The 72089-nt window shown below is 30.9% G+C and overlaps 4 protein-coding genes across 6 annotated transcripts; 3 read left to right on the forward strand and 1 right to left on the reverse strand.

Annotated features, from left to right (window-relative positions):
• The first annotated feature begins 5525 nt into the window (after window positions 1–5525).
• LOC133693707 (probable L-ascorbate peroxidase 6, chloroplastic/mitochondrial) lies at window positions 5526–9433 on the forward strand. 2 transcript variants are annotated; one of them, XM_062114986.1, is made up of 12 exons: window positions 5526–5832; window positions 5917–6027; window positions 6195–6315; window positions 6399–6499; window positions 6586–6673; window positions 6782–6849; window positions 6933–7019; window positions 7835–7909; window positions 8016–8093; window positions 8179–8283; window positions 8765–8827; window positions 9136–9433. In XM_062114986.1, exons 1-12 carry the CDS (start codon window positions 5599–5601, stop codon window positions 9286–9288), a joined length of 1284 nt encoding a protein of 427 aa, XP_061970970.1. In that variant the 5' UTR covers window positions 5526–5598; the 3' UTR covers window positions 9289–9433. The 2 variants fall into 2 exon arrangements, with proteins under 2 accessions (XP_061970970.1, XP_061970971.1); XM_062114987.1 differs by lacking the exon at window positions 9136–9433 and adding an exon at window positions 8977–9049.
• An 11067-nt stretch (window positions 9434–20500) lies between these two features.
• LOC133693151 (protein ROLLING AND ERECT LEAF 2-like) lies at window positions 20501–25647 on the forward strand. 2 transcript variants are annotated; one of them, XM_062114299.1, is made up of 4 exons: window positions 20501–22450; window positions 22818–23086; window positions 23526–23749; window positions 24477–25647. In XM_062114299.1, the coding sequence occupies exons 1-4, from the start codon at window positions 21019–21021 to the stop codon at window positions 25255–25257; spliced, it is 2706 nt and encodes a 901-aa protein (XP_061970283.1). In that variant the 5' UTR covers window positions 20501–21018; the 3' UTR covers window positions 25258–25647. The 2 variants fall into 2 exon arrangements, with proteins under 2 accessions (XP_061970283.1, XP_061970284.1); XM_062114300.1 differs by having other exon boundaries at window positions 20506–22450; window positions 22887–23086.
• Window positions 25648–28953: 3306 nt separating this feature from the next.
• On the forward strand, window positions 28954–32719 carry LOC133693152 (protein disulfide-isomerase-like). Its single transcript, XM_062114301.1, has 10 exons — window positions 28954–29138; window positions 29340–29370; window positions 29485–29772; window positions 29854–30042; window positions 30193–30318; window positions 30800–30937; window positions 31028–31147; window positions 31314–31431; window positions 31757–31869; window positions 32323–32719. The coding sequence occupies exons 1-10, from the start codon at window positions 28966–28968 to the stop codon at window positions 32509–32511; spliced, it is 1485 nt and encodes a 494-aa protein (XP_061970285.1). The 5' UTR covers window positions 28954–28965; the 3' UTR covers window positions 32512–32719.
• A 17933-nt stretch (window positions 32720–50652) lies between these two features.
• Window positions 50653–55969, reverse strand: LOC133693714 (IAA-amino acid hydrolase ILR1-like 6). The gene is made up of 5 exons (XM_062114995.1): window positions 55384–55969; window positions 54443–54568; window positions 51883–52197; window positions 51660–51788; window positions 50653–51277 (listed from the first exon to the last, which is right to left on the reverse strand). Exons 1-5 carry the CDS (start codon window positions 55918–55920, stop codon window positions 50912–50914), a joined length of 1473 nt encoding a protein of 490 aa, XP_061970979.1. The 5' UTR covers window positions 55921–55969; the 3' UTR covers window positions 50653–50911.
• Window positions 55970–72089: the final 16120 nt, after the last annotated feature.

Below are 72089 nucleotides of genomic sequence, written 5' to 3' on the forward strand. Positions count from 1 at the left end.
CGAGTATTTCCTTCCCTTATTTTTTTTTTAACCCAATTTAATTTAAGTGCTGGGTTAACATGGCAGGCTGAACAAGTTTTAAAACTATGCAATGCATGAATGTAAGAAATGGGGTGATTTTTTTTATGGCAGTCCTTGTTCACTTATTCTAAATTTATTTACACATAATCCTTCCATTTATATAAAAGTCTACCAAATAAAAAAAAAATTAAATAAACTAAAAGACTGGTATCATGTACGGGGGTGCCAGTTCAAAAGAGATATAGCATACACATTAAACATATCTGTATCCAAGAAAGAATGAGAAAAAAACTGAAAAATTAATTAAATTGATAAAATTAAAAAAAATAATTGAAAAAATTAAATTTTGAAAAAAAACAGATTATAATTTTGAAAAAACTTGCCAGTTCAGTTTCTGTTTTATAAACTTGAAACTGAAAAAATCAAACCGAAAAAACCCCGAGTTAAATCGCAAAAAAACCAAGTCATACTGGTTTGAACAAGTTTTTGTTCTAAAATAACCGAAACTAGTCGGTTTGAACCGGTTCCAGTTTCTTTTAAAGAAAAACTGGTTAGATTACTTTTTTTAATAAAAACCGAATCGAACCGAAAATAATCACCAATATTTATACCCATTGATTTCGATAGCCTTTCTCTCAATTTTATAAACAAACACATCAATAGTTAATCTTTGCATATACATATTTATTACCATAATATCTTTAACAAACCAAAAGGGATAATCTCCGTAACTAGTGATTCATTTTGAGGATATTTTCATTGTACAATGTTTACATTAACTTTCCTTTATTTATTCCAAAGCTATCCTTCTTTCTTTCCACGAAGATGATACATCCTCATGATCTTTATCCTTTCCACCATGATATCCTTCAGAAATCCTTCAGAATCTTTTCCCACCACTTGAGTATTACTAAATACATGTATCAAAATTAACTCATTTAGTTTATATTTATAATTATATATCTGTTACAATTATCTTACGATGCAACACATATAATATCAAGTTCATTTTCCTTTCTGTAATAATAACTATTGATACAACTATTTAATAAGTGATCTAATGATAAAAATTTAGGATCAAGGGGTTTATTTTCCATGTGATCTCAGATTCAAACCATGTGGTTGCTAATATGATGATTCATTGGAGGCTTAAATTGTTGTTAACTTCAGAGCCCGTAAGATTAGTCGAAGTGCGTCCAAGTTAGCTCGGACAGCAATGTTAATAATAATAATAAAAATATTGATACACAATAGTAAATAATCATTCTAATCCCCCCTTTCTAATCTAATCCTTAATCAATTTTCTTTTTCGCAGTCAAATAATATATATTTTTAGGCCATGGACCTGCTTCTCATGACTTATTATTTAAAAACAAACATGTTCATTTATTTCTTTCAATAATCATGCCTCGCACTCATTAACGATCAATGCTATTTATTTATCTTTCTATTAAATCTTTATGATTTAAAAAAAAATATGATTGGATTCATCAATTCAAGTCAATATATGTGGCTCATGTTTTATTTTCCTTAATTTTATCCTTACACTTGATTTTTTTTAAAAAAAGGAACTTGAATAATAATAAAAAAAGAATCTAATAAAAAGGAAGGACTTGAATGAAAAAAAAAAGCTTGAAATGTTGTTTTCCACCTCAAATATTTTAACATTTCTGACAACAAGGCAACGACAATGTAGATGTAGCAGGCACCTAATAATATTCTATACTTTTCATGAGTTGTCGTAATACAATTTCAAAGTAAAAGAACACAAACTATAATCGTCATCATCAACAACTTCTTACAATTTTGGACAAACCAAAAGAAACAAAAAGGGATTCATATGTGACGTCATTCGATAGCAACGTGTCACCTAATGCAATGGGTCCAAGAAATGAGAACCTGCCACCTGTAAAATTTGATTTTTTTAAAAAAAATTACCTCCCTAATATCTTATTTGTTTTTATATTTCAAAAACACAATTTAAAAATACTTTAAATTTTTATTTTTTTTTCTTTACTTCAAATTAATATTTTTTTAGTATTTTTAAATTATTTTAATTTGCTAATATTAAAAATAATTTTTTTTAAATAAAAAATTATTATTTTGATGCATTTCCGAGTAACAAATATTTTGAAAAATAACTGTAACTATACTCCCAAATAAGCTCAGATATTATTTCATAAATTACCATTTATATTTTATGGTTTATAAATTGTATAAGAGAATACTTCCTCCCGTAAATTTTAGACTATTTATAAAATTATTATTACATTTCAATTAATAACTAAAAAGTTTTCCTATTAAATATTATAACTTTGTTATTGAATTAAAAAAAACCCATTGCTTCATAATTTTCTACTCATCAGAATCCAACAAGTCAATTCTATCAAAAAGCGTCGACTCTTGATCTCCAAGGATAAATGTGAAAAAATCTAGGCAAAAAAATCTTGTGAAGATTTTTATAAAAAATTTCAAAAATCTTTCTACGAAAAATCTTACTAGTGGACAAATAACTGTATGATCGTGTTGAATTTGTATGTAATTTTTATCTTTTAATTGGAATAAAAAAGAGATGCAAAGAGAGAGAGGTGAGGAAGGAAGGGAGATAGATTAGAAAAGGAAAATGATATGTTGTTTGTCTATTTGTTTTATATTGTATAGGAGAGAAAATTTATTGTTTTATTTTAATTTAATTTTTGAGTTAATTGTATACTGTAATTTTAAGACAAAATAAAAAAATAATAATTATATTATAGAAAGATTTTTGCAATTATCCCTTAAATAAAAAATAAATAGTAATTTTAGAATACTTTGATTTTTATTTTATTTTTTTGCTGCATATTGATTAGATAGATTTTTAAAATCACCACGAACATGTTTGACAATTAATTTGGTATTATCATTATTATATTCATATACACCTCTCACATATTATAACATCATGGATTAAAGAATCCTTAGTATCTTTGACATAAATAAATAAATAAATAAAATGAATGAATCGTGGACTGACAGGAAATGCATCCACCTGGCTTCATTAAGATAAAATATAGCTCATTTCATTTCTCTTGTGCCATGAGGCATTTTGTTTAAAAAAATAAAATAAAAAATTAATTTTTTTAAAAAATATTATTTGAAGACACTTCCTAACAACACCGTAGTATTTCGGCCCACCTTAAAGCTCCGTCTGCCGAGATTAATATGCGACTCTATTTTCTTAGGCCTGGTTCCTGAGCTCTTGGTAGTTGGGTTTGGACTATTAATTTTGGGCACATGTGCTGGGCTGATCTAAATAAATACAGCGGAGGCAGTCAATAATCAATTCTGCATGATTGCTCCTGCCTCCCACAAGGCCGAGCAAGAAATTGTTTCCCTGAGAGACCTAAATTTATCAAATTTTAAATTTGATTTTTAATAGTGTTCGAATTTTTCTAGGTAATTATTCATCTTAACTTCAGAATTCATGAGATTAGTTAAGCTATACATAAATTGACCCGGACATCCTATTAATAAAAAAAATTATTTGATTTTTTCTGAAATTACTCAATTAATCAGATATTAAATTCATTTTTTTAATAATTATGAGTTGGAGTCTTTTCTAATGCTACTAGAATTTTATATAGTTATCAAATTTTAGGGTTTAGGAGATTAGTTGAGATACACGCAAGCTAATCTGAATACCTATATTAATAATAATAAAAATATTATTTTAATATATTGTATTTCTCTGACTTTTTTTTCTGGGGTTGAAAAAAATGGCAGAATCAAATTGCCAGCCTCAACCTTGTTTAGATTCATTTTGAGACAAATAGTTTGGTAAAAAAGTTAGGAGTTGTGGTGTTTGTTGAGTCGGCTCTTGTGTAAGCTAAGTTTATAATTAAACAATCCAAGAGCAGTTTAATATTTTTTCTAGTGCTGATCCTATCCGATATCCACCCAAAAGAAGGTTAAAATTAAACCTTCTTTTTATGCCCTTGCTTATGTTGTTTTGATCACCTAATCTTATTATACGAAAATTTGATGTGTACAATACGTTACAATTACAATTACAGGATATATTAAAATAGCTGGGTATTTCACTGTAGCAATCCTTGGTAGTTATAATTTTTTCCTTAATTTTTTTTTTTAATCATAGCAATCTATGACCAATTTGATGACTGATTTCTTAAAAAATTGTTCAAAAAAGATGAAGTTCAAAAAAAAAAATAAACTAGAATGTAAAATAATAAGAAATCTTGTAACCAGTCTCAAATTTGCAAAAATAGTCATGTTTAGCCCACATACTTTTTTTTCTTACTCTACAATCCATTTAGTTTTTTTAATTTAAATTTTGATTTAAAAATTTATTTTTTTAACATTTCAGTCCTTGGATTTGGAAGAGATTCATCTGAAAAGTGTGAAGAAGAGACAAAGTTATCGTTTCACCATAATTCAAAAATAAAAAAGTTTGATCTTGGTATTAACGTGTTCCATTCAACGAGAGAGTTTTCTTTGAGGTATTTTTAAACTTTCATTTTTTAGGTGGTTTTTTAAGGTTACAGATAGGTTTATCATAATTTTGAAGGTGTTTTGAGTTAAAAACAAAGCTGAAAAACATGTTTTTGGGTCAAAGGAGCATAAATTTTAATTTTTCAGCCACCACAATGGTTAGAATTTTAGAAAAATAGATGATGTGCTGACTATTTTTTTTTGAAAAAAATTAGGGCGGACAACATGTCTTCTATTCCAGGTACAATTATAAAAAAGGCCTGGTTTGCCAGGCCTAACAGCACCTGATTTTTTTTATTTCAATTAATTTTTTTAAGAAAAACTTAATTATATTTATATTAATACCTTTTGTCTCTTTTATTTTGTTTAGAAAACCTCTTTTAAATGATGATGATTTTTTGGTTATATGTTTAATGTTTGAAGATGTTTTTTCAATTTATTTATGATTTTTATTTTTATCTTATGTATAATTGAACTATATTTTTGAAAATAAAAGTATTTATTTTTAGATAATATTTCTAATATGTGTAACTTTGTATATTATTTATTTTTTTCTTTTATTTTGTTAAATCAATTTAATATGTTTATCTGTTTTCATTATCGTTTGATCAAATAAAAAATATTTTAATTAACACAAATTAACAAATATAATTGTGTAAACGTCTCATCTAACGAGATTAAATATTTTGATCTATACTTGTCTCTTGATTTTTCATGTTTTATTTTTAGGTGTCATTAATAATTTTTTATTTATTTATTAGTACACATAGTTCTCAGTTTATTTGATTACTTGTACACATATATTTTTTATTTGTACTTAAATTCTTTTTAACTATAAAAATATATTAAAAAACTTATATATACAATTTTTTACGAGGAATAAAAATATTTGATGCACAGCGGAGATAGTATACAATGTATGATGTATACTGTATAGCATAATGAATAACATATAATGAAATGACACACAGAAATCCGATTCTATTGCGAAACAGCATGTATAAATGCGCGTGTTCGCACCACATTTACTTCATCCAAAACACGAGGAGAGCCAGCCAGCCAACAGATAAAACGGGTGCAAAATCCCAGATGGCACAGTACCTCTCCCAACTAACACTATCTCCACCAAAATCGCAACCAATGGCTTCTCTCAGTGGTGGTGCCGCCACCACTTCCCGCCTCCTCCCCTCCGCCTCTCCCGTCCGTCTCTCTATTTGTTCAGCCTCCTCCTCACTCTCTCTTGCCTCCTCTTCCTCTTACTCTCCTTCCTCTCTCAAATGCCTCCGATTCTCTCCCCTCTCACCCCTCATTTTTAAGGATCAGGTCTCACTTCCTCTCCCACTCTATATATAAATAAATTATATTGCGCTGGCTGTTTTTTTTCAGATTGTTTTTTTTCGAGTGTAGAAGCGATCGTCAATGAGCACCGTTGCTGCGGCGTCGGATGCTGCTCAGTTGAAGAGTGCGAGAGAAGATATTAAGGAGCTTCTTAAATCTAAACTTTGCCATCCTATTCTGGTAATACTGTTTTATTATTTATTTTAATTTACTTGATATAAACATTTTTTTTTCTCTTTAAATTTCAATGATCAACTCATAATAAATTGCTTGATTATTTGCTAGCCAAGTAAAAATTTCGCTTTCTAGTTTCTATGCTGATATAATGCTGTTGTTTTCTTTTATAGGTTCGGTTGGGGTGGCATGATGCAGGCACATACAACAAGAACATAGAGGAGTGGCCAAAAAGGGGTGGAGCCAATGGAAGTCTTAGATTTGAAATTGAACTTAAGCATGCAGCCAATGCAGGTAATTGTTTCACATTTTAATTAGTGTAACTAATAATTAGCTTGGTTCTGTAATATTTGTTGCCTGATTAACTGGGATTTTAGGGCTTGTTGATGCATTGAAACTGATTCAGCCTATCAAAGACAAGTATTCTGGTGTGACATATGCGGATTTGTTCCAAATGGCCAGCGCAACTGCTATAGAGGTCTTGGTTGCTCTTCTGTGGATTTAACGTGATTTGTTTGAAATCATTGTCTAAACATTTTATTGATAAATGTGTTGCGGTTTTAGGAAGCCGGAGGCCCCAAAATTCCCATGAAGTATGGCAGGGTGGATGTCTCAGTCCCTGATGAATGCCCTGAAGAGGGGAGGCTTCCCGGTAAGTATTTTCAGTTTGAATCCTTTCTTGTAATAAATGTTTTTCATAAACTTAATGCTTGTTAACTACAGTTTAGTATTGATATCTAAAATTCTAATTGGTGCATAGATGCTGGCCCCCCTAAACCTGCTGATCATTTACGAGAAGTTTTCTATAGAATGGGATTAGATGACAAGGTAATCTTAATTGCATATCATGCTTTGCTTGATGCTATCTCAATGTGTATATTATGTTTGCTGTTTAAGTCTTTAAACTGCAGGAAATAGTTGGATTGTCTGGTGCACACACACTAGGAAGGTCTAGACCAGAACGCAGTGGTTGGGGCAAACCAGAGACGAAGTATACGGTATTAGAGCGACTTCTTCCAATTTTTTAGAATATAAGTATTTCTAGAGTTGCTTAATCGTAGACTGCACAATCATCATTTATTACTGTTATTAATGTGTCATTTCAATATGGAGATTCCATAGACTTTTATGTCTCATTAAGGTTAAATTACTATTAACTAATTGATTCCATATGCAACAGTAGATATAGCTTTATGTATATTACACAAGTGAGGAATTCTAGGTGATGGTTCCTAGTGATTTCTCATTCTCATATTCAGAGTTGCCTTGAAAGATTTATGTAATCCTCAATAACCAGTAATCCTGATTGCTCAACCAGTAACTTTGATTTCTATACAGCTTCCTTCTCATTTGACATCACTGTGAACTGGGAGCATATCTTTTGGTCATGGGCTAATAATTGTTCGAATGAGATGCTAGAAACTGACTACTGTCAAACTTTTCCCCCTCTCTATATATTCTCTATTTTCTGGAGAATTGCAACTAGTGATATATGATTATAGCCGCCAGGCAATTCGTAAAGCTAAAACATGCAGTTGAGATGTTAGATCTCTATTACAACTTCCTTATTAACTACTACCGTTTCCTTTGTATTCTTTTTGTCCTTGATAAAACATACAGCTGAGCATTTGACATAGGATTATTGCATGTTTTCCAGTTTACAAATATATGTAACTGATGGTTTATCTTTGATATCACCATCAGGATCCTTTTGTCTCATCTTGCAGCATGTATAGAGGGTAGTAATAGAAACAGTAGTAGCTATAGAAAGCATCGACAGTTGGATATTTACATTTTATCTGCTGCTTGACAGAAAAATGGGCCTGGAGCACCAGGAGGGCAGTCCTGGACAGCAGAATGGCTGAAGTTTGACAATTCCTACTTCAAGGTTTGACAATAAGAACGTGCTACTTATACCATAAGAAAGATATAAAAATTTGGGTTGGGGAGTGGGGGTGTTACAATGCTTTGCTGAATATGATTTACCTGCACAGGATATTAAAGAAAGAAAGGATGAAGATCTACTTGTATTGCCAACTGATGCTGCTCTTTTTGAAGATCCTTCATTCAAGGTAAAATGGATTGAGGTTTGAGAGTAAGATGGTCAAGAAGCACATAACAATCTTTTTAATCAGCTATGCATTGCATAAACTGCAGGTGTATGCAGAGAAATATGCTGAAGATAAGGAGGCATTCTTCAAGGATTATGCTGAAGCCCATGCGAAGCTCAGCAATCTTGGGGCAAAATTTGATCCTCCAGAGGTTTGTTAGCCAAGTGTTGTCCCGAGATGCTCAATTCATGTCTTTCACCTTTACCCACGTTCTAATGATTACTATAACTGCCCTCGAAAATATTTGAAAGGTCCTGGTCAAATGTTCATCTTATATATGCAACTCGGATTTTTCAGAAAAATAATAATTTGAGAGCTTATGATGGCTGATGTTTACGATTTCTAAGCCTTGTAAAATAGTACCTGATTGATGACATGTCATGTGAATGTGCTTTCACTCACAACTGCGCATGCACACATTCTTTCCTTGAACACCGGGGTTAGATCTAACTAACCCTTTGTTAACTTGTCCATGCATGCTTACCTACACACACACACACACACACACAGTCTTTTAAAGTCTTTTTCTATGTTTAATTTATTGGAACTCCCACGATTAGATTCTATTGTAAAGTACAATGGTTGCAATAAAGTTTGTAGCTTGAAAAACTAATTGATGATTTGGTGATCAGGGAATTATGCTAGATGGTGTTGTAGGAGAGAAGTTTGTGGCAGCCAAGTACTCCTCTGGAAAGGTCGTAATTACAAGCAAGTTGTTGCAAAACGTTCTGTTAATTATTAATCATAAAAGTTCCTTGGTTTTTAGTGTTGCATGGATGATTTATATGGCAGAAATATACGCATGCAAAGTGTTCATTTTTTCACTTTTCATGATTCACTGCAGGACTAAAAAACAAGCATCTTGTTTTCTAGTGCCGTTTCTTTTAATAATACAGACAGGATGAAGCTATTTGCAATTTTTGTTAAATCACATATAAAACTTGGAAGTCTAAATGAAGAAGAAAGGAATAAATTCAACTAGTGTTGCCTATTTGAATTGCAGAGAGAGTTGTCAGAGACTATGAAACAGAAGATTAGAGCAGAGTATCAAGCAGTTGGCGGGAGCCCAGATAAGCCTCTCCAGTCTAACTATTTTCTAAATATCATTATTGTGATTGCTGTTCTAGCACTTTTAACATCTCTTCTTGGAAATTAAGTTCTTTTCTGAGGATCCTTATAAGATTAGTGTTGGTCTGTATCCACTCTGCTCTAATTGCGGTGTTTCCTGAGGTGCATGATGAGTTCTGCATGCATCGAAAACCATAATATAGTGAGGTAATGAATGGTTGAAGGATCCGAAACGGAGAGTCAAAGCCAATGCATTTATACGTGAACTCCACTGTCCAGGCCTAAACGGCTCAAGGTTACTCTATACCCAGCCGCGCTCATTTGCAAGTCAAATGCAGAAAGCGAACTCAATTATTACCCAGCCGCACTCTTAAGGCAAACCTCTCTCAATGTTATTATTTTTCAAGTGTCAATCCCACACTTCTTAAAGCATTAAAAACTCATAAAATAATCATTTAATTAAAAAATAACCTCTCAATGCTATTATTTGAATAAAGTTTCAATTATTACTCACTCTCAAAGCAAACCCCAAGGGCAAACAGGCCAACGACAAATAAAGAAGTCCAGCCAAACAAGATTCAAAGCCCTCAAATAGGCACATTAAAAAAAAAAATTAAGGTTTTTGTTTGTTTGATGGAAAGTAATTTTCTGAAAATTATTTTTTAAAATTTTCTGTGTATATTTGCTATTAAAAAAATTAATCAAAAGAAAACACTTTCTAGTCAAAAAATAATTTGACTTGGTTTTCAAGAAAGTGTTTTCTTTTTATTTTGGGCGAGTAACACTTTTTAGAAGTTGTGAAAAATTTAAAAATATCATATTATTTGCTAATTATAATAAATTTGGTCCTTAAACTTTTAATTGTTATATATTTTGTTTTGAATCCTTTTGTTTTTCAATTTTACCCCTTAGAATTTGATTTGATTTATTTTTTATATTAATTTTGATTATTATTTTTATGATTGTTATTTGTTTTTTTTATTTTTTTAATTAAAATTTTTTATATATTAAATTTGATCATTATTCTTTTGATTGTTACTTATTTATTTGAAATAATTTATGAAATTGTAATTATTTATAATTATTATTATTTTAATTTCATTATCTTTCAATTTTTTTATCTGTTAGATTTGATCTTTATTATTTTGATTATTATTTATTTTATTTGAGATAATTTATGAAATTAGATTTTTTTTTTAATTTTATTTTCATTCAACTTTTTAATATGTAAGATTTTTTCTTCATTATTTTAATAAACTTGAAAAAAAATATATTAATAAGTTATTTTCCATGACATAACTAAACACTGGAAAATGTTTTTCAATTTATTTTTCATGACACTACTAAACATAGAAAAATAATTCACTTTTCAAGAATCTACTTTTCAAGGAAACCACTTTCTAAAAAAAAATTATTTTCCAGCAAACAAGCGGGGTTTAAGTTAATTTCTAAGAATAGATGATTTCATTGAAATGAAAGTTTTAACAAAAACAATTAACGTTAATCTTTAAAATAAAAGATTTTATCATTTAAAAAAAGAAACTTTGATTTCTTTCAAAAAGATTTTGATAATGAATGAGACTATCTAAAAGGTTTTGGAATGTCGACTCATAAAGATTCCTTTTAATATGGGTCAAATTTTAATGGATTTTATAATCAAGTTATAAAATTCAATATCAAAACATGCAATGTAATAAATTCATTTTCTTTTTGAAATAGAGAAATGCAAATGTAAAGTGAGAACATTAAAATAATATGTTAACTACAAAACTTGCATGAACATCAAATAAATACATTTATTTTGTGCAAGAGGTTTAGCCAAAGTACATGGGATTTGAAACATATTTTTTTAGCATGATTATAAAGACATGGATAAACACGATAATCATAAGAACAAAAACCCAAGATAACAATTTAATGTTAAGAATAAAAGATCTCAAGTCTCCCTTTATTCATTGATGTATCATCCAAGCAACCAAAAGCACATGTCATGGTTTTTATCATTCATAATGAAAGAAGCATGCAACATTTGAATTAAAGTTTTTTTCATGCACCATCATCTAAAAATCAAAGCACATTTCAAAACTCTAACTTTGTCATTCAAAGTCTAGATTACAAACAAACCCAAAAAAAAAAAAACAAGTTTTGGTTTTTTCTTTCATACATTTGTTTTTTAATCAAAATCATCACATTTATTCTTCTAGTTTTTATTTTTGTTAATAAAGGCATGCAAAACCTATATTAAATACAAATAAGACTTGGAGATTTAAACTTAAAGTTTCATGCATTTTCACATACTTAGTCATCATATGTTTTTTGTATTTTTTTTAAAAACACTCAATATATAAATTAAACTCAACTAAGCCCTTGTTCATGCATTTAAAAATCAAAAGTTGGGTGGTTCCAGTAGAGTGGGGAGGTGTTATTGAGGCTCCTAGTGGTTGTCATGGTGGTGTAGAGAATTTTAGTGGTTTCTTTCTCTAGATTAGGTTTTCTTCTTTTTCTATGGATTGTGCTTTTTTTTCTATATTTTTTTTTCTTTCTTTTCTTCCTCTCTTGTTCCTTTATCCTCTATGGAACTTTCAAGTTCAAAATGAACTAGTTTAGTGATCTAAAAGCCCAACTCTTTTGTTTCTCATGATTTGGGTTTTTTGTTGTTTGGGTATGGTTTTCTCTCCTTTTCTTTCCTTTTTCTTTCTTCTTTTTTGTACAACAACTTTTAGCCTGAGTTGAAACATGTTATTTTCTCTTGTATGGGTAAATTACTCGGCCTACCATAAATAAATGAATATTTTGAGATGTTTAGTTTCCATCTTAACCAAAATCGCAAGAAAATTTCATTTATAGCTCTAGATTTGGCTCAAACAACACATAAAGGTCTAACTTCGTAAATTTGCAACTTGTTAGCCCAAATATCCAGAATTAGCCCAATTAGTTCCTTTTGGATCTACTTAGTTTTAGATCTTGTAATAGGTCTAACTAGTACCTCTAATGGATCCTTTATTGATACTTATTGAATCACACGTTTCCCCTTATCCTCAAAAGAATTCAACATTAAACCATCATCTTATTTGGATGTTAACCTGCTTTTGAAAGACATAATAACCTGATTTTATGATTTTGATTTTTTTTATACAAATTAGATAACAACTAGTACTCTCATGGATAAAGAGATCTAAAACCTACAATCAAATTGATCCTTCCCAAGTAAAGCTAAATTCAGGCTTGTGATTAAGCTGACACAATAATAACTTATATCAAGGCACTAAAACTATAAGTAATCAATCCACACCCAACATCTATAATCAAGATGCAAACGAGAAGCATAAAAGATATCATAGAGCTTGCTTAATTCTTTGATAAGTCAAAATTGTTCTTGATTAGGCTAATTCAAGATATTTGGGTTAACAAGTTGCGAATATGTCAAACTAGACCTTTGTATATTGTTTGGGTTATATCTAAAGTTACAGATGGAATTTTGTTGTGTGTTAATTGGGATAGAAACTAAACATCTCGAGTTTTCCATCCATATATGGTAGGTTCAGTAATTATTTCAGATGAGAGAGAATGATGTGTTTGAAGTCAGGTCAGAAGTTCTTGTGCTGGTTTTGCTATTTATTTTCTTATGATTTGTGGACTTATTATTTAGCAAGGATTTCTTTTCTACTAGGAAAGTATAGGTGGCAACAATTAAGATTATTTTGGCAAGGTTTTTCATGTCAGCAACTTGTATTTCTTTTTGTTTTGCGGATTTTTCTATTAGCAATGTTTCCTTATCATTCAAGGACATTAGAGGCGGGTTTTTAACTTATTTTTCCTAATGCGTAGTCTTATGCTAATAAACATAATTTTTTATCTAACCATTGAATCAAGATGAGATTTTACCAGAAGTTTCTAGAAGTCTTGTTTTATATTGGGTTAAAATATCAACTCAATAGGACATCAGGAAAGTCTTGCGATAAGGTCCAAAAGCTATTATACGGGGAATTGCACTAGTTTCCCAATTGATTTATGATTCTTTTTTCTATTTTATTTAGAAATTTTTATTATTTTTCCATCATTATTTAAGATATTTTACATTGTATAAATAAGATTATTTAGCTTGTATTTAGGTTTTTAAAAATTAATAAGAGATAGATTGATTATTCAAAAATAAAACTTGTGTAAGAGTTTGCTCCAACTCTTAGTTTCTCATAGATCTAGATATCTTAAGTTTTTCATCCAGATAAGAGAAAAAGACATATTTGAAGTCAAGCTAGAAGTTGTTGTATGAGTTTTGCTATTTGTTTCCTTATGATTTGTGGACTTCAGTCAATATAAAACAATACCTTTAAAAACTCCTGGTAAACTTTCAACTCAATTCAATAGTCAGATTGAAAATTATGTTTGTTAGCGTAAAGTTATGCATTATAAAAAATAAGCCAACAAACCACCTCTAATGTCCTTAAATGATAAGGAAACCTTGCCAATGAAAAAATCCATAAAAAAAAAACACAAGTTGTTGACATGGAAACCCTTGCCAAGACAATCTTAATTTTTTCTTTCTATGATTTTCTTATGGAAAAGGAATCTTTTCTAAATAAAAACTCTACAAATTATTAGAAAATAAATAGCAAAACTCGTACAACAACTTTTGACCTAACTTGAGAAGAGAGAAAAATGGTGGTCCAAAGTTCAGCCAAAAGCTCTTGGAAAAAATGAGAAGAAATATAAAATATACATGTATGCATAAAAAAAAAAGTGAACATCCCCCTGGTCTCTTCAAAACGACATCATTTTGGTGTCTTAGGCTATATTTCCCCTCCCTCAATTCGGTGCAACACACCGTTTTGTTTCATTAAAGTATACACACACAAACATTTTCTTTTATTATTAATTCTTTGTCTTTTTCTTTACTTAGAAGTTACTCCTCATACTTCTAATTTCTCTAGTCTTTGTCAAATTTGGAGATATTTTCCTTGACTTCTTTCAATTAAGCCTTAATGAAATTCAAAATTGTTCTCCAATGCCATCACCTTTTACATTTCAGTACTTGGGCTTTCAATTTATGCAATTTCAGTCAGATTGATCTCAAATCTCAATTCGTTTCTTCAATTAAACATCTAATTAAATTAATAAGGTCAACAAGTTTCAACGCCTTTTCTATTTTGGTTTTTGGTATTTTAATTCTTATAATTTTGGTCAAATTGACTCTAAATTTTTATTTTTCTCCTCGTTGAAGTCCTTGATTAAATTAATAGGATCCCTAAATTTTAATGTCTTTTCCATTGTGGTTATTGGTTCCTTAATTCTTTTATTTTTTATCAAATTGACTCTAAATTTTAATTTTTCTCTTCAATTATGTCTGTAATTGAGTGAATTGAAATTCCAAACTTTTATATTCCTTTTATTTAGGTGATTGGCTTGCAAATTTAGCCATTTTCGCCCTTAATTCCAATCTTTCTCCTTACCTAAACCCACAATTGAATTAATTAGACTTTTAAATTTTATCATCTTTTTTATTTTGACCCTTGATTTTTCAATTTATGCAAATATGATCAATTTCATCTCTTTATTCAATTTTCTTCAATTAAACCCCAAATTGCATACCAGCATGATTTTTTGACTAGTTATAAATTGAATTCTTGCATAATTGCAATTAGAGACTGTATTTTTTTAATATTTTTTTAAAATGACTATTTCTGAAAAAGACATTCTTTTTTTTGAATTTTTGGGAAATTTTAGGGTTAAAAACTGAATAGTGGTAATAATAATAATAATAAAGGCAAGATCACTAATATACTCAAGCTGCTTGGGGAAATTCTCCAATCCCAGCTATCGTTTTCGATTTAATTTCGTTTTTTCCTTTTTTTTTTTAAAAAAAAATAGTTGAGTTTGGTTTTGCGCTTTTTTTTCTTGCTTTTTCGGCGGAGACATCTGGATGGGGAAGTGATAACGTGCGGCGACTTGCGTTGGCAATTTGTAGACCCTGCAAAAGCGGTCGGTTAGAATTAGCCCACCCATTGGCTACGCTATCAATCAAACCCCGTCTAACAAAACAAGGAATAATATTTTGTTTTCCCATTCATCAGAAACAATATTCCTGCCACGTGGCAATCCATCCCTTTATGTGTTCCCATCAAACTTCTACTTAACCACAACAACTACAGCGGCAGCTATCGATCCTTCCTCAACCTCTCTCTTTGACGCGTCAAAAGCCACCCTCGAATATGAAAATAATTGATGATTTTGCAGTTTAATTTTATTATCATAGCTATAAAAACACAATTAAATATTAAATAATACGTTGTGATTTGTTGAACTAAGATTGTACAAAAATATCCCCACTTGATTAGATTGTCACCAGATAATTAGTTTGCGCTACATCGTGGTTCCAGGGATTTTTTTAGTGTAAATAAATATTCATATATTATTAATATGAAAAAATATTAATTATTAACTCAAATCTTACATGTAAATTTAATAAAATAAATTAAGAATTATAAGCTCTAATAAATATTAAAAAGAATCCAACCACTACAAAGGTAACTAGAAAATTAGGGGGTGTTATTTTTGTTAAAAAAACCTTTTCTCTCTTTAACAGTAGTCCAATAACTTTTTTCTTTCTTCCTCAAATTTAAGAACTGAAATGTAAATAAAATAAATTATTGAACTAAATTGTATAATTTCCAAACTAAATGAGCTAAAAATAAAGTTGGACAAAATCTTAAACCTAAAGGCATTAACACCATATTCTTGTTTTATTTATGGGATACCATTTCACCGAGAGTTTAATTTTAATCCTTTTATTTTTTATTTTTGCAAATAAAAAAATTAAATTATTTTTTGTAAAATCAAGAACTAACCCGATATCAAGATTTTTTTTAGACTGCAATAACTCGAAAAAAAGTAACATGAATCAATTATTAAATCAAATTATTAATTAATATAATATAAAATGATGAAATTAAGAAAAAAAACTTGATGAGTGAATTGGAAAAGAAGAAGAAGAAATAATGGAGCAAAACAGAAAAAATATATTCTTTTTAAATAAAGAGTTGTCATTTTACTTTACTTTCTATTTCAATCCCCCCATTTTTAATTATCCGCAGGCAATCAAATCAAATTTCTCCTTACAAATTCAGAAACCAAATCAATGTTGGGGTCTTTTTTCTAACACTATGGAAACCCAAAAAAATGGAGCATGAAAGAAATTATCTAACCCAATCAGTAGTGCAATGCAATGTATAATGATAAAATTAAAAAAACAAATTTGATAATCAAAGTAAAAAAAATAAAAAATAAAAATAATGAAAACACTTTGCAAATCTACGGTGTTTCCAGGTCATAGTAAAATTCTAAAATCTCTCTCTCTTTTTTAATTTGATCGGGTTTGTGTTTGCAGGGCGTGTTTGGAAGTGTTTATGCTTATACTTTTAGATGTTTTTTAAAATTATTTTTTATTTGAAAAAACATCAAACTAATATCTTTTTTACTGTTTTATAATGATTTTGATACATTAATTTTAAAAATTAAAAATAAATTATTTTAATATATTTTAAATATAAAACCTATTTGAAAAAAAATTCTACATCACAATCCCAAATATTAAGTCCAAGTGTTCGATTGGAGGGGCAAACCATCAGAACATTCATCCTGTTTCTGTTTGGCAAATAGATTCACAAAACAAACGAAAGCTATTCGCTCGAAGAAGAATAAAAAAAGCATTGTTGGGATTCGAACAAAACTTTTCACCTCTTCTGGAAGGAGAAAAAGTGAAGTTGAAAAGACACGGGAACATAGCATAGGATATATACCAGCAAAATTCGTATCATTTAAGGCACCATTGTGCGGTTTAGTCATGCTTTTAAAACTTTTATTTTTTTTATTTTAAATTAATTTTTTAATATTTTTATATCTTTTAAATTATTGATGTAAAAAACAAATTTTTTTTTCCCTCTTTCCTCTCTCTTCCTCTCCCTTTAAAATTTGCACTAGCCATTTAAAATTTCACACTTATCTTCTTAGTTATTAATATTTCAACTTTTATTTTTTTTATTTATAATTTTTATTCCTAATCCTTTTATAAAAATATTAATTTTTTTTAATTATATTTTTCAATCTTAATTTGTTATATATTAATTTTTTCAATTTAATCCTTATTCATCTCAAATTTTATTCTTAATTATTTTGTAAAAAAATTATTTGCTTTTAATTTCACTCTTAAATCCCAAATTTATGATATATATATATATATATATATATATATATATATATATATATATATTATTTTTTGATCCCTGTTCTTTTGATTTTTATTTTTTTTCTTTGACTTATTGTAGAATTTTTATTTGTTTTTAATTTCATAGTTCAATCCTAATTTGTGATCATCATTTTTTTTTATTAGATCCTCGCTCTTTTGATTTTTTTTTGTCCTTTTGTTGAACAGATTTGTCTTTTTAATTTTACCTTTCAATAAAAAAATTTATAGTTTTTCTCTAATTTATTTTTTATTTCAACTTTGATTATCATTTTTTTAATTATTATTTTTAGTTTTGGATTCCTTTTGTATTATTGATTTTTTTCAATTTTATTATTGAATATTTAATGGTTGAGTTTTTTTTCAGATATGTTACTTTTGGTTTAATGGCCTGAGTTATGATTTTGAAAAGTTAATGCGAGTTGATATTCTTTTTTGAAAAACTTATTGTCTTTTTTTATTTTATCATTCGATGTTGTTTTTTTTTTTAAAAAAAAATAGGCCATATGGTTTCCTTCATTTTTTTATCAGGTTATCCTGATCTCATGACTTGGATCGCGAGTTTGACGAGTTAACTTTCCCTTTACAACCCAGGTTATAGTCTTGCTATCTTAGATTGACTCGGGCTAAGTTTTTTTAAAATTTTTTTATCCAATCTCGTCATTTCATATTTATTTGACTAAAAATTTAGCTACATTATTATATTCAATTTTGAATTTTTTTTTCTAGATTATCATGATACTTTTTTTTTTAATTTGGTCAATCCATTATCATTTTTTTTATTATTTAATTGAAATAAAAAGTAATTTATTTAATCTAATTGTATCGGGTTATAATTTTTTTCTTAACAAAAACACACTAATAACACTTAAATATTATTTTTTTATAAAAAAAATAATATAGTCTCACAGTATAGCACTGCAGAGATCTTGAAATTAATAAACAGGAACGACTCTCTTTCATCCAAAACAATAATAATAATAGTAAAGGGACACCAAGTGTATCTGTGTATATGGTTCAAAAATAAAAATGCACGCCTTGAATAAGAAATCCTCGTAGGAAGACACGTAGTCAGATTCCATTGAATGCGTGGCAGCCATGACACCTCTAAGCTCTAGCATTATTGAATGCAGTCATATTTTCATGAAATTTGCAGTCCAAATTTAACATTTGAATAACGAACGCACGTAGGATAAGCTGCGCTTAATTTATACAGCGCGTGTTTAGAAACGTGCAGTGTGGTTATAATTTTTTTTAAAAAATTATTTTGATATAATATATTAAAATAATTTAAAAATATTAATTTAAAGTAAAAAAAGTAAAAATTTTTATTTTTTAAAATATAAAAACAAATAAAACCCTAATATTATCCAAAGTAATCAATCAGGCAGGCACGGATTTGCGGGGGTGATATTTCGATGAGAGTGTGTTCCTGTCATCTTGGAAATCAATGCTCTATCTGGTCTGGTCTATAGCAGTGAAAGAAAGAAAGAAAGAAATGTGTGAGATGTCCAGTTGTACATGATGTCGAGAAACAAGGATATCAATCCACGTGTATAGAAAGCGAAGGAACCTCGCCTTTTTCATATTTGAAAACAAAACGGTTAAATCCATGGTCTTCAAATCCGGCTCGGGGTTGACCTGTTCCAGGAAACGATCTCTGGGTTACATAAATTTACGTGAGTTAATTTTAAAAAATAAAATAAAAAATATTTTTTAAAAAATTAAGAAATAATTTATATGAATGTAGTTATAAAATTTTAAAAAATATTTTTAAAATTTTTTATATCCCATATTAAAAAGATATTATTTTCTCCTTTTAAGTTAAAATATTTTTATCCTACATAAAAAATACATTTTTTTCTTATAAATATAGAATATACACACACCCAAATGAGCTTCTAATTTACTAGAAAAATAAATTTTTTGTAGTATTTATATAATAATCTTTGATATCAACTAATAATTAATAAAACAATAATAAACTCACGCCAATAAGATGAGACCAGACAACTGATACCATGTCTATTTTTGTCTTCCGTCGTAATTTGTTTTTGACTCTTAAAATAGAAACACTCTATCGTAGACGTTTTGTTTTGGGGAGCACACATTAAAAATAAAAAAAGCACCTACACATAAAAAGTGTTCGTATATTAGTTTACTTTATTTTTGGAACCATCACCCAATAGAATTTGTTCAATCTTTGAATAAATGCGTATTTAAAAATTAATTTTTTAGTTTATTAAAAAAACCAGAAAATTTTATTGAATTATAGAAGGTACACGAATTTCGGGTTAACCTGACGTATTACTTAAATTTGTATAATCAACTGTAGCCTTGATTTTTTATGTTTTTAGACTTGGTTAGAATCCTGGATTATTCAAATCCTGATTTAACCTGTTAAATTTGATCGAATCTAATAAATATATAGGATGTATTTGATTTTGTTAAATCTAGTAGATCATTCAACCAAAACGAAATATAACTTTCCTTTTTCCTTTTAAGAGAGTTGATTCTTTAGTACTTAAATCTAGTATATTGTTTTTTTTTTTGGTATTAATTTCATCTCTTTTCAAAGGTTGTCGTCACTCAATCATCATAAGAAAACAACCATGCCTCAAGCATGTATGGTACATTGACCCATGACACTTTGTTTTTTAACATTCAACCAAAACGAAGGAGAACTTTCCGTTCATGGGAGTTGATTCTGTAGTAATCAAATAACGCGTCTTGAATTTAAGTGTGAACAAATACACATTGATTTTTGTTTTTGTAGGAACACAGTGAACATTCAACTTCTTTGAAATAATTTTTTTTTTTATTAGCACTCCTAATTATTATTATTTTTTAAAAAAACGCGCCTCAAGCGTGTATCCACATTGACTGATGAGACGTCGTTTTTTAACACTGAACCAGAACGAAATAGAACTTTCCTGACAAGAGAGAAGCACTGTTTTTTTCGCTTTTTAGTTTTTCTTTTTGCGGTTAAAAAGCGGGCGTCTTTTTTATCAACTTTATTTACCCCAACGACCAACCAAACCAGAAGGCCGTAAGATAGAAAAAGGCAAAAAGAAAACTACCCGAGTAATCATAATGACAAAGGTCCGTTACCATAGGCTGGCGGGTTCCACGAGTCTTCTTCTCTTCTCCACTCTCCCTCCTTTTCTCTGCAAAAACCCTGCACAGAAGAAGAGGACATGGACCCCTCCGCAACCCCTCTTCTGCTTCCCCCTCCCTCTCTGACACCTCCCTGACTGCAATCACAAATCTCTGTACATCAATATTCCCTTTTTGTTTTTTTTAAAAAACCCGAACATGTCTCAGTTTCCGTCCATCTTCTTCAAAATACAATAAAATACTCAAAATCGCAGTTCCAATATCAACCGTCAGATTCAAGTTCCCACCATGGTTTCTATTCTGTACATTTCTCATCCATCTGTGACCGCCGCTTTCTCTGTGCACTGAAAAGAACCACTGATCCACAAAACAATGCCCTCTCCTTCTAGAATTATTACACAATCACCATGAAAACCACACCGTTTCATCTCTTGATCAAACTTGCTTTCCTTTCTCCTTGCTATGGGCTGTGGAGGATCTAAGGTGGATGATTTACCACTAGTAACTCTCTGCAGAGAGCGCAAAGAAGAAATCAAAGCTGCTTCCGACCACCGCTACGCTCTCGCTGCTGCACACGTGGCTTATTTCCATTCACTCAGGGAAGTTGGCGGCGCGATTCGCCGATTTGTCGATGAAGGGCTCGTGATCGCCTCTTCCTCTACTTCTGCTGCCTCTCCCGTACTAACATTACCGCCTCGCGAAGGAAAATCCAGGCAAAAATCGAAGGATTCCTCTGCTTCAACCTCACTTTCGCACTCTGCAGACAGCAAAAGTAAAGACGACGAGGTTGAAGATTCGCATTTGCATTTGTCTTCCGGGTCGGATTCCGAATCGGACTCATCGGGTCATATCCGCTTTCATGACACCCCTGAAGAGGAAGAAGAAGCCGAAAGAGAGGTGCCTCCAACCTCTTACAATAATAATTTTACTGATTATCAACAACCTCAAGGAAATTGGGGCTTTCCTAATTATTCAGGAGATAACCCGTACCATAACCAGTACCCGTATCCATACTCACATGAGAATTCGTATTCTAACACGTTTTATATGAAAAGGTCTGCTACCCCGGCCAAAAAGGTGGTGTATGAGGACCCGTCTGTAAATGGGTTTTCAGGTTATTATGGAGGTGGGTATTTTGGGTACCCGATGATGGGATCGCCCGCAAGACAGCCATCTCCCGAAAAGCCACCACCGGTGCCACCATCGCCACCGAAAGTGTCGACATGGGATTATTTCAACGTGTTTGATGCATACGATAATGGTGGGAGTGGTGGGTATCCGGGTTATTATCCCAATGCGAGATACGGGTATGGGTCGAGTACCAGTAGCCTGGATTCGAAGGAGGTGAGGGAGAGAGAAGGGATACCTGATTTGGAAGATGAAGCAGAGCAAGAAGCGATGAAAGAGGTTCATAAAGAGAAGAAGAAAGCGAGTGAAGACATGGATTTGAATGGGAAAATGAAATTTAATGAGGAAATGAAGAGGAATTACGGAGAGGGTACTTCAAAATCTGGGCATATTGTAAGTAGTAGTGAGAGTTCAGAGTCAATTAAGGGTAAAGGAATTAAGAGCAGTCTGAGTCCGGATACTATTCAGAGTCCTGATAGCATTGTATCGAAGAGTCCCGGGGAGGGGACTGTGAGGAAAAAGGGGGTCACTTTTGAGGTTGAAGATGCATCTAATGTAACAATGGATGTTGAGTCTTCAAAGCATAGTAGTGTTGCTACTTCTACTACTACATTGTCGGCTCATGGCACAAGGGATCTTCAAGAGGTGGTCAAGGAAATCAGCGATGAGTTTGAGACTGCTTATGATTATGGGAAAGAGGTTGCATTAATGCTTGAGGTGAGCAAGTTGCCTTACCAACACCAGCGAAGAAGTACCCTGCTTAAAGGTAGGATTTTGTTTTGTATTTTAGTTATGCTAGTTATAGTGCTTTTCTTGATTGTTGCTTGGACATAATGCTCAGGTTCCCTTTTGGGTTTATGCTCTCTTTTTTTTGGCGTATTGTCTACCATATGTACTCTCACACCTTTGCAGTCTAGGTTAAAGTTTAGAATGAAAGAAATTATTCTCTCAATGGTTAGATTTCCTTCAAGAATACCCATGGAAAATTTGCTCTATGATATCACACACGACTAGGGATTTGAAATATTGGAAATGATATTAACTTGAATGTTAATTTAATTTAATGCCTCATCCTTTCTTTCTTCCGTTTGATGGGTCCTACTGGAGATAACTTACTTCCCTTGTTATGTCAGATTTAAGTATGATCTCTATCAAATACATTAATTTTGCCGCTCAAGTAAAATTAACATGCCTTGGTGCAGTGATTCTTTCCAGGATCCTGTATTTGGGGTCTTCCCACCCTCCTGCAAGGCCATCAGCACGCATTTCTTCTAGGACAATGAAATTGGCTAAAGCTTATGCTGCCGAACCTGGAAATGACTTTGACCCAAGGCACAGAAACCTTTCATCTACTCTACAGGAAATTTATGCTTGGGAGAAGAAACTATACAAGGAAGTGAAGGTATGGGGCATTGAAGCTTTGGCTTTCTTCTTTGGCTGCCATGATTTTATTTTTCGAATATTCGTCTGATAATTAAGTTTGAGTTCAATACTTGTTAAACAGCTTCCGGTTAATACGCTTACACAAGGAATTTTTTTTTATGCGTCACCAACAAATTATTATACATGGAAATGTCAACTTATTTGTTTTTCTTCCTCACAGTGGATCTTGTTCAAGTGTTTGAGTGTTCAACCGGTCTTCGATTTATAATATTATTTAAACATGCCTGCTAATGATATCTGAGAAAAGGAAATTATCCTTAGAGAAAACAGAAGGGAAAACTCTAAAAAATTAGTTGCCTTTATATTACGAAAGATGTTTTGAGTACTAATTGCTGTGCTATTACTTTAGTTGCTGTTGAATATTTCTTACCATGTGAAGTGTTTCGGCGAATGTTCAGGATGAAGAGCGGCTACGGGTCATGTATGAAAAGCAGTGCAAAAGGTTAAAAATATTGGATGACCGTGGAGCTGAGTCTAGTAAAATTGATGCTACACAGGCTTCAGTAAGAAAATTGCTGACAAAAATCAATGTTTGTATCCGAGCTGTTGATGCTATATCTAGTAAGATACACAGGTTGAGGGATGAAGAATTGGAGCCTCAGATCACTAAGTTGATTCATGGGTATGTTAACAGCTATGCTCCTTGGTCTTTTCAATGCTAAGTAAGCAATTTGGAGTTCATAACTTGCACTTCTTATATGCACAATATGTATTTTAGGTCTTTTAGGGGAAATGTGTGGATGGTTGGTCCTTGGGGACTATTGCTTGCCATTTGTCCATACAAGGATGCAGTATTTTTAGGTTACTCGAACCAGGGTTGATTTGTGACCAAGAACTATAGCGATCTCACACACCATCAATGCTTCTTATCCTGCATTGAGATGAAAAGAAATGGGGCATGTTAGCTGGTAAAGTGACCTTTATCACTGATCTTTACTAAAAGGAATTTAATAAACTGGTTTGAGTCTTGGCTTCTCCTTGTTCACTGAATCATTTGGTTACATGCACAAGTAGATGGACATTTCTGCTGTTTGGACCCATCAATATTCTTCATTTCCAGTTGCTACTTGGTTTAGTTATCATCTTGTACATTTTTAGGGAGTAATGAGGTATTTCACTCAAGTGTTGATAACCCTTGTACACTCTTTCTTGTGGGTCTAGAGGAAATTGTGATACTTGAAGACTTCCGGGTGTTCATATGTCCTAGTGCTGCCATTTGGCATGCATAAATCACTAGAAGATGGGAGAAAAAGCCAACGCATGAGCTTTTTTTTTTGTGATCTCAGTTATTTGTTCTTAGGTGTTTTGTAATCTTCCATTTTTATATGATCATTGACTTTTATTTGCAGATTGATAAGGATGTGGAAGTCCATGCACAAATGTCACCAGAAGCAGTTCCAAGCTATCATGGAAAGCAAAGTTCGCTCTCTTAAGGCACAGAGAGATTCTGGTTTGAAAGCCACAGTTGAACTTGAAATGGAGCTTATCAATTGGTGCGCCTGCTTTAACAACTGGATTAAAACCCAAAAATCCTATGTTGGGTCATTAAATAGGTGGCTTTTAAGGTGTCTTCACCAGGAACCTGAAGAAACCCCTGATGGGATTGCGCCATTTTCCCCAAGTAGGATTGGTGCTCCGCCTATTTTTGTAATTTGCAATGATTGGTACCAGGCAATAGGTAGGGTTTCTGAGGAGGGAGTTGAAAATGCGATGCTTGGTTTTGCTTCAAGTTTGCATCAGTTGTGGGAACGGCAAGGTGAGGAGCAACGACAGAGGATCAAAGCAGAGTACCTTACAAAGGATTTTGAGAAACGGCTTAAAACCCTACGAATGGAGAAGGGAAGGATCGAGCATGAGCATGATGCATCATTAGATAAAAGTACGTCAAAGGTTCCTTCAGATAGTGGAATCTCACCGCTAGATGATCTGAAGGTGGATTTGGATTCAATGAGGAAGAAATTGGAAGAAGAGAGAGCAAGGCACAAGGAAGCGGCCAAATTAGTTCATGATGCAGCTTCTAGTAGTTTACAAGCAGGTTTGGTCCCAATTTTTGAGGCTTTGGGCAGCTTCATTTCAGAATTTTTGAAAGCTCATGAAGAAATTAGGCTTCAAGATGCTGGACGCCCATAGGAAATGCATCAGCATGTTTTACCTGGATCACTTATAATCGATCCGTAGGAAAGGAAAAAAAACAAATATACCATTAGAGATTAGGCACAATGGGTTGAAGAACCACTTGGATAACACAATGAAGTAGAATTGCTTATAGAAATTTGTGAGGTCAAACGTTGTTTCCTTTACAATTGGTTCTTCCCTAACCCTTGAATAGATATGTAGGAAATTTTGTACAGAAATTCATTTATTGGTTGATTGGTTGGGGATGTACCTGGTGTAGCTGGACTGGATGGAGGATTCAGATGGTTTATGTATGTAGACTTTTTGATGTAGGAAAAAAACGTAATTATTTTCATTGAAGTACTTGGTAATGAAATTGAGGAGCTCTACTCATTTTTGTTCCTATACATTTGAATAATCTACGTCTGTCATGTTTTCTTCTGACACGAATTTAGTGATAATATTAATGGAAGGCGAAGGATTGTACCTTGTGATTTTTGGAATGATCAATTCGCAGGTCAGAATGCTTGGCTTGCAGGACAATTGTAGTCAACACTGAATTTTCCGTTAGATTTCGATCCTTGAGTGGTTATTAGAATGGTTTATTAAAGGCTAGTGGAGTTCTCACTCTACAAAATCCATCTGGGTGATGGATTCTGCTAGCTATTTCCTACCATCGCGATGGAGATGGCGTCGGCGTCGGCGGCGGCAAAATCAAGGAGGAGGAGGAGGAGGTGGTCGTTGTGGGTGGGCCTCTGGGCCCTTCTCTACTCAAAAAGAAGTTTGCATATTTTAATTGGGTCTGGGCCGGGCCTTACACACACCTCAATAATTCGGTGAATGTCGACAAACTTGTAAATTTGAGAAGGCTATTTTATTTTATCCTTTGAAAATGCAAAAAATAAAAATAATAAAAAAATCGGGTGTGTAATGAGATAAGACTTCAGAGAGCCTTTACAGGTCTTTTACAGTCCGTAATTTTGGTCAAACCAATCATAATTCGGTAACAGTTCATTGACCTTTGAATGTGGTCAAATTCATCATCAACCGTATACACAAATTTTATTACTAAGTAATTGATGGGATCATTATATACTACCTTTTTTATAACAGTTTTGTGAGATAATTTATTATGTGTTTATTTGCTGAAAAATAATTTTTTTTAAAAAATAAATTTTAGAAAAATAAATTTTGGAGAAGTAAATTATTTTCTGATATTTGATAATGTAATAAAAAATAAGCTGGAAAACACTTTCCAGTATTTAATTATGTCATAGAAAATGAGTTGGAAAATAACTTATTAATATTTTAGTTTTTTCAAGTTTATTAAAATAATAAGAAACAAATCTTACAATTTAAAAAGTTGAATGAGAATGAAATTGAAAAAAAATATAATTTCATAAATTATGTCAAATAAAATAAATAATAATCAAAATAATAGAGATCAAATCTAAAAAATAAAAAATTACAAGATGAAGAAATTAAAATAATAATAATTAATATTTCATAAATTATTTCAAATAAAATAAGTAACAATCAAAAGAATGAGGACCAAATTTGATATATAAAAAAATTTCAATTAAAAATAAAAAGGGCAAAGCAAACAACAATTATAAAATTGAGGATCAAAGTTAATATAAAAATTAAATTCTAAGGGATGAAATTGAAAAACAAATATTCAAAACAAAATATATATAGCAATCAAAAGTTTGAGGATCAAATTTGATATAATCAGCAAATAATATAAAATTTCTAAATTTTTCACAACTTCCTGAAAGTATTTTCCGTCCAAAATAAAAGGAAAACACTTTCCTGGAAACCAAGCTAAATTTTTCTTTGACTGGAAAGTGTTATCCATTAACCGGAAAGTGTTTTCCGTTGACCAACTTTTCTAGTGACAAACAAACACAGGAAAGTTTGGAAAGTGGTTTCTTAAAAACAATTTTCCGAGAAACAAACACAGGTAGATTTAGGTTGGTAGAATGATTTTTTTTATATAATTTTATATATTAATAAAGAATTGATTAAAATTAAAATTTTATAATTTATTTCAATTTTTTGTGTGGAGTTATCTTATTTTATAACTTGAATAGCGAGTTTAGAAGGTTAGCCTAGATTAATTTGGGTAATCTTTTTGATTTATTTTCTTTGAGGTTGTTTCAATCTCTTGACCCGGGTTATGAGTTTGATAAGTTAATCTTAGTTGATTAAGATCTTTTTTTTGCCATTTTCTTAATTAATTTATTTTCAATTTCATCATTCAATACGAAGTTAATTTCTTTTTAGTTTAATTTGTTCTGAGATTATCCTGATCTCATAATCCAAGTTGTTAGTTTGACGAGCAGATTCAAGTTGTTATATATATATATATATATATAAATTTCATCATTAAGAATTAAACTTTATAATTTGTTTTAATTTATTTTCTATAAGATTGTTATGGTCTTATGATCCAGATCTTGAGTTTAACATGTTAAACCATTTTGATCTTAGTCGATTTAATATGTTATTTTAATATTAAAAAAATATCATTTTTTAATCAAACTATATTTTATTTAAAAAATCAAGATGCTGTGCCCAACAATATAATTTCTACTAATTAATTAATTAATTAGTAGAAGTTTTATAATGAGACCAATGTCTGCTTTGACCTTTCCTACGGGAAAAAAAATGTATTGTTGGTACAACAACAACTTACCCTTTTACATATCTGAGTATATTATTTTAATTTTTTTATCTCATAAATTTTATTGTGCAGATTGAGTACATTTATGAAAATTAAGATAATTATTTTGTTTACTTGGAATCACTTGTTCTACATTTGTTTGAATAGAATAATAGATGTTTTAATTAATTATAATATAATTTTCAGTTTTGGAACAAAGAAGATAATTTAGCTTAAATATTTCAAAACTAATCCGAAGATACCTGAAATAGAAAATCATAAAATAGTAAGAAAATAAAATTTCAAAAGACTTTTCCTCTCTTAAAAGGATTTATTTTCATTTAAAATATTTTTTTATTAAATATAATTGTTTTTTAAAGAGAAACAATTAGAAAAACCAATCGAATGCAGCATGTTTACATAGCAAATCTAAAAAAAATCCACGTGGCATATTTAAGATCATAATAGAGATTTGTTTTTTTGAAAATGCATATGAAAAACTCAAAAAATTTAAAAAGCACGGTCCAAGCATGTTTCGAACAGAGATTTTTAAAATTTAATTTTTTTTTATTTAAAATTAATTTTTTCATGTTTTTAAATTGTTTTGATGTTAAAAATTAATTTTAAAAAATAAAAAATATATTAAAAAACAATTTAATACATTTTTCATGCTTCAGTTACTATGACGTTTTCTTATTTAATTGGTTGAACTAATTTCCTCGGTACTCTCGGTACATCGTATCAATATAATCGATCTAATAGAGTAAAATTACTCACCTCGGGATTTAAATCAAGAAATTCAAGATATACTTGCCTTAAAATATTGAACATACCAAAAATATCCACGTGTGACGAGATTAATCCAATGAACAGCATCCACGTGGATACAAAGCAAATGGAAAGCGAGGAGGCTTCAAAAAAGTACTAGAGAAGGCGAAGTATGCCACGTGTTACTTCCATGTTTGTCTCGTTCACTTGCTACTCACAAGCCTCCATAAAACCCTGCAGCCAACGTGAAAAGAATCAGACACCACTCGAAACTCTCCCTCAATCGCTAAATGATGGCTTCTAAGGTTGCGCTTTGGTCTTGTATATTCGTCTTCTCTCTAGTTGTAGCGCTTTCTACTGGAGAGGATGAATCTAAGGAGTACGTGTTGACGCTAGACCACTCCAATTTCACTGAGACCGTTACCAAACACGATTTCGTCGTCGTTGAGTTCTACGCTCCTTGGTACCGTACACACTACACTTCAATTCCTTATGTTCTTTTCTTTTCATCTATTTAGTTCTTTCGCTTAATTTGATTTCAGTTTTTCTTAATTATTATTTTTGTTTTGCTGTTGATGTTTTGTTAAAAGACCTATGTTTATATCAAATTTTGAAAAATCTTCTAACTTGGGTTAGAGTTCTAATCTCTTGTGTTTTAGCACAGGTGTGGCCACTGTCAGAATCTAGCACCAGAGGTAATGATTTTTTCTTTTTTTAAGTACATCTAGCTAACCTTTTCTTTTTAAGATTTGGATTATTGTAATGTGATGGCGTGCATGTTTCGCTGATAAAGTCAATTTCTTTTGTAGTATGAGAAAGCAGCTTCTATATTGAGCAGTAACGACCCTCAAATTGTTCTTGCCAAAGTTAATGCCGATGAGAAGGTTAACCAAGAGATCTCTGAGAAATATGAGGTTCAGGGATTCCCCACAATTAAAATTTTGAGAAAGGGAGGGACATCTGTTAACGAATACAAAGGCCCTCGTGATGCCGATGGCATTGCTGAGTATCTGAAGAAACAAACCGGTTCTGCTTCTGCTGAATTGAAATCAGCTGATGATGCTACTAGTTTCATTGGTGACAACAAAGTAGTAATTGTAAGTACACCTTTTGTATGCTTTTACGTACGTGATTCTGCAGAAATTCGGATGTTAATAGTTTTCTTTATGGTTTTGCAGGTTGGGGTGTTCCCAAAGTTTTCTGGAGAGGAGTTTGAGAGCTTTCTCGCTGTCGCAGATAAATTGCGTTCTCACTATGAATTTGCCCACACTTTGGATGCTAAGCACCTTCCACGCGGGGAATCATCGGTGTCTGGACCCCTAGTTAGATTGTTCAAGCCATTCGATGAACTCTTTGTTGATTCTAAGGTATTTGCTTTATTTGCAGTGGGTTTCACGTTAAATTTTCTATGCCTTTTGAGAGTAAAAGTTTCTTCTGTGTAATATATATATATATTTTTTTTTCCAACAGTGTCTTGTGAATCAATGGTTTCTTCTGATAAAACCACATGCTTGCAGGACTTTAATGTGGATGCTCTTGAGAAGTTTATTGAAGACTCCAGTGCACCCATTGTGACTGTCTACGATGATGAACCAAGCAATCACCCTTATATTGTCAAATATTTTGACAGCCCCCTTGATAAGGTATAAAAACACAAACTCTCAGTACTGTTGTCATTTTTTGATAAATTACAAAGTGATTGCTTGGAATTACTAAATCACACCATCCTTTATCCATTGATGCTCTTAGGATAATTTGTTTAGGTAGTCCCCTTCCACTCCATTTCTTTCACATTTGCTTTCTGGAAGGTTAGGAAGGGACTCGAGCCATACTGTACTTAATTCCAGATTTTCCTCTGCTGTGTAGAACAATAATTGTGCACATTCCATTATAATGTGCTTAATTCCAGATTTACTTTGCATCTCTTCATGAAATATCAGAGCATCATGCAATGTCCAACGAATACAATAAGGTCTTTTCCTTATTATTCCATGCATTAGTTTCAACTAAACACCTTTTTGAACAAAACTGGCTGGTTTATCATATGATTGTTGCTAACTCTTGGCTTGCGTCTTCTTTTACTGTATGCTATGGATCTTCTAAGAACCTGGTTGACCGTTGCAGGCAATGTTATTTTTGAACTTCAGCGGTGACAGTGCTGATTCCATTAAAACTAACTATCAAGAAGTTGCTGAGCAACACAAAGGGGATGGGTTAATCTTTTTGTTGGGAGACCTCGAGGCTAGTCAAAGTGCCCTACAGGTTAGTAAGTCTTCTTTTATGTGTACATTTTGTAATTTTTTTACTCAATATTTTCTTTTTTATCTTTAAATTGTTTGCATGGATGAACAGTACTTTGGACTCAAAGAGAACCAAGCGCCTCTTCTCGTCATACAGACCACAGATGGAAAGAAATACTTGAAGTCAAACTTGGAGTCTGATCATATTGCTCCTTGGGTGAAGGAGTACAAGGTGATGCCAATGTTTTAATATTCATATTCAAGTATAAGTTACACTGTTTTTGAGTTTGTTGATGATGGTACTCATATTCCAGTCACGGGACAATAGGGTTTAATTGTCTTTGTTTATGGAAAGCCTTCTTGGAATATATAAAACTTAATTGAAATACTCTGTGCAGGAAGGCAAAGTACCGCCATTTATTAAATCTGAACCTATCCCCGAAGCTAATAAAGAGCCAGTGAAAGTTGTTGTCGCTGACAGCCTTGATGACTTGGTTACCAAATCTGGAAAAAATGGTGTGTATGATATGCAGCTTTGTAGGGTTCATCGGTTCTTCCTTCACTATATCATTAGATTGGTGTGCACTGCCATGTGTGCTTGTTCCATTTTATTTCATCTCTGTTTATTTTAATGATATGAAGGTGCCTTTATTTCTTCGCTAGATTCTAGGGTTTGTTAATTCTTTCCTCACTGTAATGCATTGGTGTTTTTGTGATGGTTCCATTGGATGGCAGCATTTCTGTTTGTTTATGCGTGTGTTTTCTGTGTACTTTTTATCTCTGTCAGATTGTACAAGTTCACAAAAAAGTTAATCGGGGTATTTACACTATATCTTTGCAGTCCTTTTGGAGTTTTATGCCCCTTGGTGCGGTCACTGCCAAAAATTGGCTCCAATCTTGGAGGAAATTGCCGTCTCATATCAAAGTGATGCTGATGTTCTTATTGCGAAGCTTGTAAGTTTTGTTCATCTCCTGTCTGAAGAAGCCATGCATATTATATATATATATATATATATATATATATATATATATTTAATTCTTAATGAAGTGGAAGATGACACAATATGAAAATTAGGGTGTTATATCCTCATCACTATCGATACGTTTGGGTCATTACAATGATTGGCTACTTACTGTTTCGCTATTTTCTTAAACTGTGTTCTTCATCTGATTTTCTTTTTTGCTTTGCTCTAAGAAATTTACTTTTAGTCATACCTTTCACATATCCATTTGCTCTTTAGTGTATTTTCTCTCTCTAGATATTTACACTATGGTTTTGTCACTGTGTAATTAACACTTGAAAATAATGTATCGACGCTTATTTGCCTGTGATTTAATTAGATGTAAGGTTCTTGCATGGAAACAAGACTTATTATTGATGCAACCATTTTCTTGTGGCACCTGTAGGACGCAACTGCAAATGATATCCCTGGCGATACTTACGACGTCAAAGGATTCCCCACAGTCTACTTCAGGTCAGCTAGTGGAAAGTTGGTGCAGTATGAAGGAGATAAGACCAAACAAGACATCATTGATTTCATTGAGAAGAACAGGGATAAAGTTGCCCAACAAGAGCCAGCAAAAGATGAGCTTTGAAAAATATATGCTGTTTTTTGTCATGTATCAATTCTGGGCATGGTTTTGTTAGAGCCCTGAATAATCCATCTGGTTAGTGTGCTATGATCCTACTGGGTTCTATCCGTTCCATCTGTGCTCTTCTTTCTTTTGTGCCGGATGGCCGTGAGCAGCAGAATTTTCACAACCTAATCTTGATCAATTGAAAAAATTCTATTACGGTGCCTAATACTTCTGCAATCTTTATCAAAAACCTTAAAACATGTTATTAAGTCATAATGACTTATTTAATTCCTGTTTAAAATTCTTTGCCATTCTCTTCCCACTTCGATACAAGTTATTTAGCCTAGAAAAATCTATTATAATCTATTACGAGTCACTCATATTATTCATGCTTATAAATTATATCGGATGGATGTTATCATTATCACTACTAAAAACAGGGTGTATTAGCATCTGAATTTAGCAATGAAATTATCCGTTGTTAAATTAAATAACAGATTTGCAACGGATTAAACATATATTATTTTTTTAATATTAGCAATAGGCTTTAGCAACGGAAAATTCGTTGCTAATTGAAAAAATAATTATTTAAATCTTAATATAAAACCAAAATTATAGAAACCGTTGATTACTTTTGATATGATAAAATCTCAACCGTTTAATTTTGCTCCATTGCTTTCTACACCTGCAGAACCCCCCCACCCTTAGAAATGTAAACAAAGAACAACAAAACCAGCAACTGAAAATTAATTAACTTCCCATCTTCTTCGTCTTTAATAACATACATAGCTGTATAAAAATCACCCTCTCTTCATCGATTTGATTTTTCTTTTTCCTAAACTTTTCATCCTTTTCTCATTCGTCTTCAACATCCCTAATGTTTTTTCTTCATCTTCTTCTCCTTCATCTTAACAGTTTCAATCTTTCTCTGTAAACCACAAAAAACACAGATCCATGGCAACATCGCACCAGACCCATCATAATCACCAACGAACATCCTGATTTACCCCTTCTCTTTGTAAATGGGTTGGGTTTTGCACTCTTTTCTTCAATAATTCAGGTAATTAATTTAGGATTTATATTTTTCTCTGTTGCAATTTAACTTAGACCAAAACATTTTAACCTAACTTTTTCAATCTCAGGTGTTATTCTGTCGTGTAGATTCATCCCATTCACCTATAACTCAAGAACATGGGTAATAATTTTCTTTTATCGATACTTTGAATAATGGTTTTATGCTATTAATTCAATAATATAAGGGTTTATGAAATGTTTTTACCATGATCTATAACCTAATTATACATGTTTAATCGAAAATTTATGAAAACCCCCAATTTAATTTTTAGGGTTACGGTTCACAAATTGAGTTATTTTAGGCAACTGGACCAATGCTGGTAATTCATGTGTCTGGAAGAGAATGATTGATGGAAATTATGCATCAGTTCAATTTCTTCACTTTCACTGAGGTGTTTCATGATGTTATAACTTGTTATCCTTCTTCTTCAACTTTTTAACTTGTGATGCTCTACTTCTATAAATTTTAAGTGTTACAGCAGCGTATGGATGCTGTTCAAATCTAGAGAGTCTAGCAACTGGTTAACCTGTGATGCTCTGCTTCTGTAGCAGTCCAAGTGTTTCTTTTTTTCTTGCTGTGATTTGATTGAGCATGCCTGCAAAGTTTTAGTGCTGCATTTTAGTCATAGCCAATCCAAATTACTAGGATGTGGTGGTTGCTGATTCATGTAGTTATTTTTTCAAAATATGCAATTATTAGATTTAGTTGCAAAACTTATACGCATTTATTTTCCTTGACAAAATTCAAATTTTGCGATCCTATTCATATTTCTAATATCATCTCATTTTTTGGAATAATCCACCTTTTATTTTGCTTTATGTTATGCAGGAGAAACCTCAACTATTTCAGTTTGTTCCAAATTAAAAGCAGGTACCATTTGTTCAGACCACATGGTATTCACAAAGTTGTATTTATTGTGATAGATTTATAATTCTGTTTTTATCTGATTTCTACTCTTACAGGTCAAGGCAGCACACCAACTTTTCAAGACTATTCCACATAGCGATGGGAGCAGGAGGGTTGATGGAGTTTCTGTTTTCAGCAAACAAAATTTAGATATTGCAGTAGTTACCAAAGACGGGATTAAGTGGTGTATTGATTCTCTTGTATAAAAAATAATAATAAATAAATTGGGGGGTTTTGATAATGCATATTTAAATTTATTTTCCTTATAAATCCTAGTTTTGGATGTTCATGTGAACATGATGTTGGTTATATTCAATTAACTTTTCAGGGCAAAGGCCTGTTTTTTTTCTTTCCTTATTTAATGCCAGTTTGTATATAAAAAAATTAATTGAATGATTTTATTTCATTAAATATGATATTAAGTTTCTTTTTGGATGGAAATTATGAGATCAAAATGAAACCTAGAGATGCCTAAATAATATATAAATTAACTACAAATTTATTTTGATTGTTGCTGGGAAGTCAGTAGTTCCTTGCTGTGAATTCTTGGTCCTATACTGCCTTTCTATTGATCTGACTTTTGGATAGCTAGGTTTATTTACAACTAAGTTATTTCTGCTATGCTTTTTGTACCTTGTTGTTCTGCTATTTGAACTAAAAGCATCTCATATGTTCCTATCAAACAACAATTTTCTTTGGCAGTTTCCAATTTTAAATGGATTCATCTATTTATGTGCAGTGCCTTTCAAGTTTCCAATAGTTACAATAATCCTAATTTCTCTCAATTGCTTTGCATAACAGGTTCTGTTTGGACCATACTGTCAAGATCTTTTGCCGAGTACAACATTGTGGGCTGGGACAACTTGCCAAGGACTCTTCTTCTCTACTACACCAACTTTGTGTCCTCCCCTGAAGGCTACTTCCAAACTGTAATATGCAACTCTGAAGACTATAAAACACCACAGTTAACTATGACCTTCATTATATTATTTAGGATACACCTCCTAAGCAGCACCCTCAGTCCCTAGGAATTAAAGATTACAGAAGAATGATCTTAAGCAGCCGGTTTTGTAGACAAATTATGTCCTAACTATACAGATTCCTATTAAGTTTTCGGTTTTAAGAGATAATAATGAGAGTAAATTATAATTTAGTCTATGCATTTTTTATGATTTTATAAGTTAGTCATTATGTTTTTGAAAACCATAAGAGAGTTCCTTATTATAAATTAAATGTTAGTTATTTTGAAATTTCAAAATGCATTTGTAATCTTGTTCAAAATTGAAAATTTTTAGGTTAGATCTTAGAAGAAAAAAAATTGTTATGAGAAGACAAATGCCATAAAAATATAAAAAATTAACAGTTTAACTTGGATATTCTTTCTGTTTTTCATAGTTTAACTTAGATTTGTTTTAAAGACTAGTAATGGATATACCTGGATGGGTTTAACATACTGTTTATTTTTTTTATTTTTCCAGCAATATGAATGGCTTATTGGACCACAATATAAACCAACAGAGTTGGCTAAGTCTGATTGGGTTGCAATAAGTAAATCTCCACCTTGGGCCATTGATTATTGGGGCTTAGGTAAGTCTATTTTTCTCTATTTTTAGATGGTTGCTTAATTATATTATGCTTAATTTGTCTGCTGGGCATGCCTATTCTAATCTTTTAAATTAATTGGAACTCTACTTTTTATTGGGATAAGATAATGCATATTTAAATTTATTTTCCTTGTAGATCCTAGTTTTGGAGGTTTATGTGAACATGATGCTGGGATTATATTCAATTAACTTTTCTGGGCATAGTATTGTCTTTTTTATTTCTGCTTTTATATATTGCTTCCTGAAGTTCAGGAAACAACACAATATTAATTGGTGACGTGGTCACTAATAACAAATAAATGTATTTAAAACGAATACCTCAAGGGCATTCAATAGCTTTGTCCTTTAATAAGATATATCATGAAAAGGTAAGTTAATTCATGTTTTTGGTATTTTTCCTCTTAAGAAGAATAAGAATAAGCCTTGTTCTTCTTTATCTAATTTCAAAACGAAGAAGGCATTTAGAGGCTCAAATTCCATTTCGATTATTTAGTTAGACAATATAAATCAATGACGAGGTAGTTTAGAACTTTGGATGGGTAGTTCAAAAAAATCCCTTTCATGTTTAAACCAACTTTAATTATTTTTAAGGCTGATTAATGGGTTGTTAAAAAAAAATAATTAATGCTTTTTGAAACTTATTCTGCATTTTTTTTAGCGGCAAAACAAGCTATTGAGTAAAATCACCATGTTAAAATCATAATTCTCTAATAAAAATATAATATTATAGTGTTTATATATTAAAAAAATATGAAATTAAATTAAATTAATATTTTACTCTAATAGTTAAAAAGGAAATGGATAAATAACAATATTGTTTAAATTTGGATTAAATTAATAACCTATTAGAATTCTTATATTTCAAATAAATTATTAAATCATGTAATTGAATTCAATTTTAATGCTTAAAATATATGTGAAAATGAATTCAATTAGAAAGCTTTACAAGATTTATATGTTGAAGGTTATTAATTAGTATCACCTCATTTTTGAACTCATTTAATCCTTGTCTAGAACTCCTTGACAACCTCTTCACAACAATTTCTTGTCCATCTTCTAGCTTACCCTAAAAGAAAATGTTTATAAAATACTAATTACATATAGCACAAAAAGTTTCCCTCTTACATGAAGCATAACTCTACTGTTTCAGTAGACTGCCAACAAAATCTGTCAATTACTAATGTCTTATGTTAGAATTGTTGTAGAGTTTTAAGGTTATTAAATAAATTTGCCAACTGAAACAGCAGTGACCTTAAATAGCAGCCCAATAAATCTTAAGAACATGACCCATGAACTCCAAAAGTACTAATTTTTTGGCTATATATATGTAGAAGCTGGACAAATAATTAAAGTTTTTTTTTATGGTACATATTTTATTTTAAATGATTGTTTAAGTACTAGTAGTTAAAGAAATATGCTTATTTTTAAAAATGCTTATTGGTGTTATCATGTTAATTAGATTAACATGGATGATCGATCATGGATGTATTGTCGTCTTATGGATGGTCGTCTTTGTCTTGAATACATTACAGGTGTTAGAAGATTTATCAATTTTGCCTTTTCAATTGATAAAAATATATCCGGGGGAAAAATTAGATGTTCTTGTGTGAGGTGCAAAAATCAAAAGTTTTTAAAGGAAGATGATGTTTGTAAGCATCTATTGACAAAAGGTTTTTTACCTTCTTATGAAAATTGGACTGTACATGGGGGAGCCTTATGTCGCAGAACCAATATTGGCTGGACCTTCATCGGTTGGAATTAGTCATGTTGTGAATGATGTTTGTCTAGAAAATCTATATAGGAATCTGGTTATGGATGCAATGGGGGTTGGTGATGCATACTCTAATGATAATGTGTCTAGTCCTGTGAAAGCAGAGGAACTTCCAAATCTGGAGGCAACTAATTTTTTTAAGCTTTTGAAAGCTGCGGAGGAGCCTTTGTGGGATGAGTGTACTAAGCAATCCAAATTATCTGCTTGTGTACAATTGCTTAATATGAAGTCAACTTTAAATTTGACTCAGATTGCCTTCAACAAGTTTATTGATTTTACAAAAAGTTGCATGCCTAATGATGAAAAATTGGTAAGCAATTTTTATGATGCCAAGAAATTTATGCAGCCACTTGGACTTGGTTATGATAAATATGATGTGTGTCCTAATTACTGTATGCTATACTATAGGGTAGATGCAATGAAAATAAATTATGATTTTTGTGGAAGTTCACGATACAAACTTAGAAATCCAACTAGTAAAGGTTCCAATAAGGTAGAGAAGCAACTCCGATACTTTCCCTTGACACCAAGGCTTCAGAGACTATACATGCCTCCATATCATGCCAAAGATGTGACATGACATCATTTTCATAAGTCAGATAATGGGGTTATGGTGCACCCATATGATGGGGAGGCATGGAAGGAGTTTAATCGTGTCCAGTTAAGCTTTGCATCAGATCTGAGAAATATTCGGTTAGGGTCATGCACTGATGGGTTTTGTCCATTTGACATGTCTTCAAATACATACTCTTGTTGGCTAGTAACTGTGACTGTTTATAATTTGCCTTAGTGGAAGTACATGACTAGACCATTCATGTTTTTGACAATGATGATTCCTGGGCCAAAGAATCCGGGTAAAAAGTTTGATGTTTTCTTAAGACCTTTGATTGATGAGTTAAAGAATTTTTGGTCGTTGGTGTTGAAATATATGATGTATACAGAAAAGAAAATTTCCAATTAAGGGTAGTTTTGATGTGGACCATAGTGACTTTCCAGCATATGGCATGTTATCAAGGTGGAGTACTCATGGAAATCTGTCATGTCCTTATTGTATGGAGCATAGCAAGGCTTTTAGATTAAAAATGAAGGGAAAACTACATTTTCTGATTGTCATCGACGATTCCTACCCATAAACCACCCATATAGATGTCAATCTGATAAGTTTTTGAAAGGAGTAATTGAAAGGCTCCCTCCTTTACCTCATCCATCTAGTTTGGAAATGTTAAACAAAGTGTCCAAGTATACTAAGGGATGTAATGGAGGTTCATCATATAATGATAAAATTCCTGGCTTTGGTGTTAAACATAATTGGGTGAAGAAGAGCATTTTCTGGGAGCTTCCATATTGGCATACAAATTTGATTCATCATAATCTTGATGTCATACATATTAAGAAAATGTCTTTGACAATATTTTTTATACAGTAATGGATTGTCCTAATAGAAGCAAGGACAATTTAAAGGCTAGGTTGGATATTCAATTGTATTGTAAGAAGTCAAATTTACATTTGCAACAAGATACGAGTGGTCGGGTTTACAAACCTAAAGACACTTATTGTCTACACAAGAAACAACAACAAGAAGTTTTGTCATGGATGAAGGAATTATCATTTCCTGATGGTTATGCTTCAAGCATTTCATGATGTGTGAAAGAGGCACAATGTAAGGTTTCAGGGATGAAGAGTCATGATTGTCATGTCTTTATTCAAAGACTTCTTCCAATCGCTTTCCGACCTTACTTACTTAGGTCACTGTGGGAGACATTAACTGAACTGTCCGTATTTTTTGAGATATTTGTACAACAAATTTAAATGCCCAAGACATGGAGTTAATGCAGATGAATATAATTGAAATAATTTGCAAACTTGAAAGGATTTTTCCTCTATCCTTCTTTGACTCTATGGAACACTTGACGATACATCTACCTTACGAGGCAAAAGTTGGTGGACCAGTTCAATATCGATGGATGTATCCATTTGAATGGTATGTTTTCATACTATGTTAATTTTATTCCCCTTTTTATTTTAAAAAATAAACTAATTGATAGAAATGACATAGGTATATGTTTTATTTGAAGAAGAAAGTGACCAATATAGCTAAAGTTAAGGGTTCCATATGTGAAGCATACTTGATTGATGAAATTACCAATTTTGCATCTCATTATTTTGGTGATGATGTGCAAACAATTTGGAATCGAGTTCCACGGAATGATGATGATGGCTTTAAAAGTCTAGATGGACGTCTCTCTATTTTTTCCTATCTAGGGAAAAAATTATCCAAAAGATTCTATAGAAGACAGTTATCACATGCTGAAATGCAAATTGCGCATAACTATGTGATATTCAATTGTCAAGAACTGAAGCCTTATTTAGAGTAAGTATGAAATATTATTTTGTATTTAATTTATAATAATTTATTATTAACTTTAACATTTTAAAATTTTAGGCAATGTCGTCAAGAGGTAAAGTCACAACAACTACATGCGAGTGATGTTGAAATTGAAAAATTATGCGAAGAGATCTTTCTAAATTGGTTAAAAAATAATGTAAGTATTTTAATAAAATTAATTTATATTTTATATCAATTAGTTACTTTAAAAATATTACTAATCTCTTTTAAATCACTATTTCTTTTGGAGTTAACTATTATGCTAGGTGGAATACCAATCTAACGGAATTGAAAATCAACCCTTTGGACTTGCTATGGGCCCTTCAACTTCAGTAAAATGTTATAATGGGTATTATGTGAACGGTTTTAAATTTCATACTCAACGTTACGGTCGTTTTAAAAAGACAATGAATAGTGGAGTTTGTGTGAAAGGAAATTGCTATGATGATAATGAACGTGATTATTATGGAATGCTTAAAGAAGTTGTTCGGCTAAAATACTTGGGGAGTAAGTGCAAGTTATTTATGTTTAAATGTAATTGGTATGATACAAAACGAGGGATTAGAGTGCATCGTTCAAATGATTTGGTTGAAATCAAGCATACATCTCGCACGGAAATGAAGATTTTGTGTTAGAACAACAATGTCAACAAGTCTACTATATGTATCCACATGATAATAAATCCTTTGAATGGTGGAAAGTTATTAAGACAACTGCTAGAAGTCATTATAATGTTGATATGGGTGAATTTATTGAAGATGCCAACAATGTGAGATTATTTGATGTTGATCAATCAGATGAGATTTCTCAACCATGTCGTGTCCTTCCTACTCAAACACTTGATGATCCAAATATACTTGTTGAATCATCTTATTATGAAGAAATCGGTCAATATGAATTGCTTTAATTTGACATAAATTGGGGAAACGAAGAAGAAGAAGAAGCTGATGATGGTGATGGTGATGGTGATGATTGTTGTGGTGGTGGTGATGATGACGATGACAACATGGTTTTGTGTGATGATGATGACATGGTTAGGAGTGATGATAATAATGAGTAGCACAAGTTAATTATATTTCGTCGTATATGTAATGAATTATCTTTATTATATGTATGGATAATTTCATATTATTTCCTTATATTACTTGACAATGTTTAGGTTTTCAATGTTTTTTCTTTATTATTTTATTCAAGTGTGTGTTATGGATCACATTTCATATATCATTTTCATTGACCTTTGAAACCATTTTTAACCTTTTAAGTATCAATCTTGAAATTGTGATTCTGATGTTATAGTTTATTTTGTGATTTGTCTTCTTGCTGATAGATGCTGAAGCATGAATGAAAGGGTTCTTCCTACTCAATGTTTTTATTTATAGGAACAAACATTAAGGTAAACATACTCATAATTTTGATTTTTGCTTAATTAATTAATTAGATTTTTATTTTTATTATTGTTTGTGTTAATTGACTTTTGACAATTTAAACTTCATGACTGATTTTTATTAGTGTAAGGAATGCTTAATGAAATGGTCTTGATGATATTTATATATTTTTTTTTGTTACAATAATTATTTTATTTGAAGTATAATATTTTTCGAAGTGATGGCTATTAAGTGGACAATCCATACTGATTTTGAACATCATAAACTGGATATTGTTTGTAATGAAGATGCACTTACAAAAATACGTCTCAGATATTATTTGTTGTCATTCTAGTTATGGCAGTCTTGGGAAAATATCTGTGAATTTTTTGTTCCTGATAGTTTAACTACGAGCTAATTTATTGTTATGCTGTATATATTCATATGATAATGTATATATTTTTTTCTGGTTTTTAGCATGCCTCGACGAGGATCCATATTAGATTCTAGGAGTGACATGTCCACTTTATCCAAATCATTTCAAACTACATCAAGGCATAATAACAAAGGATCCACATTTCATCAACCTATGTATCAGAACGCAAATGAGTATTATATACCTACTTTGGGGAGTACACATCCTCCTCAACATGATTATAGGAGGGTTGAAGCATATCAATATTGTGAGGGCTTTCGCTTCTAAGATTTGCTTCAAACTCAAGAAGGTTTCTCTTGAGATAACCAACTTGTTTATGGAGGAGATAATTCATATAGGAGTTATGAGAGAGTTGATGGTGATGATGATGATGTGAACATTAGAGATGAAGATGAGGGAGACGGTAGTAATGAGAGAGGTGTATGTGATAAGGATCAAGATGGTGTTCCACAAACCACGGTTCAACATCTTCTCCATACAATTATGATCAAAGTGTTAAAAGGAAGGGTTTTGACACACCAATAGATCCAATTACAAGAAAAAAGAGCTTTGTTTCTATGGAACAACAAAGTAAGTTCAAACTTTTAAAAACTAACTTATTAAGGTTATATTTTCAGGTATGAAAAAAATTACTTATTATTGTGTAATTATTTGTTTAATATAAGTTTGTTATTATATATTTTCAGGTTCAATAACGCATCGTATGGACGTGCAATCAGAGATATTTTGAGGTCCAATTTTAAGAGAGCACGACACTCTTGGGAAAAAGTAGATTCAATGTGCAGGGATGAACTCTTCAAAGAGTTTAAGGTGAGAACCAACACTAATTTCCATATTCTTTTCAATTTTGATCACTTTAATGTAGCGTTATGAAAATTATCAACTGAATAGCTATAGAAGTGTGTTGGTAATTGTCTTGTTATTTGTAACCATAAATTATTAACTGAATAGCAGGGACTGATTTGGTTTAAATTTGTTCTTATTTCTTGTTTATTATTTAATATCATTTAATTTCTTTAGTTATTACATCATCTTGCAAATTCTGAACAAGATAACACAATATGATTAATTATTTATATACTTTGAAATTTTGTGCACTCTTTTTACTTGGTATATATATTTGGTAGAAAAAATATTCCTTTCCTGAGGAAGATGAGTCGATTGTTCGTAATATTTAGGAAGATAAGGCTAGGATAGCTTTGAATCAATAATTGACTCGAGCTCGCAAGAAAGCCATGTCAAAAGAAAACACTACAAATATTATAGATGCCTTGATAAAGGTTCTGCTTGGATAAACAATGATGGCTGGAATCAAATGATCAAAGATGTTTGGTTCACCCCTGAATTTCAAAGGAGGTCTGAATCTGCTAGGAGGAATCGATTAACCAAAACAGATGGAAAAATAAGCACTCATTCTGGAGGAACATTGTCATTTGCATCATATCGAGCTAACATGGTAAGGATTTTTTTTAATGCTTAAGATAATGAATTAAAATTTGTATATTTATCTTTTATAATATTTATTAATCTTGAAAGCAAGAGGAAGCTGGTGGAAAAGAACCTTCATGGGATGATGTCTTTTCAGCTTTGCATCAAAGTACTAAGCAGTCTGGTAGCTTCGTCGACAACAAGTCTAAAAAAATGGTTGTATGTGTTTTTATTTGATTATTTCTTAATATAACTTAAGTATTATTTAACATTCAAATGAATTTATTGTTGCATGTATTTTATTTGTAGGAAAATTATAAAATGGAGATGATTTCAAAGTATGGAACTAATCGGGAAAATCATCATTGATTTGATGGAGCAGCTTGGTGTGTGGCTTCAGGAGGAGTTACAAAGGAAAGGGTATATGGTGCATCTCGCATGCCAAAATCTATAGTTAGTACAAGCTCTTCATCACATTCCTACTCGGTGGAGTCATCATATCCCAGTTCATCGTATCGAGTATTGCAAAAGGAGATAAAGAATAAAGAAGAGGAGATAAAGAAAAAAGATGATTTTATTCTTGAAATGAAACGGCAGATGGATTCCATGAAAGAATATCTTGTGAATAATCTTGGATACCATGGTGGGACATCAAATATTGGCCAAGGTATGCCACCACCTTATACCCCATCAATGCCGCCACCTATGGCTCCCTAGATAATGACACTTATGGGTCGCACATCTCAACCAATTTATCGACCTACACCTCGACCACTATATCCTGATAAATCTTGTGTCGATTCACAATATCATGGTTCGTCTTCGCAACCAGCACTATGATTGTATGTTTTGTTGTTTTTTTTAATTGTATTTCGACTTAATTGTGTTAATGCAAGTTTAACTAAATTTTTATAATATGAATATTATTTTTATTCCATTTTGTATTAGTGATACAATTATTTTTAATATTAATTAATGTTGGTTATATATATTCTACAACTTTAAAATATCCATAAATAATTAATTGAACAAATTAAAAGTCATTTTAATAAATAAATAAAAATTAATTTATTAAAAATAATATACTCAGCAACGAATTCTCCGTTGTTGATTGTAAATAATTCATCAATCAGCAACGGAAAATTTGTTGCTAATATATGCAACGGAAAATTCGTTGCTGGTTGTTAGCATCGGATTATCTGTTGCAAAAAAATCAGCAACGACAAATCTGCATCCGATATTTGCCGTTGCTGATTCCGTTGCTAAATTGTTTTAGCAACGGATTTTAGTATTATTTGCAACGGAGTAGTCCGTTGCTAATAACTATATTTTTTAGTAGTGTATATAACCATGCATCTGTCATATTTGAATTAACTAGATATGATTTATAATTACCTAAACTATTTTAATTTATCCATTTAGTAACCAAAACATCAAAACTTGATATGATAATATGAATGAATCATTTAAAAATGTGAGTACAGCATACCAAAGTAAGGCTTAATAGCTTCTTCTTTATTCTACCATAAAGAAAGCAATACTAAGCAATACTAGGGGGTTTTAAACCTAAAAATTAAAAACTACTTGTAACACTCCTATAGTATCACTTATACCCCTTATAAAATCTAAAATACGCACTTCTAATATGATAATATCAGTCTTGTTATGACCAACCTTAATGATCAAGAAAAATGGTATAATATTGATTGAGACATCATTGTCGACCAGGACACTCTATACTGGTATGTTATTGAAACTAGTTTGTTAGACATAGTGTTTTTAAATGATGACTCAAGCCAATGTTGATTTTACAACTTGTGAGTCCTAACTATTTTTCAACTATTACCTTTAACTAGTTGACTTTAACAATATGTCTTTTCTTTTATATTATCCAATAAATGTGTGTTCTCCTTTCATTAGGATGGATTTCTTGGTAGAATTTTTTTGTTGATTTGTTTGAGAGCTAATGCCATATTTTTGTCTTGTTATACAACGAAAATGACAACTTGGGCTAATAGTATAATGCTTTGTCTAAGCTCTTGAGGTGTTGACCTATCATGTTGAACAACTTTGCCCTATAATAGTGGTTTTGTAAAGTTATCTTATCATAGTGATTATATGAAATTTTCCTATCATAGTGGTTGTCTTTACCTTGTCAGCATATGTTGCCTTTTCAATTAAAGGTTGATTGTTTTTTACAATCCTTTTCAATATCTTAACGTTAATTCTTTTATATATATATATATATATTTATTTATTTATTTATTCAATTACTTTTTTCTTAGTAGGTCAGGGGGTCTAGTGTAACCTTTTAAGATAGAGATGATATACATTTCTACCAAGGTTTGTGGCTATGCTGAAATCACATCTTTGACTGAAATTAATCTATAATCAACATTATTTTTTTATTCAAGACCAGGTGAGATCCTGTCTATTACTGATCATTATGATATCCTTTTATAATAAACCTAAATGTTGCCAGAAGCTATTTGATATTGATCACTTTGTAAGTCTGTACAACTTACAAAACCTATTTTTTAGGTTGTGTTATTGAGTTTTTATAAAACTCTTACACGTAGTGGAAATGATAAACTTAATTTTTTTTAGGGATTTCTAAGGATCTTGTTAGATAATCTAGGGTCATTTAGTATTTATATGAAATTACTTGAAGATTATATCTTTTAAGATTTGATTAACTTCTTTAAGATTGAGTTATCGTAAATTTCAAGTCATCAAAGTGTCTGGTCTCTAATAGTAATCTATATGAACCACTGTGAGAAATCTCTCAAAACCATTTTAGAAGAGAATGATTGCTATGCTTTTGACTACTAACTCTTTGTTTTTTTTTTTTTTTACATTCTATGTTTTTATAACATAACTTCTAATCATATGTTCTGTAACATAGCTTCTCTATCTAATTATATCAGATCTTACATTAAATAATATGAGACATATCATTATATTTATAAAAAAAACTAATAACCATATAAATAAAAAAATATCAATTTACCTTTTAAATAATATCACATATATTATTTCAAGATTATTTTAGAAATTTATTCAATAAAGTCAATACTTGTTTTCTTTAAGTCTAGAATTATAATCTCATGTATTAATTATATTATAATTCTTAATTTCTAAAATTTATTCATAATCAAGTCACTTGATTAATCATCACACTTTAGTTTTTGGTCAATAATTCTTAATGTATGTCACTCATTAGGGTTCTAATAAGTTGTCTCAAATATAAATCATAATCCTATTAGAAATATGATTAAAAAAAATTAAAAATCTTAATTTATTATCAATTCAATAATTCATTGATTTATGTTTAAAGATCAAGTGTATCATCTAGTAATGTGTCATAATCTTTCAAATATTAGAAAAAACATATATGATTTGATTTAACTTTTCAATGATCATTTTCTTAATGTAATCATTATCCTTTCATCATGAATGTTTGAATTTAGATATTATAACATGGAGTGTGTCTAGTCTATTGAATCATGTTTATTCTTGATACCATAGACATTGATTATTTAAATAATATTTAAAACTCTTTTCAAATTTTATTTCATCACGCGCTAGGATTTCACAATCAATACTATTTAAAAACATGTGAAATATTTTCTCTAATTTACCTAGGTTAATAAATCTTCTCTTGATCACTCAAATACCTTTATATAATTCATGTTATACCCAATATATGCTCAATTATTACCATTGATTGTAAAAACATATAGTCAGGATTAAAACATAACATTTCTTATATAAGATAACTTGGTGATTCAAATATGAAGATCACTTAAACAGCTGACACATGAGCCTTTTAATAAACACAAGTGATCTTTTCATATGAAATTTCTATGTTAGTTAGTTCAGTATACATATTATGTGACAAGTATCTACATATTAGTTCCAGGTATCCCTTATACCTAAGCGTATAAAAACAACTACTTGTTTTTATAAAGGAAAGAACAAAATATATACCAGTTTCAACTACTTTAATTAATGTCAATTTTTAATAAAGCATCGACCAATAACTTTATAATTTTCTTTGCAAAACATTTTTGTTCCAATAAATTTATATTTACTCTAAACTCATTAATCAAACATAAATGCTTATGAAATATAAATAATGTCATTATTAATAATTAATATGTTTTTACATGAACAAAATCAATGCTACATATAACTAATGAATTTTCTACAAGGCATATACACCTATATGTGTATCCTCTTTCATCACCAAAGTGTTTAGGTGTTTGATTCTTCTAAAATAAACTTTTTAAAGTTATCATTGTTTTAATCTAATTTCCAAGTCTAGGAGATGTTCATGATAGTTGATAAGCTCATTATCTAACTTATAATTGGGTTTATATGATGTTTGATATGACTAGTGCTTATATATGTTATTCATTGGTATTTTAGGCTTAAAGATTTTGACATATCGCTGAGTTACTACTTGCTTAACATTGCCTACCAAGTCTTCACCCTTTGGAAGAATCATTTTATAGGTAAGGCATATAAACACCTTATTATTAGGTATATCTTAGGCTTGTCGAGCCATCTATTTAGCTTTCCCATAAAATATATATTTTTCCCATCACTAACTTTCATGACCACCTTATTATTAGGTATATCTAAGGCCTTCTAGATTTGGTTCTTAAAGACTACACAACTATCAAGGTCATATTTTTAAGAGTTATACCACTTATAATATTGTTTTCCTCTAATTTTATCAATAGTGAGGATAGTATAATTTTTTTAGGAGCTTAATTTACCATTCATGCATTAACTAGTCAAATATTTTTTTAGACTTTTTTATAAATAAAAAAGTATTCTTTGTTTTCCCGACTACTTTAGTAGTCTTTGCATCTTTGCTAGCAGGTTTAATATCTTTTTTAGGCTTTGTAAATGTCAAATGTCAAGATCTTAAATAGTCTTCAATCTCTGACTTTTGTTACCGATATAAGCTATTATTAGATCTTTTCAAACTCTTCATCAGAGTTTGAACCAGTCAATAAGTGTATATTAACGATATTGTTTGAATAATCAACATGGTATGTCTTTCTTAATGGCTTCTATTTTGTCAATTTTGCTAGCATATTTTCTTATTGAGCAATAACATTAATGAAAGTGTAGATGTCAAAGCAATTGTTTTTTATGAACCTCTTCCTTATGTTCCATTACATTCCTTCTAGTAGTAACTTCATGCACTCTTGCTCAGTTATAATCGCAATGCACTTAGTTTTTAATGTCTTAAATCAAATGGTATAACTTTTTATAGCCTCTCTTAGGTCCCGAACTATTCTAGTTAATTTATCCAATGTGACCTCTTGTTATGTCTTGTAGAAATATTCATGAAAATGAGTCTCCATCTTTTTTCAACTATTGATTGAGTTGTAAGGTAGTGTGAGAACTAATGGAAAGCTATTTTGATCAAAGATGAACCAAACAACCTTAGTTTTATAAAAAGTTTAGTTGCTTCATAGCCATATTGGTCAGTGAACTTAATGATGTATTCTCTCGTTGATTAGTTATCATCTCTAGGAAATTGTTTGAAATTCATAATATTTATTCCTCTAAAGATTGTGTATAATTTGTCAACCTATTCAGGGTTTAGAAGATTGTAAATAGGTATTGTTGTCTGTCATACTTCTAACCCTATCTCTTTTAAGTATTGTGCTAGTTCAACTTTATTTATCCTTTCTTTCAGTTATTGATTAGAAGTAGGGGGTTGTTGTGTAAGGGGATTAAGATTTTCTTGCATATGGGGTATAAAATTGTCTAGTAGGAGGTTTTGTAGATGAATAGAAATTATATGGTGTTAAGTAATTAGTTTGTGGTTGTTTGTATACTTGGAGAGTGACTAGCATTTTAGGGATATCATGCATAAATTGGGTTATTATTATTGGTGTGTCTAATATATTAGGAAATACCCTTATGTATAAGGTGTGGTTGTTTCAAAAACCTTTAATAAAGTGCTTGTAGTTGCAAAGTTCCATAGGAAATGCCTACTAGGTGCATAAGCCTAAGCATTACTAAACTTATTTTGACATGACTTATTTTACATCTGATTCAATTAATAAGATTTGACCTGCATGGTTGATTGACCACCATGATATTATTATTCTATGTCAAGTTTGTTATGTTCTCCATCCTTATCTAGAGAGCTTTTATATCAACGTTATGTAGATTTATAGTTTGATAGTAAGATGTTTCTTTATAAGTAACCATGACTAGTTGGCTAAGATTAGTCAAAATTAGTTATGTTCATCATATGACATCATCTTATTTATAGAAAGTATTCGTGTATGGTATACTAATATCCTAATGTGCCTACTAATGATTGGTGGTGACGACCCTATTAGTATTGATGGAAACATAAAAGACTATATGAGGACACTAAAGGTGTTTCCAAACTAAGTTTTGTGTTAAAGAGATTGCACGAGTTTCAAAACTACTTACATACATAATTATTATCCTATTAAAATATATTGGTATGTGATAAAAAAGTTTATTAAATTTAAATACAAATTAAACTCCTTTTCTATTGATGCATATATGAATCCTAAGCTAATCTATGAATTATGATTAGTTTGTCTATTAAGTACTTTCACTCTATATCTTTTTGTTATGTGTGCATTTAAACTATGTTGGTTGATTGTAACTTCTAATTGCTTGATTGAGTAATCCTTCAACGTTCTTTGTCATAAAAGATTTTATAGCTTGGTTAGGTTTTCTAATTCATTATTAATTTTAGCTTTTTTCTCATATCTTGTTAAGAACAATCATTGTTATCTAATATATAAATATATTTTTATTTTATGTCTAAACATTTTAATCTTCGACCTTTTGCACCTAAAGCAGTTTTTAAAGTTGAAAAGAAGAAAACAGTTTGGAAACACTAAACAAAAGAGCAACAAAAAACATGTTTTTTGCATTCAAATTAGTTTTTTTTAAGTATTTGGCATTATTATCTAACCATAATTGTTAATTTTTTGAAATTATTTTTAGCTTCGAATTATTTTTTATATGTTTTTAAATTGTTTTGATATAAAAAAATAATATAGATATATATTTTTAAAAAATATTATTATAGTACATTTTTAAATAAAAAATATTTTAAAAAATAATTTTACTTTAATTGGGTTAAATCTCGTGAACACAACTCCAATGCTTTGACTGGACAAATAAAAGCGAGTTACTATAGCTTGAAAGTGTTCAATAGTTGCTGCTTACAACCACATCCATGAGTATGAATTCTCCCTCTATCCTTTACGCTGGCAAAGGGGAGTTAATTCCCTCCATCGCTCCCCTCCCAAACCCCATGTATGGTACAAATATGAAAGCAGGAATCACGTGGCAAATTTCTGCGCAATTCTTTCTCTGAGAGATATAACTTTGCCTAGCAGCATAAGCTAGCTAGGGCTTATCGCTTCACTTCAACCATGCTCAATGAGATATCTTTCAGCAATAGTTGCATGAGTTGCAGCGCCTATGGGAAGAACATCTTCATCTATCATGAAATATGGTGAATGACCCGTGTGTGTTGACCCCAATGTCTCGTTCCTCACGCCTATGTAATAGAAAGCTGCAGGGACCACTTGAGTGTAAAACGAGAAGTCCTCGGCACCCATCATTGGTGGTACCACCCTGAAGTTCGCTGGACCCAACAAATCAATTGCCACCTTCCTCACATGCTCATACATATGATCATCATTCACGGTCGGGGGATATACTGTGGACTGATTTTCAAAGAAGTCTACTGTTGCTGAGCATCTGAAAACAGAAGCCTGTTCAACGATCACCTGTTTTCATACATACGCAAAAACTGTTAGATCACTTATTAAAATTTGACAGGTGTTCAGCGGAACGGGACCTCGAATTATGAAGTTTCCGTTTGGATTGTGTGACTGGAGATATGCCTCTACGTCCCCACTTGAAAACCATAAAACAATGTTTCTTTTTTCATGCTTACGCTAGAAAGGGAGGAGATCATGGAAGGTGGTTTCTTAATTTCCCATGCAGAAGGGCATGCAGGCCCCCGTATAGCTAGCCCACAGGTAAGCAACCATGCAATAATATTAATCATGATAGCCTACGTGCATGTCTACTGGTTGAATTCAGTACCAACTATACTCAGTGGAAGTGGTGTTGAATCGAATTAATAAAAGGGGAATTAGAACAAACCTCTTCGATTCTTTGAAGAAGTTGATTAAAGCTTGTGTTGGAGAAAGCCCTGAAAGTGCCACCGAGTATAACGGTGTCTGGAATCATGTCCAGATCATTGCCTCCATCCATTGTGGTAACAGACACTACCTGTTTAGTGAAAGTGAGTAATTCTCGGTTAGCGAAATTACAATTCTGATGGAGGCAAACAGTTTTGGAAAGCTAAGTTTTCTAGCATGGACACCTGAGAGTCCAACGGATTTGCTTCACGAGACACAATGCTCTGTAAGCTGATTACAGCTGCAGAGGCAGCCAGAATGGGGTCAACAGAGTGGTGAGGGGTGCCAGCACGGCCCATTTTGCCATTAATTACTGCTCTGAAGAAGCCGCATCCAGCAAGCAAAGGACCAGGCCTTGAACCAATGATGGCAGTAGGATGCTCATGGGATACATGAACTGCAAATATAGCTTCCACATCCTCTAGAGCCCCATCTCTCATCATCCGTTTTGCTCCATTCCCCGCTTCCTCTGCCGGCTGAAAGAGCAGTATTACAGTTCCCTGTAATTGCAACAGTGAAACTCACAAGTTTAGAAATCCACCGTGGTATCATCAAAACATGAATAAAGATTTTCAGGTTTAAAGTATAATTTAGAGAAAGTTGGATAAAGTTTCCCATCAAGATAGAGCTAGGGTGCATTCAGAGATATGGAAGATGGTTATCATTTTCTATTGATTTCATCAGTCAACTCAAGGTGATAAAGAGGACAATTAGTATGCACGTCTATGTCAACCTGTAGAATTTTTTGTTTAATTATGACCTGGTTTTATAAAACCACTGATTCCATAGGAACACCAAAGACCCATTTAAGCTGCTCAGGAGTCTGAAAAGCCACAAGCGTTTTAATTATCCAAAACTAATCACTTCATTTAAAACTAATAAAGTACTTTCATTTCACTAGACAATGACTCTCTCTCCTCGAAGTGTCAAATCTTTAAGCACTTCACTCGGATTATATGATTTAATCCTTAATTTAAGCGTGAGCCATGGACAGAAGTTTGTTTATGCGAAAGCAGCGTGCACTAAATAATTCATTATCCTCTCTTTCGATATATTCTAGTCATATAACAAAGCCATTGTGGGAAACTAGATTCCTGGCCAATTCATTTCTTTAAGCAAAAGATTCTGAGCTTAAAGCACGCTCCCAGATAAGACAAAGTAAGAAACAAATCTATGGTCGTAGAGCACTACCTAGAGCACTAAAATGAAGTCCTTCAGCATGTGAACGAATAATAAAAGCAAACAGACAATCATTATAAAAAGGCTTAATGCAAACTGAATAAAGGTCAAGCTCGCTTTTAAGATATGATATTGTTGGTGGAAAAAAGAAAGGTTCCAGGTGTTTAACATCTATTTTACAATCATTAATTTGATTATTACCATAACTCCTTCCAAAAAGCATGTGAGGTTGCCTTAATCTATGACAGAAGTCTTCAGTTAGACTAATTCCAAAATGATTGAGGAGCATCTCGAGTGTAACATCCATATAGTTTGCTTGGCAAGGAGAAATACCGTGATTTTTTTTTTCTTCAAAATAGATAGCAAGATGGCCAATAAAAGTTTTTTTTTTTTTGGCAATATAAACTCCATTAAAATATGTAGCTTGTAGGACTAGAATACTGGATTCGTCTTATTTTTTGCTACTCAAAATGGTGAATACAACATTTATAATGCTTGACAGATCGAAGGCTAAAAGCATGAAGAAATTTACTTTACTCCTGTACAGATCCATATCTTATGTCTCTTGTCCATGCATGCATCAAAACTTATTTGCGTTTATAATGATTACATCTAAACATAGGAAATAATCTCAAAGTCACATCAGTAGCTCTTTTGTAAGCAAGTACTGTACACAAAATGTGATATCCCACTTAAAAGTGGTAACATGCTTCAGCACAGACTAAAACGAACACACAAAAATTAATGCACATGAGAACAGAAGAAATTAATAAGCCCATGTATACACTCAAGGACGTGACTGACTTGCACATTAAAGGCAGTCGTTTTCCTAAACTTATGAAGACGAAAGCATGAGCTAGAAATCCTAGAAAAGAAGAGAAAAACATGCATTTGATTATACGAGATGCCCAGAAATCTAAACTACCTCTGACGTATTTGAGAGGGAGTGGTGGTGATTTTGTCTTCTAGCCGACAATTTTCAAAGCCGAGTTAAATTCTTTTTCTCATACATAAATGCTTGGTGGGTTTGAGAATTTCGTGCCTATAATCAATCCTCAATTGGTGGGTTCAAATATTGGAGAGAGAGAAAGATAATTATTCCAAATGATATTTATATAGACCACGAATTCAAGAACCAAACTGGAGAGTGAAGACAGGTAGAAAAAGGACAACAGCAGCTGATGGAAAATAACAGAAGCAAAAGTGAAAAAGCCTATACGCTTTACGGCCATTTATGGCTAAGAGAGAGTTTCACAAACCCCTTCCCTGTTCTTTTTTCGTAGACCAATGCTAGCCACTCGAAATTGAGGCCCAACAGAAACAATATATACTCCTTATGCCTATTTCCATAGCATCATGTTGCACCCAGTACACCACAAATAGTATTCTCTCCAAAAACCCAATATACTCTATAAATTTATGAGCAGATTAAAAAAAAAAAAAAAGACTACAATGATTTCTTATTGGAAATGGTAATTTGAATCGTAACTATCAGGATTTGTTTAAGATCTTGATGTTCAATATGGAACTTCTTTTACGATTTACAAGATAATTAAGAGAACAAACCTTCAAGAGATGTTCGCGGCTCTTCAGAATCTTGGCAGCACCCATCAGCATTGCGACATGAGCATCATGCCCACAAGCATGCATTTTGCCGGCCACTTTGCTTTTATGCTCCCATTCTACAGCTTCCTGAAACAGGCAATCCCAGGATTTCTTACAGTGAGATCCCAAAAGAGTAAAGTAAGTCCCGATCCCATGGAGACACTAATAACTGCTGCAATGACAATCCATTCCACGTATTTTGTCACTATGCTCTTCACAAGTTTTACATTAGAACACGAATATAGTTTAATTTGTCTCATCTCAGGTGTCACATTAAATCTGACTTATTTTAATAATTAAATACTGACAAACAAATAATATAGTTGAGTCATAAATATTCTTTATAATTAAATTATTGTCGCACTTGATTTGATTCATCTTCACAGGCCAATAATAAAATTAAGCTGTATAGATTCTTTATCTTCCATGTCAACATTAAGGAAGTCATTCACAAATTCTTTCTCACTTTCGCCTGTTTTTCTCCTCGGTTTTCTCCAGAAAAAAATAATAAATTTGAATTAGGGCTTGATATAAAACATGCAGCAAGCTGGAAATCTCTGTAACAAGTAATTTATATCAGACATTTTTATGCAGCTAATTCAAATCTAATACACTAGAAAAGAAAATAGATTATGATAGATAATCTAGCCATCTGATTTCATTTCCTTAATTTCCTGCTTTTTTCAAGGAAAAAAAAAAGGGAGATGAAAAGAAGAAATTAGAAAATAAAAAACAACAAATCAAGCCCCAAAAAAGCTGATTTTTCCTTAAAGCCTCTGAGTTACAAGAATATCCTCACCAAGTACAGTAACATAATCTCCAAGAACAATACACATGCATGCACATGATAACGCATATACATCAATAGATAAAAATAAAACTTTGAAGCCAGGCTAAGCTACCTGAATTGGCAGAGCATCCATATCAGCTCGAACAGCCACAAAGGGAGGCCCACCCGTGCCGATCCAAGCCCGAATACCCGTTTGAGCTAAAGGATACCTGTATTCAATCCCCATCCTATCCAACTCATCTCTAACTAGTTCGCTGGTTTTGACTTCTTCAAAAGCAAGCTCAGGATTCTCGTGAATCTTCCTCCTCACGCTCTTTAACCATGTAACCGTCTCTGGCTGCCGTGCCAGGGCCAAAACAGCCTCCGAGCAGGTCTTGGTCCACACCTCACAGCTGCTTGACGACGGTTTTCCCTCTGTGGGTTTTGATTGGTTTTTTGGCTTGGAATTCAAGGAACTAACACTGCTTAAGGTACCGTCAAAACACGAATATGAATAGTCACCATCATAATTATAATTATTATTATTACATGTGATCGGGCTTGTGCTTCTGCTCGTTGCTGAAGAAGAAGAGGATGGTGATGAGATGATAGAGCTAAAAGAGATTACAAGTGAGAGAAAGAGTACTGAGAGAATTTTGAGAAAATTCATTTTTTTTTATCTTTCTTAAAGAAGAGAAAGAGGTCTTTGCAGAGATAGAATTTAAGGGAGGGGAAATTGAGAGAATATGTGAATATTTTTAAGGGTATTGAAGCACGTGGGGATAAAGGGTAGAAGAAATAGTACACGTGAGAGAGTATGTACATAAAAAAGTTCAAGGGCGTCAAATCGTTGCAGTCGGGGTCCACCACTTTCATGATTTTTAACTTATTTTTATTAGCATTTTATTTTATAAACTCTCATCGTTCCGAGGTTATTAACTAATTATTTTATTTTTATGTTTTAAAAATACTTAATTTTTTTATTTTAAATTATTATTTTTTAGTATTTTTTTTTATCTTTTTAATATGCTAGTATTAAAAATAATATTTTAAAATTAAAAAAATTATTTTAATGTATTTATATTAAAAAATAATCACGACCACACATTTAAATATATTCTTTTAACCACTTTTTATTTCTTTCTTTTAACAAATTAAATTAAATCTTGTTTCTTTTCTCTTTTAACTAATTTAAATTCATTATTATCTTAAGGAAAAATTTATAATTTCATTTCTTTATTTTTTCAAACACAAAACTATGTATTTAATTAAGTATAGATATATCATCACTAATATAGATGCTGTTATAACTCTACAATTAAATGTTTATTGACAATAATTAATAATATTACGGTGAATGATCTCCTAAAAACAGTACACATGTTCCATCCCTAAAAAAAAAATAGTTAGAAATTTAAAGCTTTAAGATATACTCTTACAAACTTTGTAATTTGAGAATAACTCTATATAAAGATTAAATTAAATTAATTATTTAAGTAATGTTTAATTTCTATTTTGTAATAGAAAGAATAAAAATAGTTGGTACAGAAAATTTTGTGTTTGTTTGATATTGTGGTTGGAACTGTGTTTTATTCCAACTATAATTTATAACTGTTTAGTAAACATTTGAACTCGGATTTTGGAGATGGATTCCACTAAAAATTGAGTTTAGACTGTTGGTTTTGGTGAAGCAAAAAATTACTGCTTTTCACTTTTCATTGTCCGCTTACCATATGTGTAGATTGAATTAATTCACTCCACACAATGTTCACTTTAAGAATTAAACAGTACAGAGTGAATTAATTTACTTCGCACTGTTCATGTGAATAGTAACAGGTGAATTAATTCACGAGTCACTATTCGTGTGAACAGTGACTCTATTGTTCATTGGACTGTATCCGACCGGAAAAATAATTTAATTTTTTTAATTGTGTTTTACTAAAAAAACTAGTATTTAATATTATTCAATAACACTACATAAATTAGAAAGAGATCACATGATGACGTAATATTTGCAAAATTTGATTGTAATTCCAATTTTGTTTCTGTTGATATTTTACCTGATTTTGTTGCACGCTCAAAAAACTATGAAAACTGTAGTCCTTATCGGATGAATTTCATACGTGATGAAATTGTAGATAAGTTAATGGAATAATAAAAAATATTTGATAAAATATTATTTATTTAATGATATAATAGTGATAGTTAAATCTACAATATTTAAATTAAAAATCATCAATATATATATATATATCTTTTTTAGTTATTTTATAACCTCAATTTGAAAAGCATGTTTAATCAAACACATTAAACGACTTTTTATTCAATTTCAATTTCAATTTCAACCATAATTTCAACCAAACATATATAAATACCAAACCAACCTCAATCAAAAGTACTTTTTATAAAACAATTTTTTTCAAATCATAACCACAAAAGTTACCATAATACTAAACACAATCAAATATCTTTTTTATTTTAGTACAACATAATAAAATTTATTTTAAAATTATTTTAGAAACAAATTTACGTTATGTATCTAATTTTGTTCCTTAAAATAACACTTTTTTGTTATTTTTATTTTTTTAAAAAAATCTTAATTACTCATGAATTTTCGAACGACCATGTCAACTGTCCACGACTTCTCCTCTACACAAACACCAACTATTTACAGAAGTCATGGCTAATCATGAAACAATTTTTTTTTGTCTGGTTTTTTAATTTTTTTTTTTTTTGAAAACCAATGCTGTTAGTACCAATATTATCCATTTATCACTCATGTCTTACCGTACAAAAGCGGTCATAATTATACCGTGTTTTTTAAAAGAACAAAAATTGATCATGAATGCAAAATGGAACATATATCATATGATTTTGTTTAACAATAATGATATATTAGAATTTATTTTTAAAAATTTTGAGATAATAATATATTAGCTTTATTTAGATTAATTCAAGTTAACTATTTAAATTTGTGATCCCGATCATGATACATGAAAACCTTATAAAATTCAAATTAAAATAAATAATGATGTTTAAACTCAAATAATTTAATGTTGAAGGATCAAATTAAAAATAAAAATATTTAATTAAAAAAGTTTTAAAATGACCCTAGAGAATGTCAGTCAAATTGTTAAACTTGTATTTCAGGTCATCCTTCCTACTAGATTTAATAATTTTTTATTTCTTAAATTATATTTATTTAATTACATAACAACGTGGCGAGTGAGACTATTTTTCTACCAAACATAAGAAATTATAAAAAAAAACAAACAGGAGATGCATGTGAGACTGAAAACATGATTGTTTTTTTAAATAAAAAAAACACATTTAAAAAACAAAGATGATTTTATTTTATTTTATTTTTTAATTTCAAAGGGCTTAAAATCCATTAAGCAAAAAAATATTCTAAAAAACATTCATAATCAGGTCAGACACCTAAACTTACCCATACCCTTGGCTTATCAAAAGAAAAATTTAAAAATAAAAAAAATTAATTAAATTTCTTTTAAAAAAACTCGAATGAACTCAAGTAAACTTATTACACTCGTAATGCGAGTCATGCATCCCATTGAGTTTAATAAAAAATTTCTTAAATTATGTTTCATTTAGTTACATATAAATTAGGTGTGTGAAACTCCTTTTGTATCAAATATAAAAAAATTTAAAAAGTACAAAAAAAAAACAAGTGAGTGGGACTGGAAAAAAAACATTTAAAGGGGAAAATATGTTTTTTAAGAAAAATAAAAAAAGATGTTTAAATAATAAAAGGTGATTTTTATCATTATTTTTAACTTTAAAGGCTAGAAATACATTAAAAAAATATTTTAAAAATACATTATAGGCGTCTGAGTCTACCCATACATTTGGCCCATAAACAGTGGCCTAACCTGCAGGCTAAACCTTTTTTTTATTTTCCAAACATTAGAGGGTGGAGGAGTCCACCCTTTATTTATTTTTTAATAAAAAGATATGGATGATGCTTCGTGTGTATCCCCAGATTCTGGTGATTAGAGGGTCGCTAGAAAATTAAGGTAAGAGTATTTATGCTTAAAAAATTATTTTTTTTACTCAAAACACCTTATAGATCTTGATAACCTTATTTATTGTCTCAAATAATCCAATAAACGGTCCAAAAACTCAAAATCAACCTAAAATAAAAACATTTTTTGAGGTCTAATCTACTATATCTAGCCATACAAAGGTAAAAGTAATCCTTAAATGAACTCCTTTCATTAAGTGCAATTCATTAACATCAAAATCAGCTTTTTTGTTGTCAAAATTAGTGTTAACCTATATTTTCTCTCTTTACAACTGAAATCTGGTGACTTTTATCTCATCTCTCAAACCAGAGACTAAAAAATAAAGAAAATAAAGTTATGAACCAAAATTTAATTTTTCTAAACTAAAAGGATATAAAAGCTATCTTATAAAAAATATAGGGATTAAAATGAACTTTTCATGCTAATTTTAAAACCACTACCTACATACACCATTCTTCTCCTACACACACTATTTCCCTATATATATATATATATATATATATATATTTTCCTTTTATATTTTACTAACTTAAACATCGGAAAGTTTTCTAGTTTGATACGAAATTTTTTTTCCAGAAAAGCATGGAACGACCCAACCTGAACACTCAAGCTCAAGATACAGCCGTGAAAATTTCTTTCAATGGCTAATGAAGTTGAATTTTTTACAACTTCATTAGTAGCGTCATTAGTGAGGACTTGAATAAAAGTTAGTTCAATCTCGTTTCACTCCACACTCAAAATTTCTTTCAAAGGCCGATGACTTAAAAACACCAAAACATAAGAGGATAACAAACCTTTAAAAGAGTCATTCTCTCTATGAAGAGTTTTACCAAACTAGACACTCAAAATGAGAACTCTAATGGCAAAAAACTATAGCCTCAACATGTTCTAGCCACAGGAATAACTATCACCATTGATCTATTTCATAACTCATTTTTTACCTCCAAAACTTTTCCACTATGTTTTAAAAAATATAAAAATAGTTGAAAATATATTTTCAATAAGATTTAGTCAATTTTCATCATTTTCATAATTTTTGGTACTTCTTTTTATTTTATTTTGAGTGTTAAGTTAAGATAAAAATGATAAAAGAATAAAAAATGTATAATCTTTTAGCTAAATATTGGGATCAAAAAGATTTTCATAAAATCTATTAGTTAATTGTTGGGATACAAAAGATTCTTATAAAATATTTCAATTAGGTTTCGAGATAAAAAAAGGATTTCTATAAAATATTCCAATTAATTAATGTGAGTAAAGGATTTTCATAAAAATCCTCTAGTTAATTACTTAGATAAAACAAATTCTCATAAAAATCTTCATGGAATCAAAATGATTATCATAGAAATCTTCTAATTAATTACTGGTATAAAAAAGGATTCTAATTAAAATCTTGCAATTAATTGATTTTTTATTTTTAAATGGGTGCAACATTATAAATATAGGTTTAAGTTACTAATGGAGAGGAAAGAGAAAAGAGAGAGAGAGAGAGAAAAAAAAGTTCAACAAAAAAAACCTTTATTCTCCACTCCTTTATCCTTCATGCCCCAACCACTAAGCACCTAAACCCACCATTGTTCTCTCTCTGTAAAAACCAACCACATCACTCCCTATTTGTCCAACTAAATTGACCATTATAGCCATACCAATAACAATCACCCTCCACTATAACCACACTAGCAACAGTCACCCGCCATCATAACATCAAGCTCTCTCTCAATAAAGAACCCTAACCACCACTTCAATGTTGTCCTTTACCACCAAACAACCATAAACCTAGCCTTCCTCTTTCACTACACTAACTTTGATTCCAATCACATTACTTTCCTGACTATAACCATCATAAGTCCAACATATACAATCCCTTATTTATTCAGCATTTCAGCTATATTTTTTATATATTCAAAGCCATCATTTTCAGCCAACAACAATAACCACTCTCACCGAAGCCTCCATCTTCGATCTATTCCTTTCATTTTCATTTTCCATTTTAACAAACCACCAACACCATCACCCACTATCCAGTCATGCTCCTTCTACCAACCATTAAGCCTTTTTCAAATTTTATCTTTAATCCACCTAAATCAAATCACAAATCAGCTATTAATCTAACCTAAAATCATAACCTCTAAACGTAACAAAATAACCTAAAGAAAATTATAGAGGAGGTGTTGTTACTTTAAAGTAGACCGTTTCAACATCACAATAACAACAACAATGCTACAAATGCTACTCTACTTTTCAATGTTTCATTCAGTAAAGGTGAAGAAAAAGACAAGAAAGTATCTTGTAGTAATTCTAAAGATCTTGCAAATAAGGACATGCAGGACATGTTAATTTCTAATAATTCTTATAAGGATATCATGAAAGATTATCTTGAAGTTTCTTTAGATACAAAAGTTGAGGTATTGGAATTCATAAATGATGATAAGGTCAAGTGTGAAGAAAATGAATGTTTGAATGGATTACAAGTGGACTTTATAGGAATAAAAAATATAACATTAAATATGGATCTTAACATAAACTTTTTATAAATTAAATTTTAAAGTTCACAGGTCAATGGCATGCTATGTGAATATGTTGGCTACAATGTTATATTTGATGTATCTTTTCTTTTGGATTGGTCAAGTTCAATTTCTAATAGGTAACTCTAAGGCAAATTTTCAAAAATAGAAGAGACTGACATGGGAAAATTTCTTCAATGTCTAGGAATAATAATGTTTATTACATTATTTCATCAATGATTAAGATTTTTAGGTGTTGAAGACTTTAAAAAGTGTCCAAGATGTAGTTTGACAAATCAAGCATAATGTTTAATCCGATTGTTGGGTTAAAATGAAATTTTAACAGAAGTTTCGGAAGATCCTGTTTTATATTGGTTAAAATGTCATGATGATCAAAGATCTAGAAGACCTTAAAATACGGTTTAAAAGTTACTATACAAGATTATCTTTATTTATCCTGTTGTATTTAGATATTTTTCCTATTTAGATTAGAACTTTTAATTTAATTAGTACTTTACTATTTAGAAATTCTAATGCTAAATGGATTCTATTAGTTATGTAAGTTTTAAATAGAAATCATTTCTTATAAAGGATTTTAGTTTTAATTTGGAATCCTTTCCTATAAAACATTTTAGAACTAATATAAATAGGGCTGTCTGATTTATATTGAGAGGAAGAATATTATTTAATTTTTAATAAAATACTAAAGAGTTTTCTCTATAGCTTAGGTTTGTGACCTTGGAGCTTGAGAGCTTTAACTTCTATCCATGTTATACACCGCGTCACATATTTCGATAGGGGACTTGTTTTTGTAGGAGAGCATAGAATAACCCAACCTAGACATTTCAATTCAAGATGCATCCATGAACAACTCAAATTGAATTTGAAGTTTTTATAATTTCATTAGTCATCACAAACCTTTTATTTTATTCTTAGAGGTCTTTAGATACTAGTAACAATAATATCATAAATAATGTAATGAACTATGTATTTCGAGCTTGAATGCTTCATAGAAGTTTTTTATGAATTAGTTAAAACAAATTAAAAAGCCTCAGATTTGTTAGGGAATTATGAGTTTGACTTCAAAAGTGAAGTTTTTGATCTAAGATTGAGTGGAGTGGAATTTAGATAGTGCTAGCCTTGTTTCCCACGCTTTGCCACGAGGCCGAATTATTATTATTTGTTTTTATAAAAAATGATGTTCAGGTGCTGAAATAAGGTAAAAAATGACATAAAAAAATCAGTCATGACAAATTTATAACTCCGATAATTAGGGCGGAGCCAAACCGCCATATCATTAAAATAAAGAGGATTATACAGCCCTTCTTAAAAAAAAAAAACTCTCTTGACCTGAGTCATTAGAATCGAAGCATCTAATCAGGAAAAATCGTGAAGTTCAATTTTTAGTCAATCATATGTTGAATGATGAAATTAAAAAAAAATTTAATTATACAAAAGGATTTAAGAAATATAAATTAAAAGAATGAGGATCAAAATAAAAATACAAAATAAATTTACATTTAATTTAAGGGTGAAATTAAAAAAAACATTAATTTAGTATCAACACAAAAAAATTAAAAAGAATGAGGATCAAAATTGACATAAAAAATAAAAACAATTTTGTAATTAAAGTATGAAATTAAAAACAATAATAACTTTTATAAAAGAGCAAAAAAAAAATATAAATCAGAATAATGAGGACCAAATTGGAATATATAATACCATCAATTTGAGTTGAAGAATGAAATTGAAAAGCACTAAAACTTTACAACAAGGCCAAGGATAAAAAATAGAAATCCAAAGAATGAGGACCACATTGAAGAATATAATATATGGTAAATTGAGATTGAAGAATGAAATTGCAAATAAATAAAACTTCTACAAAAGGGCCAGAACCAAAAATTAAAAATTAAAAGAATAAGGGTTAAAGTTGAAATGTCAATAACTAAGAGGACCAAACTATAATTTTTAAGGAATGAGAGAGAGAATAAAGGAAAAAAAAGTAAGGTCCACTGACGCCAAACCGGAAAACCAATAAGAAGAAGACATGGAGGCGCTTCCAATAAATAGGCGGAAAGACATTTTTTGATGTTGAGAGGCGCCACAAGCACATTTTTGTTTTATTTGTGTATTTAGCAATTTATGGAATTTCCCCTGAGCTAACTTTGTAATTATAAAAAAAAACCATTGTGAAAATCCAAAAAAGCCTATTGACTTAAGGCTTAAATATTTTTATTTTAAAGGTATTTTTCTAGTTTTACCATGTATTTTTATTGTTTATTATTTTTGTTATATTTGTGCAAATACCAAAGTGCTCCCATCTTCAATTATAATAGCCAAAAAACCATTGTAAAAAAAATAAAAATACCCTTTGATGTCAAGTTTAATTTTTCTTGCTTTCAATGGTATTTGGGTCATTTTACTGCGTAAACAAGATGAGAAAATGCTTATTTATCCCTACTTTATTTGGTAATGACAAATAAACAATGTGAAAATTACTTCAATGCCCTTGTAAGGTTGTTTTGAGTTTTTTGGGTAGAGAAACAAAAATGTTATTATACTATTCAAGTGAATAGCAACAATGAGTTTAGAGTTACAATACTTTTTCAAGGAGTTTTAGTTTGAATGATATTAGTTTGATTCTAAGATTTTTTAGGGATAAGCAGTAAGTGCAAATACAAGTCACTCAATTAATGACATGGTAACTAATTAATAATACACTAAAACACGCGCGGGAAAGTACCATCTAAAGTACTATCTAAATAGTACTTTCCTATATATTTTAGTGTGGCCCTAAAAAGAACATTTTCTTTTATTTTTTTCTTCTTTGATTCTTTGTCAATTAATGTTTTTTTTTAATTTAACCCTTTAATGTTAGATTTGTTATTTATTGGGTTATCCCACTCTAATGACATGGATCAGAGATTTGGAGGGTTAACCTAGTTGGATGAGGAATTTTTTCCCCTTATTTAACTTTTGTTTTTCCAATTTAATCCTTTAATATTGGATTAATTGAGAATTAGACTTCATGATTTGTTTTATTTGCTTTCTATTAGGCTATTTTGGTCTCATGACACGGTAATCGTGCTTAAATGGTTAACCTGAGTTAACTCAAGTTGTTTTTTGTGTGTTTTTTTTTAAATTAAAATCTTTTCTAATTTTATTATTCAATATTGGATTAGTTGAGAATTGAGTTTCATAATCTGTTTTGATTTTTTTTCTATAGGGATATCTTGGTCTTATGACCAGGGTCGCGAATTTTGATATTTTAACATCGATTATATCAAAATGTTTTTTTTTTTCATTTTCTTTCTAAAAGGTTATGTCGGTCTCATATCCTTTAATATTGGATTTGTTTTTATTATGTTGACTCTATCTCATTAACCGGGTTGCAGGTTTGACAAGTTAATCTAGTTGACTCATTTTTCCCTTTTTATAATTGATTTTTTCCACAATTTCATTATTTAATATTGTGTTTGATTGAGAACTATGCTTCATAATTTATTTCGGTTTGATTTTTATGAGGTTATCTTGATATCATGACTTAGAAATAGTACTTAATGAGTTATTCCTTATTGTCATCCATGGATTAATTCATTAAGTGATTTTAAAGAAACACTCTTTCATACAAATTTTATGCTTTAAAAATAATGTTTTTTAAATTCTAGTTTTAAAATCAAATTAAAGAAATTAATAAAGTAAGTAGATCTCCTTGATAGCTAGACTTAATCCTTAAGATACTTGTATATACATACTTCGTGTGTATGGTCTGCTTCTAAGAGATTCTTTAACATATTCCTATGATTATTGATTAATGTTGGCCAAGGCGTTGTCATGTTGTGAAGTGATGTTGGCGGAGCCTGGATCTTATCAATAATAATCTAACATTTATGACATTTTCATATATGATCATTATAATATTTCTCTATTATATTCCAATCATATATAATCCACTCATTTGCATATGTTTTATAATCATATGCTCATTGGAGTGTGTAGCACAAACACTTTCATGTATTTCATCTACAACCTTTTTTGTTTCTTTCTCATCTAAGTATCTCAGCAGAGTCCATAAAATCCTCTCTTGTATAGTATTTCTCCATTTATAAAGTAGTTTATTTCTAATCTCTCTAAAGTCTTTTTGTCTACCTTATTTGCAAGGGTATTCACAACTTATGATGAACTATCTCATATGTCATTTAATCATGTGCTCATTGGCGTGTGTAGCACAAACACCTTTATGTATTTCATCTACAACCTTCTTTGCTTCTTTCTCATCTAAGCATCTCAATAGAGTCCCATAAAATCCTCTTTTGGATAGTTTATTTCCAATCTCTCTAAAGTCTTTTTCTCCACTTTATTTGCAAGGGTAGATATTTACAGCTTATGATGAATTATCTAATATTGTGGTACCAAGGTTTCCCTTCAGATCATTCTTTATCTTGATGAATACAGGTTGTACCATTTCATTGTAACCCATCTAGATCAGTTATGCTAATATGGCAAATGTATTGACAAATCAATTCTTCATTTAACTCATATAAGTGAACTTGATTTTCTCAAATTGCTCAATTAACTTGATGAGATACTCTTCATATGAATTTAATTTCTCATCTTTTATTTATCACTTTCCTTTCACCTAGCAGATTATCAACAAGGAATTATCATATACGTCAAGCTTTTCCACCTTCATTTCCAAAGTTTCCTCAAGCCTATAGATGCATGCCTTGTATTTTGCTATATTGTTAGTGCACTTAAATTATAATATGATTGACACTAGGTATTGTTCCTCTATTAATAAACTAAGTAAAACACCTACACCATTTCCATATATATATTTACTGCACCGTCAAAGTATAGAGTCCATATATCTTTATTGGACTCTTCTTCATCTTCAACCACTAAGATATTTTCATTTGGGAAATTAAACCACATACATTTATAATGGTCAACTAAATTATCTACCAAATGATTTGCTATTGTACTACCGTTTTATCAACTTTTTATTCATGTAAACCATATCATATTCTTCCAACATGATTAGCTATAGTATGATTCTCTTAGACAAATAAGGCTTTTCAAATATTTACTTGATCAAGTTCATTTTAGATATCAATCAAGTTGTGTACTAGAGCATATACTTATATGTCTTCATGCACTCCATACTAAGTCACAAATTTTTTTTCAAGGAAAAAGTATTGAGATTCTCAATTATTAAAATTCTTGCTCAAATAGTAAATTCCTTGTTATTTCCTTTTAGAATCATCATGTTAGCCCAAAACACATTCCATAATAGTTTTTGTTATAGTCAGATACATGATTAATAAAGATGAATTTTTCAAATACATTTTTATTCTATCAAAGGACCCTTGACAATTTTCATCTACACTTCTAAATTTTTCTACAAAGTAGGCAATATATTGGCGATAATCTTGAGATGAATTGAACTATGTAGTTCAAATACCCTAGAAAGCTTTATACTTTCTTTTCTATCCTAGGCTCTACCATAACCTGTATTGCTTTGTCTATTTTGGGGTTCAATTTAATGCCTTTATTTCTCATTATGAACCCCAATATTTTTCTTCACTTTAACCTAAATATGCACTTTGATGGATTCAACTTGAGCTTATACTTCTTCAACCTTTTAGAAAGCTTTTTTAATATCTGGGTATGATCTTCTTACTTTTCTGAATTGGCAATCATTTCATCCATATATACTTTAATTTATTTATACATCATATTATGGAACAAATTCACCATTTTTTGTTGATATGTTGCCCCATGTATTCTTCAATCCGAAAGGCATAAATTTGTAACAAAAATTCCTTCATGGTATGGTAAGGGTGATCTTTTTATTGTCTTCCTCTACCATCTTAATTTAATTTTACCCTAAAAATGCATCCATGAACGAGTATATGGAATTCTTGACAACATTTTCCACAAGTATGTCAATATGAGGTAGCATAAACTCTTCCTTAAGGCTTTCTTATTCAGATTTCTAAAGTCCACATATATTCTTACCTTTTCTATATTTCTTGTATTCGATCATTTATTAGAACCCGACTTCCCACTGCTTGTGTATATATTTCTTTACTTTGATTATAATATTTAGCTTCATTCTTTTTAATTTCTACTTCGCTGGCTTATAATTCATAATTAATGGTAACTGTGTATAATGATACCACTATCCAACCCTGATATATATGCATAAGACCATGCAAATACATCTGCATATTCTTTTAACAAAGCCATTAATTTTCTTCTTTCTTTTTTAATGATCGTTATCTCAATCTTTAATTGTATTTCATTCTCTTAAGTACCTACATTTACTAACTCCAACTCCTTTTGATTTGATTTTATGAGTCGCTCAAATTGTTTAATTAGTTTGGAGTATTCATGCATGTCTTGCTTATCCCACTCTTCCTAACCATTGAAATTAAATTTTTATTAGAATTAGGCCAAATATTATTAATATAATTATTTTATATTTTTAGTAAATGGTTGTTTTGAATATTCCAGCAAACAGGTAGTGTGAATAAAAAGATAGAGAAAAGAAAAATAAACAAGATGCACAATAAACTGCATAACCTTTCATTAATATTAAATGAATAAACTTAAGTTCACAAATAAAAAAACTCCTTCTAGTATCATGGACTGGATTTATTTAAAATAAAAAAATCAAAGCAAATGAGAATTACTTAAAAATAATATGGATTTCTTCCGTGAGCTAATTCTTAAGTTTGTCTTCTGGATACTTCTTCACAAGTTGGGTTATATCCATGTCTTCGCTCAGTACACTGATAGTCAAGTATAAGAGAGTTAATATCTTGGCATCTATTGATGTAAGTATAGGAAGCTTCACCATATTATCAATATCATCCTCCAATAAAGTACCCATTGTTATATCTTGGAACAACTTATTCAAAATCAAATCTTATTTTGATGATTTGACAATGCATGCAGGGCGAGGTAAGGTGTTGTGATGTGAAGGATATACAACTTCTTATTATGAGGCTTGCGCACTTTAATCCAGACCATTCTCTTCTATTTTTTTTAGCTTTGTTATCCTCTAGTAGTCTTTTGTATTAGGTTTAAAACATAATCTAAAAGTTAATTTATGTTCCTCAACTTCATATAGTTCACCCTTTACGATAAGAGTTGGCGGTATTCCATGTTTGACCATATACTTCATAGTCATTTTAACATCTTTAAATAATATAATAATCCTTTTTATCATGTTCTCTGAAATTAGGCTTGCATTGACAATCTTAAAAATATATAGATCCCCATCTCTTACCCTCTGACTCAATGTATGACACCACCATATTCTATATTATTATTAGGTATTTTTAGCATTTACGGTAACCAATCTTTTATTTGTAATATATTTAAGCCTCTGATGCAAAGAAGATGTAACTCATGCCGAATGTATCTAAGGTCTTTTCAATAATATAATATTGCTTGGTTAAATATCTATCACTTGCAAAGTAACTTAAAATTGATGAGGACTCATCTTTAAAACAATGTCGATATCTCCAATAACCTACCTTGGTATATCATCACAAGTCTAAGCCATCATCTTGCTAGGTCTCATATAAGATGCATTCACTAGTAGCCTTTCCAATGTATATTTTGGGAGAATATTAAAAGTTGAATCATTGTTAATCATGACCTTCATTATCATGTAGTTTTTGTAATCAATTATGATATAAAACGTCTTGTTTGCCCTATACCTTATTGACCTAACTCATCTTTTATAAAGTATAAATTATCGGTGGCATGAATCTTGTCTATAAGATCCTGATTAGTTTATTCTCTAATTGATCAACCATACTATATTTATTATGCTTTATCAGCTTAAGGAATTTAATAGCTTCTTCATCATCAACTAGATTTTTCACATCTAGTCCTCTCAGTTGAACATTTAACCTTTTTACCCTCTATTTTTCAAGCATTTTTGGGGTGTAGCATCATCTACTTCAGGTTAAGCCGCCCAACTCTTTCATTTCAGCCATAGACATTTGCATGATCATAGGAAACTAGCTGATGGGGAAATGACATCCATAATCATAAGGGACATATTGCTAATTATCATAATTATGAGATATGGACCTCTTCAAGATCAATCAGGGTGGTATATTCTTGTAAGATTGGTATCGATAAGAAGTCAACTCAACCTTCTCAATATCTACTATTGCACGTGTGCGGCGTCACAACAATCATACTCCTGGATCGAGAGGGGTCGGGAATGGTAGAAGGAATTCTTGTCTTTTATTAGTAAAAATTGGATATGAGAGTCACCACCTAGTATTTTGGTCATTAGAAACCCTAACTAGTCTCAAAGTTTAGGCAAGATGACTGATTGCGTAAAGAAAAAGTATTAGAGCCCCTAATACACATTACTTGAGGTCAATTGCATTGTTTATTTGTCTGATATAAACTATGATGTTGTTATGTATTCTAATTGTTGGTCTATCTAAGGTCGAAGAAAAGTCCTTTTCAATAAAGAAGTCTGTATCTTATCAAGTTAAAAGTCTAATAATTCTAATGTCAATATAAAAAAAAACTATCTTTTTATTTAATATCAGAAATATGTCTCACGTATAAGTTCATAATTCCGGATATTAACCGAAAATAAAATAATTTTTGGTATTTTTGAAATATAAGCCTAGTTCTTATGATTTTAATAAACTAGTTATTAAATCCAAAAATACATCAAATACATATTTTTTTGAATTTTTGTATGAAAATACGATATGATTTTTTATACTTTGGAGAGACTTGGTCGTATGCACACCCATAAAAACATATTTTTGTATTTTTTTTAAATGAGCAATTTTTATAGAGAATTTTGGAATTTCTTGATATTTCAGCGAAAACATGTACTTTGATATCGAGTCAGTATCTTATAGTATAAGTCCATAGCTTCGATATAAAGTAAAAAAATTAAGAAAAATATGTGAGGGCCCAATAAATAAATTCAAAATGGTCTATGATTTTTTTTGAATTTTATAAGCTTTTTTTAAGGGCCTGTTTGGCCGGGTCCTAAGATAAAAGCAAGTTTAAAACTAAAGGAAAGACATAAAGGTATGTTTGCCAAACACTCCCTTAGCCTAGGGGCTCGGTTGATTGGACATAAAGCCTAGACTCGACCTAATTGGTTGGGCCTAATGAAGGCCTAACAAAACCCTTTTTCTAGTGAGGGCTGGACCCAGCCTAGCTGTTTGTTTACTGGGTCAACCTAGTAACTAGTTAATGAAAATTACTTGCTCCAAAATGTGAATTAATCATGTTCTTCATGCAAGTAAAAGGAAACAGAAGGAATGTCGAGTTTAAAGAAGACATAACAGAAAGAGGAAGATTACCTGGAATAAAGAGTCGATGGTCACTGACGTTGGCGTTGACTCATAGTGGTATTGCCTGCGGTGGCATCTAGAAGGAATGACGGTGGTTCAAGACGTTGTTTCAAAGCTGATGGAGATAAAAGGTGGCTGTTGTTGCTACTAGTGAGGGATAGAGAAGGATTGTAGGGCTCTCAGGAAGTTTCTCTTCTTCTCTGGGTAGAACTAAAGGGTTCTCTTTGCCTTTTTTTTCTTTGCCTTCTTTTTTTTCCTTTTGTTTTCTATGTTTTTTTTGTGCTCTGCTCTTTTCTTTCTTTTCTTTTCTATTTCTTCCTTCCTTTCTCTTTTTTTTTGTCCCCTCGACATCTTGGTGAGGGGGGTATTTATAAGGGCAAGAGGGATCTTGGACCACCCTATTGCTGTCCAAAGCACACCGAAAGGTAGGGTGGTTGGGCCGCCCAAGGACCTGTTTTCTCAACTTATTTTGGGCATAATAGCAGGCCATAAGAGAGACGTGGGTTATGTCGTGGTGTGTGGACGTGGAGGAGAGAGAGAGAGAGAGAGACTAAAAATCATGCTGCGAATGAGGGAAAAAAACCTTTTTCCCCTGTATATAAAACCCATACAGGGGAAGAAGATGGTATACAATACCTTTAAAATGACATCGTTTCATTCTTTTTTTATATATATATATATATATATATATATATATATATATATATATATAACCAAAACAATGTCGTTCACACAAAACATGTTGTTTTAGCATTTTAAAAATAAAATAACCTTAGAAGTCTCTATCTCTAAATCAGTTCTCAATTTCAATTGATATAATCAAGTCCTTAATTGAGATTTAGATTTTAAGAATCAATTCAATTCCACCCTTGCCAAGCTCAAATGTCATCCCTAAAGTTTGTTGTCTTCTTTGTTTTGCTCATTGGTTTTAAATTT

This window comes from Populus nigra, chromosome 5 (genome assembly GCF_951802175.1).
Source record: "Populus nigra chromosome 5, ddPopNigr1.1, whole genome shotgun sequence".
NCBI lineage: Eukaryota > Viridiplantae > Streptophyta > Magnoliopsida > Malpighiales > Salicaceae > Populus > Populus nigra.

Coding starts and splice junctions, on each gene's coding strand:
- LOC133693152 (XM_062114301.1), top strand. CDS start 28,966: ATGATGGCTTCTAAGGTTGCGCTTTGGTCTTGTATATTCGTCTTCTCT. Junction 30,319..30,799: donor TTGACAGCCCCCTTGATAAG/GTATAAAAACAC, acceptor TGACCGTTGCAG/GCAATGTTATTTTTGAACTT. Junction 31,148..31,313: donor CTTGGGTGAAGGAGTACAAG/GTGATGCCAATG, acceptor TACTCTGTGCAG/GAAGGCAAAGTACCGCCATT.
- LOC133693707 (XM_062114986.1), top strand. CDS start 5,599: ATGGCACAGTACCTCTCCCAACTAACACTATCTCCACCAAAATCGCAA. Junction 5,833..5,916: donor CCCTCATTTTTAAGGATCAG/GTCTCACTTCCT, acceptor TTTCGAGTGTAG/AAGCGATCGTCAATGAGCAC. Junction 7,910..8,015: donor TTGACAATTCCTACTTCAAG/GTTTGACAATAA, acceptor TTACCTGCACAG/GATATTAAAGAAAGAAAGGA.
- LOC133693714 (XM_062114995.1), bottom strand. CDS start 55,920: ATGAATTTTCTCAAAATTCTCTCAGTACTCTTTCTCTCACTTGTAATC. Junction 54,569..55,383: donor TGGATGCTCTGCCAATTCAG/GTAGCTTAGCCT, acceptor TGCCTGTTTCAG/GAAGCTGTAGAATGGGAGCA. Junction 52,198..54,442: donor GCCGCGAACATCTCTTGAAG/GTTTGTTCTCTT, acceptor TTGCAATTACAG/GGAACTGTAATACTGCTCTT.
- LOC133693151 (XM_062114299.1), top strand. CDS start 21,019: ATGGGCTGTGGAGGATCTAAGGTGGATGATTTACCACTAGTAACTCTC. Junction 23,087..23,525: donor AACTATACAAGGAAGTGAAG/GTATGGGGCATT, acceptor GCGAATGTTCAG/GATGAAGAGCGGCTACGGGT. Junction 23,750..24,476: donor ATCACTAAGTTGATTCATGG/GTATGTTAACAG, acceptor TTTTATTTGCAG/ATTGATAAGGATGTGGAAGT.